This window comes from Trifolium pratense, linkage group LG4, assembly GCF_020283565.1.
Source record: "Trifolium pratense cultivar HEN17-A07 linkage group LG4, ARS_RC_1.1, whole genome shotgun sequence".
NCBI lineage: Eukaryota > Viridiplantae > Streptophyta > Magnoliopsida > Fabales > Fabaceae > Trifolium > Trifolium pratense.
The window spans coordinates 41,299,298-41,366,631 of NC_060062.1; the positions used below are offsets into that span (position 1 = coordinate 41,299,298).

At 33.6% G+C, this 67,334-nt stretch overlaps 13 protein-coding genes and 1 non-coding gene across 27 annotated transcripts in view; 6 read left to right on the forward strand and 8 right to left on the reverse strand.

The window, feature by feature from the left end:
* Positions 1 to 1,986: 1,986 nt before the first annotated feature.
* On the forward strand, positions 1,987 to 5,143 carry LOC123919625 (stem-specific protein TSJT1). Of its 2 annotated transcripts, none has more exons than XM_045971588.1 (5): positions 1,987 to 2,275; positions 3,816 to 4,056; positions 4,166 to 4,286; positions 4,626 to 4,796; positions 4,920 to 5,143. In XM_045971588.1, the coding sequence occupies exons 1-4, from the start codon at positions 2,073 to 2,075 to the stop codon at positions 4,745 to 4,747; spliced, it is 687 nt and encodes a 228-aa protein (XP_045827544.1). In that variant the 5' UTR covers positions 1,987 to 2,072; the 3' UTR covers positions 4,748 to 4,796; positions 4,920 to 5,143. The 2 variants fall into 2 exon arrangements, with proteins under 2 accessions (XP_045827544.1, XP_045827542.1); XM_045971586.1 differs by having other exon boundaries at positions 4,626 to 4,735.
* Positions 5,144 to 5,777: 634 nt separating this feature from the next.
* TRNAF-GAA lies at positions 5,778 to 5,850 on the reverse strand. The gene has a single exon. It is a non-coding gene; the product is annotated as a tRNA-Phe (tRNA).
* A 1,316-nt stretch (positions 5,851 to 7,166) lies between these two features.
* Positions 7,167 to 16,440, forward strand: LOC123922687. Its single transcript, XM_045975387.1, has 15 exons — positions 7,167 to 8,250; positions 8,754 to 8,867; positions 8,963 to 9,147; positions 9,266 to 9,476; positions 9,555 to 9,792; positions 9,864 to 10,014; positions 10,159 to 10,461; positions 12,573 to 12,642; positions 12,738 to 13,841; positions 14,143 to 14,256; positions 14,348 to 14,532; positions 15,033 to 15,243; positions 15,346 to 15,583; positions 15,657 to 15,807; positions 15,951 to 16,440. The coding sequence occupies exons 1-15, from the start codon at positions 7,167 to 7,169 to the stop codon at positions 16,260 to 16,262; spliced, it is 4,671 nt and encodes a 1,556-aa protein (XP_045831343.1). The 3' UTR covers positions 16,263 to 16,440.
* Positions 16,441 to 18,473: 2,033 nt separating this feature from the next.
* Positions 18,474 to 20,096, forward strand: LOC123919627 (nod factor hydrolase protein 1-like). The gene is made up of 2 exons (XM_045971591.1): positions 18,474 to 19,694; positions 19,775 to 20,096. The coding sequence occupies exons 1-2, from the start codon at positions 18,578 to 18,580 to the stop codon at positions 19,798 to 19,800; spliced, it is 1,143 nt and encodes a 380-aa protein (XP_045827547.1). The 5' UTR covers positions 18,474 to 18,577; the 3' UTR covers positions 19,801 to 20,096.
* Positions 20,097 to 20,230: 134 nt separating this feature from the next.
* LOC123919628 (putative cysteine-rich receptor-like protein kinase 20) lies at positions 20,231 to 21,106 on the reverse strand. Its single transcript, XM_045971592.1, has 2 exons — positions 20,934 to 21,106; positions 20,231 to 20,797 (listed from the first exon to the last, which is right to left on the reverse strand). Exons 1-2 carry the CDS (start codon positions 20,949 to 20,951, stop codon positions 20,483 to 20,485), a joined length of 333 nt encoding a protein of 110 aa, XP_045827548.1. The 5' UTR covers positions 20,952 to 21,106; the 3' UTR covers positions 20,231 to 20,482.
* Positions 21,107 to 21,148: 42 nt separating this feature from the next.
* Positions 21,149 to 23,483, reverse strand: LOC123922688 (G-type lectin S-receptor-like serine/threonine-protein kinase B120). Its single transcript, XM_045975388.1, has 5 exons — positions 22,952 to 23,483; positions 22,490 to 22,632; positions 22,201 to 22,404; positions 21,474 to 21,684; positions 21,149 to 21,395 (listed from the first exon to the last, which is right to left on the reverse strand). Exons 1-5 carry the CDS (start codon positions 23,454 to 23,456, stop codon positions 21,157 to 21,159), a joined length of 1,302 nt encoding a protein of 433 aa, XP_045831344.1. The 5' UTR covers positions 23,457 to 23,483; the 3' UTR covers positions 21,149 to 21,156.
* A 735-nt stretch (positions 23,484 to 24,218) lies between these two features.
* LOC123919626 (cysteine-rich receptor-like protein kinase 19) lies at positions 24,219 to 28,008 on the reverse strand. Of its 2 annotated transcripts, none has more exons than XM_045971590.1 (7): positions 26,818 to 28,008; positions 26,403 to 26,516; positions 26,127 to 26,305; positions 25,416 to 25,626; positions 25,076 to 25,313; positions 24,852 to 25,002; positions 24,219 to 24,708 (listed from the first exon to the last, which is right to left on the reverse strand). In XM_045971590.1, exons 1-7 carry the CDS (start codon positions 27,899 to 27,901, stop codon positions 24,397 to 24,399), a joined length of 2,289 nt encoding a protein of 762 aa, XP_045827546.1. In that variant the 5' UTR covers positions 27,902 to 28,008; the 3' UTR covers positions 24,219 to 24,396. The 2 variants fall into 2 exon arrangements, with proteins under 2 accessions (XP_045827546.1, XP_045827545.1); XM_045971589.1 differs by having other exon boundaries at positions 26,127 to 26,311.
* Positions 28,009 to 28,701: 693 nt separating this feature from the next.
* Positions 28,702 to 33,500, reverse strand: LOC123919629 (DCN1-like protein 4). The gene is made up of 9 exons (XM_045971593.1): positions 33,237 to 33,500; positions 32,929 to 33,019; positions 32,752 to 32,826; positions 32,440 to 32,476; positions 31,568 to 31,651; positions 31,389 to 31,449; positions 31,149 to 31,255; positions 30,647 to 30,712; positions 28,702 to 29,197 (listed from the first exon to the last, which is right to left on the reverse strand). The coding sequence occupies exons 1-9, from the start codon at positions 33,310 to 33,312 to the stop codon at positions 29,096 to 29,098; spliced, it is 699 nt and encodes a 232-aa protein (XP_045827549.1). The 5' UTR covers positions 33,313 to 33,500; the 3' UTR covers positions 28,702 to 29,095.
* A 2,276-nt stretch (positions 33,501 to 35,776) lies between these two features.
* LOC123919630 (ATPase 8, plasma membrane-type-like) lies at positions 35,777 to 41,702 on the forward strand. Its single transcript, XM_045971594.1, has 14 exons — positions 35,777 to 36,013; positions 36,296 to 36,514; positions 36,638 to 36,775; positions 37,004 to 37,318; positions 37,534 to 37,860; positions 37,951 to 38,070; positions 38,298 to 38,420; positions 38,529 to 38,633; positions 38,927 to 39,236; positions 39,357 to 39,871; positions 39,993 to 40,166; positions 40,292 to 40,474; positions 40,706 to 40,875; positions 40,960 to 41,702. The coding sequence occupies exons 1-14, from the start codon at positions 35,963 to 35,965 to the stop codon at positions 41,054 to 41,056; spliced, it is 2,847 nt and encodes a 948-aa protein (XP_045827550.1). The 5' UTR covers positions 35,777 to 35,962; the 3' UTR covers positions 41,057 to 41,702.
* A 902-nt stretch (positions 41,703 to 42,604) lies between these two features.
* LOC123919631 (WD repeat-containing protein 76-like) lies at positions 42,605 to 45,101 on the forward strand. The gene is made up of 5 exons (XM_045971595.1): positions 42,605 to 42,900; positions 43,005 to 43,548; positions 43,690 to 44,111; positions 44,365 to 44,460; positions 44,620 to 45,101. Exons 1-5 carry the CDS (start codon positions 42,782 to 42,784, stop codon positions 44,828 to 44,830), a joined length of 1,392 nt encoding a protein of 463 aa, XP_045827551.1. The 5' UTR covers positions 42,605 to 42,781; the 3' UTR covers positions 44,831 to 45,101.
* Positions 45,102 to 47,325: 2,224 nt separating this feature from the next.
* Positions 47,326 to 51,387, reverse strand: LOC123919636 (putative disease resistance protein RGA1). Of its 2 annotated transcripts, XM_045971597.1 has the most exons (4): positions 49,552 to 51,387; positions 48,179 to 49,224; positions 47,804 to 47,948; positions 47,377 to 47,728 (listed from the first exon to the last, which is right to left on the reverse strand). In XM_045971597.1, the coding sequence occupies exons 1-2, from the start codon at positions 51,297 to 51,299 to the stop codon at positions 48,243 to 48,245; spliced, it is 2,730 nt and encodes a 909-aa protein (XP_045827553.1). In that variant the 5' UTR covers positions 51,300 to 51,387; the 3' UTR covers positions 47,377 to 47,728; positions 47,804 to 47,948; positions 48,179 to 48,242. The 2 variants fall into 2 exon arrangements, with proteins under 2 accessions (XP_045827552.1, XP_045827553.1); XM_045971596.1 differs by having other exon boundaries at positions 47,326 to 47,728; positions 48,179 to 51,387.
* Positions 51,388 to 53,040: 1,653 nt separating this feature from the next.
* Positions 53,041 to 55,631, forward strand: LOC123919637 (WD repeat-containing protein 76). The gene is made up of 5 exons (XM_045971598.1): positions 53,041 to 53,196; positions 53,307 to 53,871; positions 54,199 to 54,605; positions 54,842 to 54,940; positions 55,189 to 55,631. The coding sequence occupies exons 1-5, from the start codon at positions 53,075 to 53,077 to the stop codon at positions 55,400 to 55,402; spliced, it is 1,407 nt and encodes a 468-aa protein (XP_045827554.1). The 5' UTR covers positions 53,041 to 53,074; the 3' UTR covers positions 55,403 to 55,631.
* A 1,987-nt stretch (positions 55,632 to 57,618) lies between these two features.
* LOC123919638 (DNA replication licensing factor MCM5) lies at positions 57,619 to 63,535 on the reverse strand. Its single transcript, XM_045971600.1, has 18 exons — positions 63,045 to 63,535; positions 62,817 to 62,960; positions 62,441 to 62,620; positions 62,231 to 62,329; positions 62,008 to 62,144; positions 61,815 to 61,920; positions 61,362 to 61,496; positions 61,190 to 61,267; positions 60,848 to 60,952; positions 60,616 to 60,707; positions 60,393 to 60,525; positions 60,192 to 60,287; positions 59,777 to 59,874; positions 59,602 to 59,692; positions 59,307 to 59,416; positions 58,557 to 58,686; positions 58,380 to 58,481; positions 57,619 to 57,931 (listed from the first exon to the last, which is right to left on the reverse strand). The coding sequence occupies exons 1-18, from the start codon at positions 63,321 to 63,323 to the stop codon at positions 57,848 to 57,850; spliced, it is 2,199 nt and encodes a 732-aa protein (XP_045827556.1). The 5' UTR covers positions 63,324 to 63,535; the 3' UTR covers positions 57,619 to 57,847.
* Positions 63,536 to 64,416: 881 nt separating this feature from the next.
* LOC123919639 (dicer-like protein 4) overlaps positions 64,417 to 67,334 on the reverse strand; it is a 12,838-nt gene continuing 9,920 nt past the window's right edge. For all 11 annotated transcript variants that reach the window (XM_045971604.1, XM_045971605.1, XM_045971609.1 and 8 more), the window contains 6 exons: positions 66,889 to 67,334; positions 66,495 to 66,767; positions 65,719 to 66,048; positions 65,200 to 65,509; positions 65,005 to 65,104; positions 64,417 to 64,919 (listed from right to left, as the gene is read on the reverse strand). The exon at positions 66,889 to 67,334 is cut by the window's right edge and continues 22 nt beyond it. In XM_045971604.1, coding sequence (XP_045827560.1) covers positions 64,730 to 64,919; positions 65,005 to 65,104; positions 65,200 to 65,509; positions 65,719 to 66,048; positions 66,495 to 66,767; positions 66,889 to 67,334 — 1,649 coding nt within the window. In that variant the 3' untranslated portion in view covers positions 64,417 to 64,729. The remainder of the gene's footprint in view (positions 64,920 to 65,004; positions 65,105 to 65,199; positions 65,510 to 65,718; positions 66,049 to 66,494; positions 66,768 to 66,888) is intronic.

Genomic DNA, 67,334 nt, shown 5'->3' on the forward strand with positions numbered 1-67,334 from the left:
ATATATAGATATAAATATTAGCATATAAGATCTTGTTTGATTTGTTTGAATGAATATTTTCAACATATCAAGTTTTTATAATTTTTACTAGTAGAGAATTAAAGATATTAGTGATCAAAATTGTGCATTGACATACATGCATTAGTCAAACTAACTCTTATATTTTCGGACGGAGGGAGTACGCGCAAAAAATCATAATGCCATGGTATGAAGACAACTCTCACCGGTATCAGTGTACCACAATAATTCTGGATTTGGATGATTCCGATTTCAGTATCAGAATTACTCTACAATGAAGCTAATTGGACCCACCGCCCCTTTTGTCTAAATCCGGTGGCAAATATCATCGTCGTTGTGGATCCCACATGTTGTGGTTCTAATTTTCGTGGTTCCAATTTGTTCTCTCTATCATTAATAAAAATAAAAAACTAATACATCGTTCAACTCAATTAGTATAAACACCACATTCTATGTGTAGGAATTGGAATTTGAACTTTGTACACTACATTTATTCATTTTTGATGTGAAATTTCTAACCAGTAGAGTATATGATTAAAGAGTTTAATTGTTGTGCACTGTCGGTGTAAAGATTCTTTACACATACATCCAATGATATGTTGCCACATCATTTAATGAATTTGACACATCATGTGTTTTTAAATACCATACATGATGTGTTAGTATATTATTGGATGCATGTGTAAAAAAACTTTACACTGACGGTGCATATAAATTAAATTCTATGAGTAAATGCATTTGGGGATATTTTAAATTTTGTGTTTGTAATAGATAAATCTTTTAAGTTTTTTTAGGTAATAAATAGGTTTTAAATTTTTTAATTAATAAATAAGTCTTTTAAATTTCTAATTTATTGAACCGTCACCCTTCCAGCCCCCGTTACAAAAGCGCTGACATAATCGCTAACTTAGTGAGATGACATTGAATGCGATTTCTTGTTATTTGGAAGCCAAAATGTGATGTTCGCTACCACTCACTAAGTTACCTCAAAGTTTTTGTAACAGAAAATAACTCGAAAGACAACAATGCAGTAAATTATAAATTTAAAGACCTATTTATTACCTAAAAAACTTAAAGATATATGTGTTACAAACGCAAAAATTAAAAAACCTCTGAATACATTTAGCTTAATTATATTATAGTTCAAGTTATAATACATTTTCAATGAATAAATTATAATAAAGACCATAGGGAGTATGAGTTATGGTGGATGGTTTGATTCGGTTTCAATAAATTTTTAGTCAAAAAAGTGTCTGAGTCGATGAAATTTTCGTTGGTTTGATTTAGGTTTTGTGTTGGATTGTCTTATTTTTTAGCTTATGCAAAAAAAAAAAAAAATTTTAGTATTTATTTTTGTCAAAGCTCAAAAATAAGTTATAGCTTATTTTACTATCTTATAGTTTATTTTTCAAACGCTATTTCAAGTAGCTTATGAGTATATAACTTATCATTTTTTCATCTAATTTTACCTTTGTCATCTTACTAAAAAAATAATTAAATATTAATTAAAAAATATTTTTTTACGCATTTCATACTTTTTTTTACTGTATACTTATAAGATAATTCAACCACTAATTTTATCAAACAATACAAATTCAATCAACTAAGTTAGGTTATTCGCTATAAACTCATTCACTATAAGTTATCAGCTATCAACTATTTTTTATCGAACAGAGTCAAAATCAATATATACTCAAGAACAACTTAATATCTCAAAACTAATTCTACATTTCTAAAGAGAAATCAAACATACACTTGCTCGCTTATAAAAAAAAAAAAATAACATACACTTGCTCGTCAATATTTTTTTTTGGACCATATTACATAAAAATCTCAAATAATAACCTCTCAATTATTAATTTATTGTTATTGGTTAGATTCTCCTTAGTTTAACTTATTATGATGATGAGATGATTACTTAACTACCCTCGTTCGTCCCACTATATAACAAACCTACTAAACCCATACTTCATTTCATATACTCCGTAATTTCATTTCATCTATTCTTGTTCTTCTGAGATAACAAAAGTGAAAGAGCTAAATTATCAGCAAATATGTTAGGTATATTCAGCAGCTCCGTCGTGTCACCGCCAGACGAGCTCGTCGCAGCTGGCAGCCGAACTCCATCACCAAAGACGGCAGCGGCCACTCTGCTGAAGCGTTTCACTAATAGTAACCCGTCAACAGTGTCAGTGGAAATCGGAGATCAAGTCCGGTTTGCCTATACTCACCAGAACGAATCGTCGTTACAACCGAGGTAATTAAACGGCGTCGTTGTGTCATATATCGTTTTCAATTGCTTAGTAGGTGAAATTGCTTCGGATTCCATGCTTGTTGAATTTGATCACTGATTTATTCATTTTTTGTTATACAGAAAAAAAAAAAAAAGTAACTACTCTCTCAGTTCATAATTATTCATCACCGATGGATCATACGGTGGTGGAAACTTCCGGATCCATCGGTGGTGATGAGATGATCCTTAACTTTAGGCCTATATCTAGTAGTTGTGTTGTTTGTCCTGATTTCATATTTTATGGATTTTTCATTTTCTTAGAAAAAAAAAAATGATCAGATCCTGATTTTTGGTGTGGGTAAGATTGTAGTAAGAATGAAGAATCGGATTCTATGAAAAAAGGAAAAAAAGAAAGAATGAAGAATCAGACTTATGTGGCCAATTTTACATACGAAAAGATAATACTACAAAGCTAGCTAAGTCCATGATTTCAGTGCCTCGGTTTATCTGTTTTTTTTTAAAACAAATTAATTAATAAAATAAATCAAGCCATGATTTATTTATTTATTTATTTTTCTTTTATAGAAAATCCATGAATTTTAATATCAAGATGAGATAAACTATATCAATTCCAAAGTGACATTGGATAACATAGATTTATATTCCAAATACAACTCAGTTAGTAGTTGCACGACTGTTGATATGCCGGATCTAAGTTCAAACACGTAATTTTTTTATTTATTCACACTTAAAATATAACCACACTTAACTAATTGAAAAAAAAAAACTTAGATCGTATCTTACAACCGAAATTTACACATTCAAAGAGATTGATGGTTGTCCGATCTAAATTAAATGGTTCAAAAATTGTAAATTTTAATTTTATAATAAAAAATAGTTAGATAATTTTCTTTTTGTTGACTCATTAGGTAGGTAATCTTCGCAACTTCATTTCTTTATTTTTAATAAATTTTTACTAATAATTCTAAAATAATCAATACTGCGAATATTTATTGTAAGGATATACTGTATAAAATTAATAGATTAATAGTATATTTTATTTTATTTTATTTTTTACCATGTACTTTTAGCACACATGGGAAACAAAGAAATGATGTAAAAGTAAGCAGATATTCTTATGATCAGAAACTATAAATAGAAATTAAAGTAACTAATAAATTTACATTTGAATAAAATTAGTAAATATTTGCTGGGGTCACGTGTCCACACTTTTAATATGGATTCATTTAGGAAGGTGTCCACAATAGTAGAATTTTCCTATCAAAGCAGGTCTATGTTGAGAGTTGCACAATTAGTAATTACCTAGAAAATTTTATTGATATAGGTAAGGAATAATTAGATTGTTTGCAGCATAAAACACAAGCTATAGATTAAGTCTTAGGTTGAGTTTTTAATCTTGTAATGAGTAAGTGGGCTTTTTCTTTTTCTAGATTTTGCTCTAAGTGTTTATTTTTCATTGTGCCATGTTATCAAGTTTACCTCTCTGTCTTATATACTATTAGTCAATTATCTGAATTCTAAATATTTGAATGGAAAATTGCAGAATGTTTGGTGTAAAGGATGAGATATTCTGCATGTTTGAGGGAGCTCTAGACAATTTGGGCAGATTAAGACAACAGTATGGACTGGCCAAGTCTGCCAATGAAGTTGTTTTGGTGATTGAGGCTTATAAAGCTTTGCGTGACAGAGCACCTTATCCTCCCAGTCATGTTGTTGGTCATCTTAGTGGATCCTTTGCTTTCATACTTTTTGACAAATCCACTTCTAACCTTTTTGTGGCCTCTGTAAGTAGCAAGAATAATATTAATGCTAAGTTGTCATGACTCATGAATGAATTGATCATACTCCCTTACCATGGTTCTCATTTTGCTTAATGTATTGTTTTTTTGGCAGGATCAATTTGGTAAGGTACCACTATTTTGGGGAATTACTGCTGATGGATATGTAGCATTTGCTGATGATGCTGAATTGCTTAAAGGTGCTTGTGGCAAGTCACTTGCTTCTTTCCCTCAAGGTACATCAACTTCTTCTATCATGTTCATGTGCTATTGTGCTTAGAGTCAAGTCATAGTCCAATTCAATTCAGTTCGACTCGATTTAATAAAATTTATTTAGCTCAAAATTGGACTCGAAATTGACATATACATTATTTTTCAACTCAAATTCGACTCATTTTCAAGTTTGTTAATTGCTTGGTTCAGCTTGTTTAACTTAAATCACATAAACTCAACAATGTTATTTTTGACGAAAAGACTAATTTCGAGCTGGCTTGGTTCATTGCTTATGTATGTGGATTGAGGATAATCTAAGATCTGCCTGATTGTTGACACACCGCCGCTTTGTAATTTGACAGGATGTTTCTACTCAACGGCTGTTGGAGGACTGATGTGCTATGAGAATCCTAAAAATAAGATTACTGCAGTGCCTGCTAATGAAGAGGATTTCTGGGGTGCAACCTTCAAGGTAACAAAATGAGAACATAAGTCAAATAATGTGACCAAGATTATAATTAAATTTCCCTTAGGTAATAATTAATCTAAGTGATACATACATACATACTGATATCTTACTAATTTAATTTCTGGTAAATGCTGCTCTCTCTATTAATGAGTTTAACTTCTAACTATTATTTAACTGATTATATCAGGTTGAAGGGGCAACAGTTCTTGCAGCCAGAGAGTAGACATTTTTATGAGTGTGAATGCTTTCTGATGTGTGAGTGGAGCAATGTAATTAAATGTCTTGATGATGAGTGATAACTGAAATGAAGCAAAGTGTAACCTTGTTCATTAGATGTATAATTTACTGTTTCTATCATTAATGTATAGTTATGCTTTTTCAATCTAATAATAATAATTCTGCTTGTGGTTCTCTACTGTTCTTATTCTCTGTTGAATTTCACAAATAAGCAAACATATTCTCTGGGTGGGTGTCTTTACCACTAATTTCCAATAAAGTTTTTACAATACCAAGCTTTCTTGCAATAGTAGACACAGCAATGCATGCATCACAAAAATATAATTATGGTACTATTCAAAGTTGGGGACTACATATTCAAGCAAAACAGAAACTTTTCTTGTTGAATCTGCTAATATAATTATGAAAAACTACTATTTGTAGCTTTTGTTTTTTCACGGCAAAATTGCCTCAAAATGTGAAAATCTAGATTTGGCCGCAGTACCAAACATTCATTAAGAGTTACACATTGATTGAAAAAATGAATGATGAGTAATGTATTAAGAAATTCATATACCAGGTCTTAAGATTTTAGATGAACATTTTGATACACTTGCGTTAATGTTCATAGTCCAATGTGATGATTCGCAAAATGGTTTCAAATATAATCTAAAAAATTTAAAAAGGGACTTTTATTTTGGTAAGCAAAACATGAAATAAGTTTTATTTTAAAAAAATCTCTGAATTATTTATTATTAAAACCATTTTTCCATACATCCAAAATCTAAATTAAAGCTTTTTATTCCTTTTATAAAATAAAAAATCAAAATGCGGTGAGCGTGGATCGAACACGCGACCTTCAGATCTTCAGTCTGACGCTCTCCCAACTGAGCTATCCCCGCAAGATATTCATTTAATCAATTTAATTGTAATAACCGCAAATTTTAATTAGTTATCTTCTCTCACTAAAATGTAAATATATTGTGCTACATATATACTTTACCAAATAATAACACGGTATCCTTAAAAAATAAAATAACATGGTATATAATTTGTTAAAAGGATTGCCTAAATAAACTTGTTAAAAATGAAATATTTATTTTGTCAAAAATAAAATAAAATGAAATGTTTATTTTCATCTTTCATGCATATCTTTGGGGAAAAACTATTACCTACAAGTGATCTATCATAGATTAGTATTTAAAAAATATTTAAATTTTAACAACAATGTTCTTGTGTAATTACAATTTTGTTAGTTTTTATAACTAAAACAATGAAATGATTGAGTTTCGATACAAATTTTATTTTTATTTTTCATTATTCTGATCAAATCGATATCAATTAAGTTATTATTTTAATCTTAAAAATGAGAATAACTACTATTTTTCTAAACAACAATATATATATCATCATTAAATTATTTTTTATTTTTTATAAATCGTGATTCACAGTAAACTACTTATAAGAGTCCCGGTGAACATATCTCAGTTAGTAGAGACATTGCAAATTATTGCAGAAATCGATATTCAAACTCTAATACTACTATTTATTCACCTTTAAAAAAATAGTCACTAGACTGCTTGAAAGATAAAAAACTACTTACAAAAGTGACCCATGTTATAATAATTTTCCTTATAAGGAAATGGTCATCTCTTATTTAACGTGTTTAACATTTTGCGACATGTTCTCAATCATACTACTATTACTAATTACTAGTTTAACTTTTATGGAAGACTCTAGTCTAGGAACAAAAGTCTGAATCCTACTACCCTAGTACGTCTTAGTATTAAAAATCAAAAATGTAAATAAACTAATAATGTGAACCTTCTTAGTAGTTACAGTTTGCAGCCATCATCTATATACAAAGCGACTGACATTTTCTTTGGTCTTTTTAAAGAAATAGTAGTAAATGATTTAGATGAACATTTACATTTATAGCAATAATCAACATCAAGTGTTAAGCATAAAACAGCAGGGCAGCCATGATAGAGAGGGAAATATATGTTATGTTAATAAAATCGAAATATGTTGCTGATATTAATTTATCAATACTGTATAAGTGACTTATCACCAAATTAATTTTAAAACCATAAACTTTTTCTGACAACCAAGTGTTGTTTGGTGTTTGAAACACGTATACAAATACATTTGTCTCACATTCACAAGTTTAAGAGTCTTGAGACAATAGAACACTCATCCTTAATCAGTACTACAAACAATGTTGTTTCCCAAACATTTTGCTATCTTCTTTCTCTTCCTCTCTCTCATTGCTGCTGCAGACACCACTTCTTGGATCAGAGCTGGTTATTACTATTCTGGCAGTGAAATTTCATCTTCAGACATAAAATCAACACTCTTCACACACCTCTTATGTGCTTTTGCTTTTATAAACTCCACAAATTACAACATCTTCATAAACTCTTCTGAGCAACACAAATTCTCCACTTTCACCAACACAGTAAAGCTTCAAAATCCATCTGTTACAACTCTTCTATCAATCTACAATGGAAGAGAAAACTCTTCACTTTTTGACTCAATGCTAAACCAATCTTCTTATAGAAAATCTTTCATTGATTCTTCCATTAATACAGCAAGAAAATATGAATTTCAAGGCATAGACCTTTGTGGTGTCTTACCAAAACAAGGTAAAGAACTTGCAAATTTGGCAACCCTTTTAAAGGAATTGCGAATCGCGATAACTTATGATGCAAGAAAGACTAAAAAGCCAGAGTTAGTTTTAGTGATGGCAGGTTATTATATCAAAGCTTCAGATTCTGTTAGTTACCCTTTTGAATCAATGCAGAAGAATTTAGATTGGGTTCATTTTGTTGCATATGATTATTATCTTCCTAGAAGGGACAGTGTCACAGGTTTTCATGCTGCTTTGTATGGTTTATCTGGTTGGGATAATACTGATTCTGGTATCAAAGAGTGGAGAAAAAGAGGGTTTTCTTCTAACAAACTTGTAATCGGTTTACCTTATCATGGATTTGCATGGACACCTGTGAAACAAGGTGAAGGTGGTGTTGGAAAATCAGCTTCTGGACCTGCTATTACATTGGATGGTTCAATGGCTTATAAATTGATTAAAAGTTATATTAGAAGCTTTGGTGATGGAGTGGTTTCACGTTATAATGATACTTTTGTGGTGAATTACTTCACAGTTGCATCCACTACTTGGGTTAATTTTGATGATGTGGAAGTTATTAAAGAAAAAGTTTCTTATGCAAAGAAAAATGGATTACTTGGTTATAATGTTTTCCAAGTTGGGAATGATGACAATTGGGTCCTTTCAAAGGCAGGTGAATTTTCTCTACCCTCTTTGGAATTTGTTGATTGTTTTCAATTGAAAATATTTGACTTGAAATTATGACAGAGAACTTGTTTGGATTGAATTATCTGAGCTTGTCTATTGACATGTAGGAGAGCTTATGAAAACAGTTTATGACATGTCCATATGCTGACCGAGACAGCTTATGAAAACAGCTTACATGTTACATGAAAACAATTTGACTTTATTTTATATTTCGTTGTAAAAATAGCTTATACATAAGCTCATGTAAAATAAGTGCTTAATTAAGTTGTTTATCCAAACAAGGCCATAAGTGATTCTGATATGCTAAATATCCTTCTCTACCGTTGTTCCCTAGTCAAATTTTAGATGCTAATTTGAGCATTTTAAATTAAATCCCATGTTCTTGAAACACAGCCTAGAAATAGAGAATAATTGGTTGGTAAGGGAACATGATTATATCAGTATATTTGTGTTGTGATTCTAGATTAACATTTGCATCACTTTCTTCAGCTTATGAAGTAGATGAAGATCATCATAACAGAAAGTTGCTGATAATTGTTCTGCTTACTACTTTGACTACTGCACTTCTCTTAGGAATACTAGTATTTTGCTACTACCATCAAGGTAAGGATATAATTGAATAATAATGAATAAAGAGATTAATTTGTGTACAATTTTCCCTTTTTAATTTTTTTTTCCATCTCACACTGTAATGGCAGGAACAGTGAGCACTATTACAAGAATGATATACAAACTGAGGATATATTTATCAGCAGCTGAAGAAGATCTCAATGGAATTGGTTCTGATTTAATAGTATTTAGTTATCTCGCAATTAAAGTAGCAACAGATAACTTCTCAGAAGAAAATAAGTTAGGAGAGGGTGGATTTGGTGCTGTGTACAAGGTAACATTTGCAAATACATCTGTTGTTGAAATATTTATTGCTGATGTATTCTTTTATATGAATTTCTAGGTATTGTTGAGAGTGCTCTGATGACAATGTTATGATTTGATTTTGTCAGGGAAAATTACGGAAGGGACAGGAAATAGCGGTCAAAAGACTATCAGAAACCTCAAATCAAGGACTTGAAGAGTTCAAAAATGAGATCGCGCTTACAGCAAGACTACAACATGTGAATTTAGTTAGACTTTTGGGTTACTGCACAAAAAAGAATGAGAAGCTTCTCATCTATGAATATCTCCCAAATAAAAGCTTAGATCATTTTCTCCTAGGTCTGTTAACTTGCCCTAAGCTCAATTAAGCTTAGATCATTTTTAGTGACTAATGATTCACAATTGAACTTAATGCAGATCCAAGCAAATCAATTCTTCTAGATTGGAAGAAGCGTGTGAATATCATCGAAGGGATTACTCAAGGCCTTCTTTATCTCCAAGAGTACTCAAATTTCATTATAATCCACCGAGATCTTAAAGCTAGTAATGTTTTATTAGACCATGAGATGAATCCTAAGATATCAGATTTTGGTATGGCTAGACTTTTCGGAAGATATGAACTTGAAGCAAACACAAGCAGGATCGTGGGAACATAGTAAGTAAATCATAATCAATAGTGTTAAGGTTGTTTCTTCTGTCTCTAATCATTTGTATCGACTTTTGTAGTGGATATGTACCCCCTGAGTATGTCAGAAAAGGCATATACTCGCCCAAGTATGATGTTTATAGTTTTGGAGTCCTTCTCTTACAAATCATAAGTGGAAAGAGAACTTCACGTTATTATGGCCCACATGAAAATATGAACCTTTTGGAATACGTAAGTTATCTATCTGTTTTAAGAAAAGTCTAATGTTTCTAATGACACGTGATAGATTTCATACTTCTATTTTCAGGTTTTTTTTTTAACCACATTCACGCAATCTTATACTTAATCTTTACAAGTTGCTATTTCATTTTTCAGGCATATGTGTTGTGGATGGAAGGAAGAGGTGCGGAGTTTTTCGACCCTTCATTAGATGATACAACATCACCTTGCAAAATAATGCGATGTATGCAGGTAGCTCTTTTGTGTGTTCAAGAGAAGTCAGCGGACAGACCTTCCATGTTAGAAGTTGATTCACTGCTCAAGAATGAAGGTGCAGATGTTGGTATACCTAATGTGCCCGCTTTTTCGATGAAAAAACAGGAAAATGATAAGGGAGATACTACTTCTAACTCTGAGTTCAAATTTTCTTCAATCAATGATGTAACAATATCTCAGATGGTACCAAGATAATTGTGTGGAACGTGACATTCTAGTGCTTGTAAGAATTTTTAGAAATTGGAAACTGAATTTCTTTCTACATTGAGCTGAAAAAATTCAGTCTTGAGTTTAGACTAGCTGTGTATTTCACTATTTTGGACTTCAAATAAGATATTCTAACCAAAAACCAAATTTTTAGCACAATAACTGTTAATAACAACTTGCTAATTGATTTTTACAATTGAAAATTCCTCCCAATTAAAGAATGAAAATTCCTCCCAATTAAAGTAGAATATACTATTTTGGAAGTAGTGACACTCATTTTAAAATTCAATGTAATAATAATTTTATAAAATTATATTCATTAATTTTTTTTTTGCAGAATTATTAACTGTTAAATATTATTCGTTTTTAAGATATAATAATTGAGTTTTTTTTACTAAGATATAATAATTGAGTTAAAAATAATGTACTACCTCCGTTCATAATTATAGTAATTTATAAGACCCTTTTGAAAAATTTCTTGTCCATAAAATTCCCTTTAAATTTTCAATCACATTGATTATTATTTTACCAAACATAAATCTCTAATTATTCTACCCCTTTTCTGCACCCTACAATAAATATCTTGATAAAACATAAATAAATTATCTAAAGGATAAAATTATAAAAACAATATCCACTATAAATAAATTTAGGTAAAATTACATTTTTACTCCTTTAACTTTACTTCAGGTAACAATTTAGTCTTTTGGCTGTGTTTGATCGGCTAAAAAATAGGGGACTGGATAATTTTTGTTGTACCCTGTTTGATTTGAAACTGGTTATGAGACTTGACAAATTAGATAGCAAGGGACTATACAAAAGTAAGATTTTTTTGTCTCTCACTGAAGCACATGACAACTTTTTGTCCATGGTACGTACAACTATAAAAAAATGCGAAAATATTCATTTATCTTATTCTGTATTATCTTATTCTGTCATGTACTGTTCTGTCCAGTCATTGTTGTTTTACGAATCAAACACACTCTTAATCTTCTTTTTTTTAATAACATTTTAGTCTTTTTTTCATGGTTGGATACGAATTTCAAGCTTCAAATTTATTATTTTCTTTCTTTGTTCGCTTTCAATCATAAACATATCATATGTCGTAAAATAATATCATAGATTTGCCTCTAGGACACAAGTTAACATGACTCTATTTTTAAAAACAAATATAAATTATTGATTTAAGAATAAATTAAATAAATACAATAAGGAAAGCGTCATCTCGTATTTACGTGACTTTAATTAAGTGGGAAGATATATACCCGTGACGTGAGTACTTTCAATTAGTTTCAACGAGTCCTTCAAATATGGAGAAGAAATAGTCCTACAAAATTAGGATGGAGAATTGATCAAAAATAATTTGAGATGGAGACATCTTAACTTTTTTCTTACTCAATGAAATGTTATTTGAAAATTATGTAGTATTTCCTAAAAAAGGAAACGGGTGCAAATTTTTCTCATTGGGATCATGTTTTTTGAAAATTAAAACATTAACAACGTATTTGATGATGTATGCTTATTTCTTCTGATGATGTATAACAACTTATTTAAAAAATTTGTAGTTCTCTGATATTAATTAGACGGTTTAAATTTAAGGTTGAAATTTTATATTAAACAAAATTAGAAAGATATTCTTAAAATTTGAACCGTTTGATTAAATCTAATGAATTTGATAAGTTGACCGCATTTGATTTGAATGTATGTAGGGTGTGTTTGGTAACACAAATAAGTTAGTTTATTGCTTATTGTAGTAGCTTATAAGCTTATTTCATAAAATTAGAGGTATTTGATAACAAGTTTTTTATACTAGCTTATAGGTTTTTTTCAAATGTTATTTCAAATAGCGTTTGAGTTATAGCTTATAGGTTTTTTATCTTTTATTTCAATTTTAACCTTAATATTTTAATTTTTTTATATTTTTAATAAAAAAATTATCCACTCACAGAAATAACTGCTCACTCACATAAAATAACTTTTTACTTTTACGTCATTTTATGATTACAAAAGCTAAATTCACCAAACACTATAATTTCAGTTTACTAGCTTTTTAGCTATCAACTAAAAACCAACTTATCAGCTATCAGCTAACTTTTCAGCTATCAGCTATCAGCTATCTTATAGCTTATGCCCTCTTATTTTTACCAAAACAGAGCGGTAGGCAATAGAGAAATGTCTTGGGACAGACTTTAAGCATCTTACATATTTTCAACACGTATACATTCCTTAAACTAGAATTCATCCTTAAACAGACAATACAATGTTTTCAAAACATTTTGCTACTATCTTCTTCCTTGTCTTCCTATCTCTAACATCTCACTCTTTTGCAGGAGACACCACTTCCTGGATCAAAGCAGGTTATCACTATTCCGGCAATGAAAATTCAGCTTCAACAATAAAATCAACACTTTTCACACACCTCTTATGTGCTTTTGCTTTTATAAACTCCACAAATTACAACCTCTTCATAAACTCTTCTGAGGAACAAAAATTCTCCACCTTCACCAACACAGTAAAACTCCAAAATCCGTCTGTTACTACTCTTCTATCGATCTACGCAGGAACAGAAAACTCTACAGTTTTCAACTCAATCATAAACAATTCTTCTCACAGGAAAACTTTCATTGATTCTTCCATCAATACAGCAAGAAAATATGAATTTCAAGGCATAGATCTTTGTGGAGTCTTACCAATGCAGGGTAAAGAACTTGCAAATTTGGCAACCCTTTTGAAGGAATTGCGAATCGCGATAACTTATGATGCAAGAAAGACTAAAAACCCAGAGTTAGTATTGGTGATGGCAGGTTATTATATCAAAGCTTCAGATTCCGTTAGTTACCCTTTTGAATCAATGCAGAAGAATTTGGATTGGGTTCATTTTATTGCATATGATTATGATCTTCCTAAAGTGGAGAATATTACGGGTTTTCATGCTGCTTTGTATGGTTTATCTGGTTGGGATAATACTGATTCAGGTATCAAAGAGTGGAGAAAAAGAGGGTTTTCTTCTAACAAACTTGTTATTGGTTTGCCTTATCATGGATATGCATGGACCCTTGCGAAACGAGGTGAAGGTGGTGTTGGAAAACCAGCTTCTGATCCTGCTGTTACAATGGATGGTGCAATGGGTTATAAGTTGATAAAAAGTTATATTAGAAGCTTTGGTGATGGAGTAGTTGCATGTTATAATGATACTTTTGTGGTGAATCATTTCACAGTTGCATCCACTGAGTGGATTAATTTTGATGATGTGGAAGCTATTAAAGAAAAAGTTTCTTATGCAAAGAAAAATGGATTACTTGGTTACAATGTTTTCCAAGTTGGGAATGATGACAATTGGGTCCTTTCCGAGGCAGGTAAAGTTTTCTCTGCCCTCTTTGGAATTCCTTGATTGTTTTTCATTTGAAATTATTACACGCGGTCTGTTTGAATTGATTTAGTTGAGCTTATTTACTGACACAAACTTTTGAGACTGTTTCAGAGAGCTTGTAAAACCAACTTATGAGATATGTGCATAAGTTGTTTTAAGCTTACTTCCATAAACTCATTAGGCTAACTTATGAAAACAATTTGGCTTTATTTTAACTTTTGTTACTAAAGTGTCTTATACATAATTGTGTTGTGATTCTAGATTAACATTTGCATCACTTTTTTCAGCTCACGAAGTATATGAAGATCATCATAACAGAAGGTTGCTTATAGTTGTTCTGCTTACTACTTTGACTACTGCACTTCTCTTAGGAATACTAGTATTTTTCTACTACCACCAAGGTAAGGATATAATTAACTTTCACCTTAGAGTGATAAAATTGAATAATAATTAACTTTTAGTTTTTTTTTTCATCTCACACTGTTTTGGCAGGAACAGTGAGCACTATTACAAGAATGATATACAAACTGAGGATATATTTATCAGCAGCTGAAGAAGATCTCAATGGAAGTGGTTCTGATTTAATAGTATTTAGTTATCTCGCAATTAAAGTAGCAACAGATAACTTCTCAGAAGAAAATAAGTTAGGAGAGGGTGGATTTGGTGCTGTGTACAAGGTAACATTTCAAAATTCATCTGCTTGTGAAATGTTCCGTGCAAATAGAAACTTTGAAATGTAAATTGAAGATTAGAAAAATTTGCAATTACAGTGGCAAGGATAGTAATGATGTAATCTTTTATATAATTTTATAGGCATTAAATTGTTGAGATATATTAATCTCTGCATAGACAAAACTCTATTAGCTACTAGGATCGCTCCCACTTTGCCCAAATCTTGGTGGAGGTATCTCCCACTTTGCAAAATGGTTTTGTAGGGTCGAGCTCAGACAGTTTGCTCTCAATACTATAGTATCTAAGTTTATCAACCCACTTTCTGACCACTCGGATCACGTTCCAGATGCACAAACTTTCACGGAGGTATCCCTCACTTTACAAACCGGTTTTGTAGGGTTGAACTTAGACCGTTTGCTCTCAATAATATTATAGAACCCGAATTCTCTAATGACAGTATTATGCTTAATTCTCTGATGACAGTATTATGATTTGATTTCCTCAGGGAAAATTACGGAAAGGACAGGAAATAGCTGTCAAAAGACTGTCAGAAACCTCAAATCAAGGACTTGAAGAGTTCAAAAATGAGATCGCGCTTACAGCAAGACTACAACATGTGAATTTAGTTAGACTTTTGGGTTACTGCACAAAAAAGAATGAGAAGCTTCTCATCTATGAATATCTCCCAAATAAAAGCTTAGATCATTTTCTCCTAGGTCTGTTACTAATAATTTTTCGCTGCTAAGCTCAGTTAATTTTCAAAGTAGCAATAATTCCAATTGCTTTGTTCAGCTAACATTTTTAGTGACTAATTGCAGATCCAAGCAAATCAATTCTTCTAGATTGGAAGAAGCGTGTGAATATCATCGAAGGGATTACTCAAGGCCTTCTTTATCTCCAAGAGTACTCAAATTTCATTATAATCCACCGCGATCTTAAAGCTAGTAATGTTTTATTAGACCATGAGATGAATCCTAAGATATCAGATTTTGGTATGGCTAGACTCTTCGGAAGATATGAACTTGAAGCAAACACAAGCAGGATCGTGGGAACATAGTAAGTAAATCATAATCAATAATGTGTTATGGCTGTTTCTTCGGTCTCTAATCATCTGTATCGACTTCTGTAGTGGGTACGTCCCCCCTGAGTATGTCAGAAAAGGCATATACTCACCCAAGTACGACGTTTATAGTTTTGGAGTCCTTCTCTTGCAAATCATAAGTGGAAAGAGAACTTCACGATATTACGGCCTACATGAAAATATGAATCTTTTAGAATACGTAAGTTATCAATCTGTTTTAAGAAAAGTCTAATGTTTCTAATGACACGAGATATATTTCATACTTCTATTTTCCATCATTTCTTTAATCACATTCGTTCAATCTTATACGTGATCTTTACAAGTTGCTATTTCATTTTTCAGGCATATGTGCTGTGGATGGAAGGAAGAGGTGTGGAGTTTTTTGGCCCTTCATTGGATGATTCAATATCACATTGTAAAATCATGAGATGCATGCAGGTAGCTCTTTTGTGCGTTCAAGAAAACTCAGTAGATAGACCTTCCATGTTAGAAATTGATTCACTGCTCAAGAATGAAAGTGCAGATGTTGGTTCACCCAAAGTACCCGCGTTTTCGATGAAAAAACATGACAATGATAAGGGAGATACAACTAACTCCGAGTTCGAATTTCGTTCAATCAATGATGTTACAATTTCTCAGATGGTACCAAGATAATAATGGTGTGGAGCAGGACATTCTAATGTTTAGTGTGATATCTGGTTTAGGCTTTTTGGAGCAAGAAAATTTTGAGAAACTTAAGTAAATTTTACATTGAGCTTGAAATGTATGTATCTTAAGAAAAGTCTTTTGCTTAATAAAAGGAGCTTTATTCAATATGCATAAGTAAAATAGTCTTGCACCATGCCCAATCTGAGTCAATAGTTGTAAATGAATAACAACTTGCTAGTAACTTGGTTTTGTAGAGAAAGGCTATAGCTCCAACAACCTACAAACAACATACTAAAACACGAGAAATCTTACCAAACATACAAAATTCAAATTATGTAGGATTCAAATCAAGTTCCTAAATCACGTCAGCATCTTTGTGACGGTCCAGGCTGTCGGTAAGACTGTCGTATCTCCTTGCTTTGTGCTGGTGCAGGCCGTCACAAAGTTTACCAGCAGTCATTTTCGTGACGGAATAGGGCCGCCAGTAAGTTTGTCACTTTATGCATTTATTGGCCTTTTTGGACTTTGTGAGGGCCAAAGGCCGCCGCTAAATGGTTGTTTTCTAGAATTATGATTTTTATAAAATAAATAATTTAAAATGTAGCCTTAACTACTCTATAGACATAAGTTTTTTTTAACGTTTATGATCGATCATTGGACATTACTTTTTCAATTTAATTTTCTAACAAATGATTGAGTGTGCTCTCTACAAGTCTTCTTAGAACACCGATAGAGTTTACTCACTATGATTGTTTTTTTTTTTTTTGGTAGAGTAGAGGACATTATAAGTGAATTTATACTTATAAAAAAGTACTCATTATTATGTCATTCCAAATCTTAGCCTAGGCATTTGTGAACTTAGATGCCGACTGACGGACTGAGATCTCATGTATGTATGGCTTGAAACACTAACTTCATGGTCAGAGTTCAGAGTTCAGAGATGAGTAATGGAAAACAATGAGAAAAATAATAGAGGTGTAGTAGTTGTGAGGTATCAAAATATCAGAATTGTTTAAAATGATTTAATGGATCCACTAGCTAGAGGTACATGCATGTATCGGTATCAAGTATGTGCAATTAGTAAACTTGTTTTGTGTACGACTTGCAATGTTTAAAAGGCTAATTTTAAATTAATTGGTTTGGTTCCACCTTCTTGAATGTAAGGAGGGACGGCCTAAAGTAACATAACTAATTTATAAGGCTAAGAGGCAAACTAAAGTAACAATTTATAATATTTAATAAGGCAAAACAAGTGGTAGTATATTTTATCCCTAAGGTTCAAGTCAAGCTCAAAATTCCTCACATAGCGATTGTTCACATTTCACACACAGCCGAACAAAGATACTTATATATTAATGATCTTCAACCAATAATATATTATCTCAAGCGAGACTTGAATCCCTTAAATAAGTGGTTGCACTTCTGCCTATGGGAAGAAAAAAAAAATGTACTATGTTGTTTTCTCAAACAAAAACCATTTGTTCGATCCCTTGCAACTGCGATCGAGAAGGGACTGAAACTACTTAATGCTAGACCTAACCCCGAACAAGATTAATCCAAAAGGCTATGGACATGGACGACTTGTGCTCACACAGTCTTATTGACATCCTCACAACATTCACTCTTCAACTAGTTTGGTGGCCACGTAAAATAAAAGAGAGAGATAGAATAAACAAATAACTAATTAGATTAGACGATATTCCAAACTCAAGGCCACTTAGTGAGTTTAGCTGTGAATAATAGAAAATGATTGTCAACCATTTCCTTGGAGTCTCCCATGCAAGTGCAACGCGTAAACTTTGAGTTGAGATTTGATTTGAACCAAAAAATCAAACCAATAAAGGTAATAATGTTGGAATATGTAGTTGTGTTGTAGGAATTTGTTTGAAATCTCACATTGCTTAACTTCTCGAGACGTGAAGTGTATAAATATGTGAGGGTAATCTCACCCTTTAAACTAGTTTTTGGGATGAGATCCAAATATATTTAATATGGTATGAGAGCCGAGTTTTTTTGACAAAAATGTGTGCATTTGACCTAGGATCATGCTAGGCGTGAGGGTGACTGCAACACTCACCCTTTGAGCTAGCTTTTGGGATGAGATCCAAACAAGTATTAACAAATAATATGCCAGCTTTTCACTATTTTCATAACACAAAAGACACCCTTTACCTTATAACCATATAGATACAGTTTCAAAGCTAAACTACCCAAAATCCATAGTTGCTTTGCTACTATATATACATTCCTTATAGCTAGCTACCTCACCCTTAAGCAACAAAAAAAAAATCAAATAACCAAAACATATTATAGATTTTGTAATGACAAACCTCAACCTCAAACACTTACTCACATTAGCATTAATTCTCTTAACCATAGCCACCAAAGGCACCACATGCACATCATCAACCACACGTGTGAAAGGCATATACTGGTTAGAAAACCCAATTTTCCCTCCATCATCAATAGACACAAAACTCTTCACACACATTTTCTATGCTTTCGTAATACCAAACAACCTCACATACAAACTAGAAGAACCAAACGGTTCAACTACTATAGCCAAATCACTCACTATTTTCACCAACACTTTCAAAACCAAAAACCCACCAATCAAAACCCTCCTTTCAATTGGAGGTGCAGGTAGCAATTCCACATTATTCTCTTTCATTGCTTCAAACCCCACCGCACGCGCCACCTTCATCAACTCCACAATCGAAGTCGCTCGAACGTTTGGATTCGATGGAATCGATTTCGATTGGGAGTTTCCTCAAACCACAAACGAAATGAACAATCTCGGTGAATTGTTCTTCCAATGGCGAAATGCAATTTCCGCCGAATCTGTAACCACCAGTCGGCCACCGCTTCTTCTCACCGCCGCCGTTTACTTCGCCGCGGAATTTTTCCTCTCCGGTGAACCGCGTGCGTATCCAGTTCAATCCATTAACGAGAATTTGGATTGGGTTAATGTTATGAGTTACGATCTTCACGGGTCGTTTAATAATAAAACCGGAGCTCCAGCTGGAATGTTTGACCCGAAAACTAACATTAGTGTTGTAAGTGGGTTATTTTCATGGATTCGGAGAGGGGCTATGCCCGAAAAATTGGTTATGGGTATGCCACTTTACGCGAAGACGTGGACGCTTCAAGATCCGAATTTGCATGGAATCGGTGACCCGAGTGTTGGGTCGGGTCCTGGGATGGATGGTGCAATGGCGTATTTTCAAGTGTTGGATTTTAATAAACAACCCGGTGCTAAAGTGGTGCATGATGTTAATACGGGTTCGGTTTATTCGTATAATGGGAATACTTGGATCGGGTATGATGACCCATTTACGGTTTCTATTAAGACTGGGTTTGCTCAAGCTATTAATCTTCGTGGATATTTCTTTTGGGTTGCGGGTTTGGATACTAGTGATTGGAAAATTTCAAGTCAAGGTAAATTAATTAAAATACATTTTTAGCATAATTAATTAACCATTTAGATATTTGACAATATTTTTGTTAACATAATGCAGCTTCGAAAGTCTGGAAGCTTATGTGATTTAAATATCGACCACTTATATTCAAATGTGTGAATGTCGGGAACTTCCTGACTACAGGGAAGTCGAATCGATTACTGACTTGGTTACTTTGTCAATCTTTTATTATGTATGTAGGGGAAGTTTGGATTTATATTGAATGTCAACAATTAAATAAATGAATAGACAATGCACAAGTAGATGGCTTAGTAAAAAAAAATACATGGCATTAAGAAATTACATGAATGGGAAATTTTTCAACTTTTCTGTGGATAATTCTTCCATTTTACTCAATTAATAAGTTATGGTTATTGTTTATGATTTGTTGTGTGTTGTACGTGTTTTCTTTATAAAATGTTGTATTTTTTGTATCTGTTTGTTTGTTCATCAAATTTTCAACAAGTTTTTATGGAACTAATGTAAGTTTCTTTATGTTTAGTACAAAGGACAACTAATCGTCAGTTTTCTTTATTGTGAAGGTAGTCCACCGTAGCATCAATCGAATTTTTAATTGTAAAAATCAATTAGCAAATTGTTATTAACAAATTTGGCCAAAATAGTGAAATACACACCTAGTCTAAACTGTAACAAACTCAAGACTGAATTTCTGCTCAATGTAGAAGAAATTCAGTTTCCAATTTCTCAAAATTTCCTCTGTTAGATCTAAAAGTTTTTACAAGCACTAGAATGTCATGTTCAACACAATTATCTTGGTACCATCTGAGAAATTGTAACATCATTGATCGAAGAAAATTTGAACCCAGAGTTAGAAGTAGTATCTCCCTTATAATCTTCCTGTTTTTTCATCGAAAAAGCGGGCACATTAGGTATACCAACATCTGCACCTTCATTCTTGAGCAGTGAATCAACTTCTAACATGGAAGGTCTATCTGCTGAGTTCTCTTGAACACACAAAAGAGCTACTTGCATGCATCTCGTTATTTTACAAGGTGATGTTGTATCATCAAATGAAGGGTCGAAAAACTCCGCACCTCTTCCTTCCATCCACAGCTCATATGCCTGAAAAATGAAAAAGCAACTTGTAAAGATTACGTGTAAGATTGCACGAAATGGTTAAAAAGGACAATAGAAGTATGAAATTTATCACGTGTCATTAGAAACATTAGACTTTTCTTAAAACAGATATATAACTTACGTATTCCAAAAGGTTCATATTTTCATGTGGGCTGTAATAACGTGAAGTTCTCTTTCCACTTATGATTTGTAAGAGAAGGACTCCAAAACTATAAATGTCGTACTTGGGTGAGTATATACCTTTTCTGACATACTCAGGGGGTACGTACCCGCTACAGAAGTCGATACAAATGATTAGAGACCTACGAAACAACCATAACACAATATTAATTATGATTTACTTACTATGTTCCCACGATTCTGCTTGTGTTAGCTTCAAGTTCATATTTCCCGAAAATTTTAGCCATACCAAAATCTGATATCTTAGGATTCATCTCATGGTCTAATAAAACATTACTAGCTTTAAGATCGCGGTGGATTATAATGAAATTTGAGTACTCTTGGAGATAAAGAAGGCCTTGAGTCATCCCTTCGATGATATTCACACGCTTCTTCCAATCTAGAAGAATTGATTTGCTTGGATCTGCATTAAGTTCAATTGTGAATCATTAGTCACTAAAAATGATCTAAGCTTAATTGAGCTTAGGGCAAGTTAACAGACCTAGGAGAAAATGATCTAAGCTTTTGTTTGGGAGATATTCATAGATGAGAAGCTTCTCATTCTTTTTTGTGCAGTAACCCAAAAGTCTAACTAAATTCACATGTTGTAGTCTTGCTGTAAGCGCGATCTCATTTTTGAACTCATCGAGTCCTTGATTTGAGGTTTCTGATAGTCTTTTGACAGTTATTTCCTGTCCCTTCCTTAATTTTCCCTGAAAAAAATCAAATCATAACATTTTCATTAGAGAATTATACTCCAATGCACTCTCAATATATGGCATGGATGTAACAGAACAACTTAGTATATTAGATATTTATGATCCATAAATATTTACAGCGTATGTTTGGGAAAACTGTGTACCAATAAACACACAAGAACGCAATGATTGGTCAAGGAGTTCGACCAATTGTTCGTTCTTACATTTCCAACTACTGAGTGACTGCTATACTTTTCTATTAGGCAATGAATTAGGGTTATAGAGTACAAAGCTTTGTTTAAATACTATGCTCCACTCATTACACTTTCACCTCCACTCACCACGCTCAAGCGTCAGCTGGCTTTTCAGTGAATATGAGTCATACTCAACAATGCCTAGAAATTCATATAAAAGAATGCATCGTTGCTATCCTTGCCGCTGTAATTGCAAACTTTGCTAATATTTAATTTACATTTCGCAGTTTCTATTTGCAAGAAATATTTCAACAACAGATGTATTTGCAAATGTTACCTTGTACACTGCACCAAATCCCCCCTCTCCTAGCTTATTTTCTTCTGAGAAGTTATCTGTTGCTACTTTAATTGCGAGATAACTAAATACTATTAAATCAGAACAATTTTCATCAAGATCTTCTTCAGCTGCTGATAAATATATCCTCAGTTTGTATATCATTCTGGTAATAGTGGTCACTGTTCCAGCCAAAACAGTGTGAGGCTGTGAGATAAATTAAAACTTCAAAAGGGAAAATTGTACACAAGTCAATTTCTTTATTCATTAGCATTAAATTAAATTTCATAACTCTAAGGTGAAAGTTTATTATACTCTTACCTTGGTGGTAGTAGCAAAATACTATTACTCCTAAGAGAAATGCAGTAGTCAGAGTAGTAACCAGAACAATTATCAGCAACCTTTTGTTATCATGATCTTCATATACTTCATGAGCTGAAGAAAATGATGCAAATGTTAATCTATAGATTCAAAACACAAATATACTGATATAATGATGTTCCCTCTCCAACCAATTGTTATCTTATAAGCTATAAGTGGTTTTCATAAGCTAGCTTGATGAGTTTACGGAAGTAAGCTTAAAACAACTTACTTATGCACATATCGTAAGTTGTTTTCATAAGCTCTCCCAAACAATCTCAAAATTGCTTGTATCAGTAGATATGTTCAACTAAATCAATTCAAACAGACCTTGTGTAATAATTTCAATTGAAAATACAATCAAGGAATTCCAAAGAGCGCAGAGAAAATTTACCTGCCTTGGAAAGGACCCAATTGTAATCATTCCCAACTTGGAAAACATTGTAACCAAGTAATCCATTTTTCTTTGCATAAGAAACTTTTTCTTTAATAGCTTCCACATCATCAAAATTAATCCAATAAGTGGAAGTAGCTGTGAAATAATTCACCACAAAAGTATCATTATAACATGAAACTACTCCATCACCAAAGCTTCTAATATAAATTTTTATAAACTTATAACCCATTGCACCCTCAACTGTAACAGCAGGACCAGATGCTAGTTTTCCAGCACCACCTTCACCTCGTTTCGCAAGTGTCCATGCATATCCATGATAAGGCAAACCAATAACAAGTTTGTTAGAAGAAAACCCTCTTTTTCTCCACTCTTTGATACCTGAATCAGTATTATCCCAACCAGATAAACCATACAAAGCAGCATGAAAACCCGTAATATTCTCCACTTTAGGAAGATCATAATCATATGCAATAAAATGAACCCAATCCAAATTCTTCTGCATTGATTCAAAAGGGTAACTAACGGAATCTGAAGCTTTGATATAATAACCTGCCATCACCAATACTAACTCTGGGTTTTTAGTCTTTCTTGCATCATAAGTTATCGCGATTCGCAATTCCTTCAAAAGGGTTGCCAAATTTGCAAGTTCTTTACCCTGCATTGGTAAGACTCCACAAAGATCTATGCCTTGAAATTCATATTTTCTTGCTGTATTGATGGAAGAATCAATGAAAGTTTTCCTGTGAGAAGAATTGTTTATGATTGAGTTGAAAACTGTAGAGTTTTCTGTTCCTGCGTAGATCGATAGAAGAGTAGTAACAGACGGATTTTGGAGTTTTACTGTGTTGGTGAAGGTGGAGAATTTTTGTTCCTCAGAAGAGTTTATGAAGAGGTTGTAATTTGTGGAGTTTATAAAAGCAAAAGCACATAAGAGGCCAATAAATGCATAAAGTGACAAACTTACTGGCGGCCCTATCCCGTCACGAAAATGACTGCTGGTAAACTTTGTGACGGCCTGCACCAGCACAAAGCAAGGAGATACGACAGTCTTACCGACAGCCTGGACCGTCACAAAGATGCTGACGTGATTTAGGAACTTGATTTGAATCCTACATAATTTGAATTTTGTATGTTTGGTAAGATTTCTCGTGTTTTAGTATGTTGTTTGTAGGTTGTTGGAGCTATAGCCTTTCTCTACAAAACCAAGTTACTAGCAAGTTGTTATTCATTTACAACTATTGACTCAGATTGGGCATGGTGCAAGACTATTTTACTTATGCATATTGAATAAAGCTCCTTTTATTAAGCAAAAGACTTTTCTTAAGATACATACATTTCAAGCTCAATGTAAAATTTACTTAAGTTTCTCAAAATTTTCTTGCTCCAAAAAGCCTAAACCAGATATCACACTAAACATTAGAATGTCCTGCTCCACACCATTATTATCTTGGTACCATCTGAGAAATTGTAACATCATTGATTGAACGAAATTCGAACTCGGAGTTAGTTGTATCTCCCTTATCATTGTCATGTTTTTTCATCGAAAACGCGGGTACTTTGGGTGAACCAACATCTGCACTTTCATTCTTGAGCAGTGAATCAATTTCTAACATGGAAGGTCTATCTACTGAGTTTTCTTGAACGCACAAAAGAGCTACCTGCATGCATCTCATGATTTTACAATGTGATATTGAATCATCCAATGAAGGGCCAAAAAACTCCACACCTCTTCCTTCCATCCACAGCACATATGCCTGAAAAATGAAATAGCAACTTGTAAAGATCACGTATAAGATTGAACGAATGTGATTAAAGAAATGATGGAAAATAGAAGTATGAAATATATCTCGTGTCATTAGAAACATTAGACTTTTCTTAAAACAGATTGATAACTTACGTATTCTAAAAGATTCATATTTTCATGTAGGCCGTAATATCGTGAAGTTCTCTTTCCACTTATGATTTGCAAGAGAAGGACTCCAAAACTATAAACGTCGTACTTGGGTGAGTATATGCCTTTTCTGACATACTCAGGGGGGACGTACCCACTACAGAAGTCGATACAGATGATTAGAGACCGAAGAAACAGCCATAACACATTATTGATTATGATTTACTTACTATGTTCCCACGATCCTGCTTGTGTTTGCTTCAAGTTCATATCTTCCGAAGAGTCTAGCCATACCAAAATCTGATATCTTAGGATTCATCTCATGGTCTAATAAAACATTACTAGCTTTAAGATCGCGGTGGATTATAATGAAATTTGAGTACTCTTGGAGATAAAGAAGGCCTTGAGTAATCCCTTCGATGATATTCACACGCTTCTTCCAATCTAGAAGAATTGATTTGCTTGGATCTGCAATTAGTCACTAAAAATGTTAGCTGAACAAAGCAATTGGAATTATTGCTACTTTGAAAATTAACTGAGCTTAGCAGCGAAAAATTATTAGTAACAGACCTAGGAGAAAATGATCTAAGCTTTTATTTGGGAGATATTCATAGATGAGAAGCTTCTCATTCTTTTTTGTGCAGTAACCCAAAAGTCTAACTAAATTCACATGTTGTAGTCTTGCTGTAAGCGCGATCTCATTTTTGAACTCTTCAAGTCCTTGATTTGAGGTTTCTGACAGTCTTTTGACAGCTATTTCCTGTCCTTTCCGTAATTTTCCCTGAGGAAATCAAATCATAATACTGTCATCAGAGAATTAAGCATAATACTGTCATTAGAGAATTCGGGTTCTATAATATTATTGAGAGCAAACGGTCTAAGTTCAACCCTACAAAACCGGTTTGTAAAGTGAGGGATACCTCCGTGAAAGTTTGTGCATCTGGAACGTGATCCGAGTGGTCAGAAAGTGGGTTGATAAACTTAGATACTATAGTATTGAGAGCAAACTGTCTGAGCTCGACCCTACAAAACCATTTTGCAAAGTGGGAGATACCTCCACCAAGATTTGGGCAAAGTGGGAGCGATCCTAGTAGCTAATAGAGTTTTGTCTATGCAGAGATTAATATATCTCAACAATTTAATGCCTATAAAATTATATAAAAGATTACATCATTACTATCCTTGCCACTGTAATTGCAAATTTTTCTAATCTTCAATTTACATTTCAAAGTTTCTATTTGCACGGAACATTTCACAAGCAGATGAATTTTGAAATGTTACCTTGTACACAGCACCAAATCCACCCTCTCCTAACTTATTTTCTTCTGAGAAGTTATCTGTTGCTACTTTAATTGCGAGATAACTAAATACTATTAAATCAGAACCACTTCCATTGAGATCTTCTTCAGCTGCTGATAAATATATCCTCAGTTTGTATATCATTCTTGTAATAGTGCTCACTGTTCCTGCCAAAACAGTGTGAGATGAAAAAAAAAACTAAAAGTTAATTATTATTCAATTTTATCACTCTAAGGTGAAAGTTAATTATATCCTTACCTTGGTGGTAGTAGAAAAATACTAGTATTCCTAAGAGAAGTGCAGTAGTCAAAGTAGTAAGCAGAACAACTATAAGCAACCTTCTGTTATGATGATCTTCATATACTTCGTGAGCTGAAAAAAGTGATGCAAATGTTAATCTAGAATCACAACACAATTATGTATAAGACACTTTAGTAACAAAAGTTAAAATAAAGCCAAATTGTTTTCATAAGTTAGCCTAATGAGTTTATGGAAGTAAGCTTAAAACAACTTATGCACATATCTCATAAGTTGGTTTTACAAGCTCTCTGAAACAGTCTCAAAAGTTTGTGTCAGTAAATAAGCTCAACTAAATCAATTCAAACAGACCGCGTGTAATAATTTCAAATGAAAAACAATCAAGGAATTCCAAAGAGGGCAGAGAAAACTTTACCTGCCTCGGAAAGGACCCAATTGTCATCATTCCCAACTTGGAAAACATTGTAACCAAGTAATCCATTTTTCTTTGCATAAGAAACTTTTTCTTTAATAGCTTCCACATCATCAAAATTAATCCACTCAGTGGATGCAACTGTGAAATGATTCACCACAAAAGTATCATTATAACATGCAACTACTCCATCACCAAAGCTTCTAATATAACTTTTTATCAACTTATAACCCATTGCACCATCCATTGTAACAGCAGGATCAGAAGCTGGTTTTCCAACACCACCTTCACCTCGTTTCGCAAGGGTCCATGCATATCCATGATAAGGCAAACCAATAACAAGTTTGTTAGAAGAAAACCCTCTTTTTCTCCACTCTTTGATACCAGAATCAGTATTATCCCAACCAGATAAACCATACAAAGCTGCATGAAAACCTGTGACACTGTCCCTTGTAGGAAGATAATAATCATATGCAACAAAATGAACCCAATCTAAATTCTTTTGCATTGATTCAAAAGGGTAATTAAAGGAATCTGAAGCTTTGATATAATAACCTGCCATCACTAAAACTAACTCTGGCTTTTTAGTCTTTCTTGCATCATAAGTTACCGCGATTCGCAATTCCTTCAAAAGGGTTGCCAAATTTTCAAGTTCTTTACCTTGTTTTGGTAAGACACCACAAAGGTCTATGCCTTGAAATTCATATTTTCTTGCTGTATTAATGGAAGAATCAATGAAAGATTTTCTATAAGAAGATTGGTTTAGCATTGAGTCAAAAAGTGAAGAGTTTTCTCTTCCATTGTAGATTGATAGAAGAGTTGTAACAGATGGATTTTGAAGCTTTACTGTGTTGGTGAAAGTGGAGAATTTGTGTTGCTCAGAAGAGTTTATGAAGATGTTGTAATTTGTGGAGTTTATAAAAGCAAAAGCACATAAGAGGTGTGTGAAAAGTATTGATTTTATTGTTGAAGCTGAATTTTCATTGCCGGAATAGTGATAACCTGCTTTGATCCAGGAAGTGGTGTCTGCTGCAGCAATGAGAGAGAGGAAGAGAAAGAAGATAGCAAAATGTTTGGGAAACAACATTGTAGTACTGTTTAAGGAGATACATTTATAGTTTATTATATCACTTTTTATTTACAAAACTGAAACAATTTATTAATGGGGAAAGCTAATATGTGCTTTTATGACACTTGTTTAATGTATAATTATTATTTAAAGCATCTTTATTTATTAGGGCACTATTTGTTGTTGTCCGCTATTGTTGAGGATAATTTGCATCCGTTTTCCTTTATGAGGAAATACTACATAATTTCCGTTGTTAGTTTATATGTGATCACCATTGCATTGAGTAAGAAAAAAGTTAAGATGTCTCCATCTCAATTTAGTAGGACTATTTCTTCTCCAAATTTGAACGACTCGTTGAAACTTGAAAGTACTATATAACTATATATGTTCCCACTAAATTAAAGTCGCGTAAATAAGAGATGACCATTTCCTTATTATTTGTTTAATTTATTCTTAAATCAATATTATGTACATTACTTTTAAGTTTTAACACACAAAAAACCTATCAATCATCGTTTTGGGACTTACACTACATTTTAATTCACACAATAGTTTCAAGTCTTTCAAGTTGTGTTTAGTTCTTTCCAACTTCCAACCAATTTATCACATAAGTTTCAATAGTGGTGTTCAATATAATAATTGAGTTGAGATATGGTCGCATCTTGAGTGTTGGTGTATGTGTTGTTTTGTAGTTGTGTTGGTGGAGGGAGAAGTAGCTTTCAACTTAATGGCACTTTTAACTAGAAGGCTTGAACAGAAATAGCAGTAAAATATAATAAATGACTCATAGTTAAAGATGCAGGTTTGAAAAAGTTTGATTACAGAAAGGGTTTATCTTTTTTAAGGTGATTGCAGAAATGGTTAACATACAGAACAAAAGATGTAAAAAAATGGCACTAGGAAACAAAATTGCCTAAACAATATCTCCAGCCTGTAAAACTCAAAAAATCAAGATATCTTTGACAGTTGACACTATATTTTAGGCGTCGAAACAAAATTGCATAAAAACAAGTAAAACTCAAGAATCGACATAGCTTTGACAGTTGACACTATATTGAGGTGTTGTTACATATGATTAATCATAATATTTGCAGAAAACTCCAAACAGATTGCTCAGAACAGCCATATACAATTGTTAATCCGCTTCAAAATGTATTCTGGTTCAGAGTTTGAGTAAAGTCGAACTGGAACTTCAGGGAGGTGAGGTGATAACTATATTTTCTTTTCATTTTCTTTCAACCATTCAACAAAATTGTCAATGATCACTGGCCAGGCTTGACTGGAATCATAGCTTTCAAGGTCAGTAAAGCTTACCTGGCAGCAGCAAAATGTTAACATTTTTCCCGAGTGCGACTTATTGAAATGAAGAGGACACTAAATTCATCAAAATGCACAACTTATGCAAAACATATAATAATACACAATATGACATTGTACCAAAAAAATAAACAATTTGACATGTTTGACAACAGCAAAGACCATATATTCAGATAAGAGTGCACAAGACTTAGCAATAGCAACAACTCCAAAGTTTTATTCCACTAAGTGAAGTCGGCAACATAGATCAAATGACACTATAATGCTCTCTATCATAAATCATTATTCTAAATTTATTCTAGCTTGAATCTTTAATGCTCAATCAAGTTTGATTGACTTACTAACAAGCAAGCTCAACCTTAAATTAGATCATTATATAATCAAGTTTGTTTGACTCATTAATAAGCAAGCTCAACCTTAACTTAGATAGTTAGATCATTATATAAATGAACCAAGTATAGGCTTTATAAGATTGACATTAAAAGTTCATGAATAGATCACATGAGTGAGTGTGTTTGTGTCAATAAAATAACAAAAAAATGTTAAAATTGGATAACGAAATGAGTGTAAAAAAATAAAATAATGAAAGGGTATTAATAATAACAGTAATAACAAATCATATATTTCTGTTGCTAAATAAATTTCAATTCTACTAAGGAATTGTATTTATACCTAACTTAATGTTCAAATATTCTCTTTTACATACTTTCTCTTTCTAGTTTTACATGTTCAAATCCGACTCGTAAGGGGAGGATAGTCTAGACTTTATAAGCTCTAAAGAGTCAATGTATCCAGCCGATGTGCAACTTGGGTTTTTTTCGAAAACCCCTCGTGTCCAGCAATATTGTGTTTGGTGCGTGAATAATACAACAGCCCATTAAGTATTAACAAATCTAGGATATACTTTGATATTATCATAGGTTTTGGGCCTACCTACTTGTAAGGCAATGATTATTTATGTTTTATAAGCTCTGAAGAGTCCTTATCTCCAGCTTATATGGGACTTGCGTTTTTCATAATAGAGGAAAAATACCAGGTAAACTCACTCAATTGAAGAAAAAAAGTACAGGGTAAAATCACTAAATGCACAAATCACAAGACTGTTGCAAAAGCTGACCGCACATAACAGGCTGATGTCTTGGGCAAGATGAATTTCTTATGATGCATATTACATTGACCGGCATAGAATATAATCCTTGTCATCATCAAAGCAAATAACAAAAAGAAAGGAAATGTCGACAAACATTCTTCCTAGAAAGAATTTTCCTCCAGAAGTTAGACTATCAATTTTACAATAAGGTCCTCATTGTTTGATAAAAATTCGTTATTAACTCAGACTCCAATGGACCTCATAATCAGATAGTAAATTCAACCAGAAGTGAAAAATATACAAAATATAAAATATTCCAAGCAAGAGTAAGATAAAAAAAAAAATGATAGTATCACCTCTTTAAAAAACCGATAAAAATTTCTCCAGTGATCCATGTTTAGCGCTCTGTAGTCATTCTGGATCTGCCAAGAAAAAACAACTATTAGAAAATAATTTTATGAATATGGTATAACATCCTTCTGATGAAAAATTTCCACCCAAAAAACACAACTTTAGAGTGCATAATACACCGGGTAATCGAGAAAAATCTCTTCCATCACTTGAGTTCATATTAGATGCCTTCCAAAGAAAGCTATTACAAGGATGTAACCAACTTTGTATCATGAACCACACAATAAATAAACTATATGCATATGAATGGCCACAAAAAGTATGGAATAATAACCAATACAAGAAAATAATATATTGATATACTTCACAATCTAACATGTTCGTTCCAGATATCAATGAATGCCACTGTCCCAAATTACATACAAGTTAAAAGATCAAACACAGAGCTGAGTAGCATAAAGTAACAATAGAGGATTCAACGAAAAAGAAATACAAACACCTGCTCACCTTTAGATACTCTATTAGTAAATTGACTTGAGAAGGGAATTCAGATCCCAGAACAAGATTAAACAGCACACATAAGGTCTCAATATCTATGCTCCTTTGCTTATCCTCTGAAAGTATTAATCCATGTTCAAACAGGTTCAAATGAGTGATGAACAAAAACATCAAAGCAACAATGTAATTATGTATCACAACAAAATCTGAAGTATAGTTGAAAATTAAACCCGCCAATACTAAGCTTACCTGTGAGGCAGTATTGAAATGCGTAGGAATAAAAATCCTCAAAGGACTCTGGAGCCGTCACCTACCCAAGACACATAAAGGAAATAAATTGCATCAAAACCTTCTTAGGGCTAATTTCAACAAGGACGCAATGAACTTAATTAAGTAATTTATAGCCTAAGAAAGGAAAGGAAAAAAACCTCTTTCTTCAGTCCATTTATTGCTTTTTTTAATTTTGGGAGTGTGTCTGCCCCTAAACATTTGAGACCTCTTCGCCATTCATCCTATTCAGAGAAAGAAAGAACTATGATCATAACATATCCAAAACCAAGTAATACTAAGAAGGAAATTCAAGTTGTCTAAACTGATGATGATGATGACATGAATGGTGTATCAACTATCAAGTATCAACAGTGCAAGTGGATTGTAGTTTGGATCATGGCATCAAACATTCTTGTGCTTTCACACAAGAACCAAAAGTTTCACTGTAAAACCATCAGCGATATTGTTAACTCTATTTGCTCTTCTTGACGTAAGAAAGCGTACTACAGATTTTAGGGCAGGGAAAAGATAGAGAGAAAGACAGCATATCAGCGTGTTAGGATTTTACACAATGTCAAGTTACCTATTTCACTTATATTCAAGCCAAAGGAATAATATAATAGATAAGTATAGTTCAACAATCAGATAGATAAACAACAAGGTTTATGCATGTGTGAATATATACATATACAATAAAACATACAAATATTAAGCAATGCATTCCATAACAAGCATGAAACACAACCACGTTTGTGCAGTGTTGTCAATTGGAGATCGCATAAAATAGCGATTTGTTCAAATTCCGCAATCCTACCAGGCTATAGCACCACAGTAGTCCCTATTCGTCAACACTTTGTACTAAATAGCATATCAGAAAACAATAACAGTTTGTTTAAATCTCACTACACTATAATGCCCCAATTTGTCAACACTGTGTTAGAGTAGGTTCCATGGAAAAGAAAATGCGGAGTAAATGATGCATGTATGCTTCACTAAAAAAAGATTGTGAAGCAATATTTTGTCTACCAACCTGAGTAAAATAACCCTGCTTTTCCGCTTGCATTTTCCTGATAAAGAAAGAAATAAATTATAAACATTAAAATATGAATGATGAACACTCCAGTACACATATTATGTGGATATATACCAGTACACAGGCTTAGGTGGATGATTGTGATTGATCCACAAATAGTACTTAATATAGAAAAATTAATAAATACTATTTGTAAATCAATCACAATCATTCACTTCAACAAATGTACCAGTACATATATGTCTACCGAAGAATTCACCTAAAGATAAATGGTAAAATATAATAAAAAAGGTATAGTGAGATATGTACCAAGCAAGTATTAAGATTCTAACATCAGTATGGTCCACCTTAACATCTTTACAAAGTGCTTCAATCCCATCTGGGCTGACATACCAAACAATCACAGTAATTTCTCAATTAAAAATCAAATGAAACAACATTAACATAATTTTACATATAGTAATAAATAAAAAATAAGAAACTTACTCAATGATTCCCAATTCTTTATTTGAGTATGAAGCAAACATATTATCTATTCGTTCAAATTGCTTTGAAGTTGTTCTCTTAGCCTTTGGTTCTGAATAATCATTGCGCGATAATATAAAAAAAAGTCAGATCAAGAAAGATCGAAATTAAATTCAACAAATAATAATAATAATAATAATAATAATAATAATAATAATAATAATCGCGTAATTAAAAATAATGAAATTGAATTAAGAAATGAGTGCAGTTATTCGTTATTATTGGTAATAAGAGAGAACCAATGAGAAAAGAGGAAAAGTGAGTAGTACCGGTGGTACGAATAGAAGAATCGACGTCAGAAGAAGTGAGTGGTGGGGCCGGTTTTCTTTTGGAACGAGGAGGCATCTTCGCGAACGAGAAAAAGAAAAGAAAAGAAAAAAACGATGAAACAATGAAGAATCGATGAAGGAGTGAAATGTTGAAACAGAGAGTTAGAAGAAACCCTATTTATTTATTTATTCACAGAGAGAGAGAGAATGGAATGAGGGAGGGAGGAAGGAGTATCGCGTTCGTGAATGAATGGGGATTAACTATTAAGGTTTAAGTGAGGTTTTATTTTGCTTTGGAAACGCTGCTACCCTTTTTTTTTTTTCAAATCATCATTAATTTTTTCTTTTACGGAATCAAATCTTTTATTGTTACAATAATTATTTACTATCAAAATTAAAATTGATTAAATATTTCAAAAATTAACAATTGTCTGTTAGTTTAGTGGTGATTGTCGCTGAATTTGGTAGGGAGAGCCGCAGTTCGATCCCCGCAACTGTGATCGGGAGGGGTCTAGAACCACTTGATGTCATAACTGACCCCAAATCATATTCAACTGGTGGTGAAAGTAAAAAAAGTATATATATTTCAAAAATTATTGTGTGTATTTTTTTTTTTTTAATTGTGCATATATATTTTTTTAATCACATGTGTGTTAGTGTATTGTTGCACATTATCTTCCTATTATACACTTATTTTAATTTATCAATAAATTTTTAATTTTTTTCACACAATTTCTCTTTCCAATAAATTTAATATATTATGTACCAAAAAAATTAAAAGAAAAAACTTTTGTTTTCCAAATATATATTAAATCTTATATGATTTAGAAAAAATATAATCTTAAATTATCATAATGACAAGTAATTTTAAACAAATTTTTTTCTAAAACAACAAGTAAAATGGAACGGAGGAAATAAATATTTTTTTTATTTATAAGTAAAATTTGGGATGAGAGACGTGTTCGGTTTAAAGTAAGGAATCTTGGTGTTTAAAAAATATTTTTAAAGATCTTGATAGGATTCAAACTAAAACTAAGAACCTCTAATTGTTAAACATAAATTAAAAAAAAAAATCATTAGATTTGATTTTAACTTTGGTTTAGTGGTGAGAGGTTTTAATAGTATCTTAGAGGTTTTTGGTTCATACTCAACTTCATTGTAAAGAAAAATAAATTAAAGAATTATTCTATTTTCATATTATTTGTACTTTGCTCTTTCATTGTCATCTTCTTTATACTTTGCAACAAAACAAAAGGTAAAATCATTCCTTATTTTTTAAATTAAAATAATAATAAGAAGAAGAAGATAATTCCTTTTGAGATAATTCGACCACCTGATCTAATTAATATAGGGATAGTAAGTGATTGGTATGAAGAGGCTATGAGTGTTATAATTTTTCGGTATCAGTTCGATTTATTTTCTATTTGATTTCATAAAGAAAATAAAAATAAACTACATATTTGACAAAACCATGATAATTCATGCACTAACAATTTATTGTGATTCAGTAAGCTAGTGACTAATGGAGAGAAGTGAAAAATTTATGATTCGAATTTGATGTCTTCAATAATGTCCCTAAAAATTTATGGCACATATGCACCAATGATTTATCATACATCGTTAAACAATTATGTTAATATATTATAATCAATATTATATGATAATAGAACACTTACTTACTTGATGTTGTTGAAGCCATGACAATTGATTCTTCAGAAGGTTGAACTATTAGAATCGGTTTTTTTTTGTTGATACTTGTTCCGGTCTTTGAGGTCTTTGATGGTAGGAAAAATCACAAATAAGCTTATGTGTTTTGCTGTGTGTGATGGTAAAGTGGACCTAGCCAATATTATATATAAAAAATTTCAACCCTAGTATCACTCATATGGACCCTGAGTTGGGCTTACACTTTATTTTGCGAATCAGTGTCCAAAGCCCGTAATTACCAATTATGTTTGTTAGCTTAAGCATTATAATATGAATCATATTAAATAACATCAAACCCGTTTTTATAAAACCAAAACTACAATGGATTGTAGCACACAAAATATTAAAATAAATTCTAATTATTCATGCAATAGTTAAAAAACCTCGTCAAACAGATTGAACAAATTTTCATTTAAATGAGATTTCATAAAAGTTGTTGAGTTGTATCATGTATGTAATGGCTATTCACCAACTGTGAATCATAATTTCAATTTACAATCGAACCTTCCCAACAAATTTAGTTTCTCGTCATTAATTTGGTCTCTCCCAAATTTAGCATGTAATTCACCACCAACAAAAATACTAATCTTATAGTAGAACATTTTTTATTTTATTTTATAAACTTACCATGATAGTATATTGAAAGAAACTGAAGTGGACATTTTGCAAGCAAATATGGTCACAAAAAACCGATCCGTGGACTTTGGTGAGCCACAAAAAACCATGCAACAAACACTCCCTATGAAAGGAAAACGAATTCTTAGTGGTTGATAATAATAGTAAATTAATTTTACAACACAATGTACCTATCTCTTCTCCTATAAAACAAGAGCTACAGGCTCTGAAATCACTGTCATCTTCCCAATATCAAAATCATCAATTGATTATTTATTTATCTAATTTTTTCTTTTCACCTTTTTCCAGGCCTCTGCTGACAGAGGCCTAGAGAAGGGCGGGCTCCTCGAGCTCATTGAAAGAAAAGTTAGAAGTGGAAGTGACGGATTTTATAGCTTTGTATAATGTCGTCTGATAATCTATTTGAAGACCTCAAGAAGGAAAATGTCGATCTTGTAAGTCGAAAGATAGACACACATATGTAATGTCATGCATGGTTTTAAATTGTGGCTTGCAATCACAATTACCGTAACAAAATAAAGAATTTGGAGGTCTTGGCAGCGACATTGCAATTTTGATCGTATCAGCCACATTTTCCTGCAATGTAACTGCAATTGCGAGCGCAATGGAAAACCATGATGCCGTTCATTGGCATGATTATTAATTTTTAGCTAGTTTTGTTTATTTTTACCTTGTAATGAAAATTAAGTTGTTATATTGCATGTGTATGTGTGCAGGAAAATATTCCAATTGAGGAAGTTTTCGTGCAGCTAAAATGTAGCAGAGAAGGTCTAACATCAGCTGAGGGAGAGAGTAGGCTACAAATATTTGGTCCTAACAAATTAGAGGAGAAAACAGAAAGCAAGTTCCTTAAATTTTTGGGTTTCATGTGGAATCCACTATCATGGGTTATGGAAGCTGCTGCTATTATGGCCATTGCATTGGCCAATGGAGGGGTAATTACAATTTTTTATCATATTTAATAGAAAAAATTTAGGCGAGTTGAGTCTCAAAGGCTCGAAACAAATGTACGATATGTTTATTATCTAACAAAAAACTTGTGATATATAAATTAATAGGGCAAGCCGGCAGATTGGCAAGATTTCGTTGGTATTGTTGTGTTGCTTATCATCAACTCAACCATTAGTTTCATTGAAGAAAACAATGCAGGCAACGCCGCGGCAGCTTTAATGGCTGGTCTTGCACCCAAAACCAAGGTAATCAACATTAACAATAATAACATAACATTTGTTTTCGTTCATTCATTCTCTTACAATCTATGTAGCACCAACACGACAACAAACACATGGTTACATTCAATTATTCTATTTTTCATTAATGGCCGGTGTCTGTGTCAGTGCTTTATAGTGTGCAATATTTCAATGTAAATTTCACATTCACTAGCATCTGACAAGAAATTAATTAATTAATTAACCAACTTGTAGGTGTTGAGAGATGGAAAATGGACTGAGCAAGAGGCAGCAATTTTAGTGCCAGGAGATTTGGTGAGCATCAAGTTGGGAGATATTGTACCAGCCGATGCTCGTCTCTTGGAAGGAGATCCCCTTAAGATTGATCAATCTGCACTCACTGGTGAGTCACTTCCAGTAACCAAGAACCCCGGTGACGAAGTCTTCTCTGGTTCCACCTGCAAACAAGGTGAGATTGAGGCCATTGTCATCGCCACTGGTGTCCATACCTTCTTTGGAAAGGCTGCTCACCTTGTTGATAGCACCAACAATGTTGGTCACTTCCAAAAGGTACATTTGTATTTTTTTTATATACTAAGGTAAAATTTGACCAAATTACGTGTATTAAGAAAGTTGGTTGGCCAAATTACGCGTATAGGAAGAAAAATTTGTTTATAATTCATTTTAGAGGATAGTTTCTAGCAAGTGTTTATTAATTTAATTTAGTTGATAACTTTGGACTACATGGACTAACTTTGGATATTAATTTGATTGGATTCGATTAGGTGTTGACATCAATTGGAAACTTCTGTATCTGCTCCATTGCAATTGGAATGTTGATTGAGATAGTTGTGATGTACCCCATCCAAGAAAGGCCATATAGAGAAGGTATTGACAATTTGTTGGTTCTTCTCATTGGAGGTATCCCGATTGCCATGCCAACGGTTTTGTCCGTGACAATGGCTATTGGTTCTCACCGTTTGTCTCAGCAAGGAGCTATCACCAAGAGGATGACAGCTATTGAGGAAATGGCTGGCATGGATGTTCTATGCAGTGACAAGACTGGAACTCTCACCCTTAACAAGCTCACTGTTGACAAAAACTTGATTGAGGTTAAATAACCAATCTAAATGTTTATAATGTGATAATAACCATTACAAAAGTTTTCTTTTTGTTCTGATCAAGGTTGTTTGTAAATTTAGGTGTTCACCCCTGGTGTAGACAAGGACGGTCTTCTCTTGGCCGCTGCTAGGGCTTCTAGGGTTGAAAATCAGGATGCTATCGATGCTTCAATCGTTGCGATGTTGGGTGACCCCAAGGAGGTACTATGAATTATGTTTTTTTTTAAGTTACATTTTAAAGACTCTAATACACTATCATTGGAAAATAATTTACACCGGCAATCCATCACAACTTGCCAACACATCGACCAACACTGCGTGATCTTTAATCTCTTTATATTGTTATTAGTTTGTGTTTAAAACTTAATAAGATGCATATAATACTAAGTTGCTTAATCTTGTCAATTGGGCTCTATTTGACATTCTAGGCAAGATCAGGAATCACTGAGGTGCATTTCTTGCCCTTCAATCCTGTGGGTAAGCGCACAGCTATTACCTACATTGATGATGAAGGAAATTGGCACAGGTGCAGCAAGGGTGCTCCTGAGCAAGTAAGGGATTCATTTAATCACCATGAAGTTGGAGTTGTTTAACTTAATACTGTAGTATAACACAACATATGATATCTGACTATAGTCATGCATCTTTTATTATATCAGATTATTGAACTTTGTGAACTCAAGGGACAAACTTTGAAAAAGGCTCACCAAGTCATTGACCAGTTTGCTGAGCGAGGTCTGCGCTCATTGGCTGTTTCTCGCCAGGTGAGTAAAGGGTCTAGTGGATCTGTATTTGGTACATTAAACGCGTCATGCAGTTTTCAATATCAGCCGTCTAATCGCAAATTAACGGTCGATTTCATTTTCATTTTAAACTGATCTTGTTATTGCAAAATCTGAACCGTCGGATCTTAGATTAACGACGAGATCAAAAATTGCATGTAACTGCGGATCCTGGTCCATCTTGGGTCTAGTATCAATTTATCATGTGACATGAATAAAGACAGGCAATTATATGAAATATCTTACAAATGTTTGCTTTTGCACTTGGTTGATAGACTGTTTCAGCAAAGACCAAGGAGAGTGAAGGAGACGCATGGGAGTTTTTGGGTCTCATGCCACTCTTTGACCCTCCAAGGCATGACAGTGCTGAGACTATTCGACAAGCTCTTGACCTTGGTGTTAATGTTAAGATGATCACTGGTGACCAACTTGCCATTGGAAAAGAAACCGGTCGCAGACTTGGAATGGGAACCAACATGTATCCTTCATCATCTCTTCTTGGTGAAAACAAGGACCCTGATATTGCATCAATCTCAATTGATGAACTCATTGAGAAGGCTGATGGATTTGCCGGCGTCTTCCCTGGTAATTAATTAATGACATCAATATTCCGTAATCTAATCTTTCGAACTTTGTCCTTCAAGTTATAAAGTCAAACTCTTACTACTAACCTGACACATCATGTTTATGTGGTATATAATGCAGAACACAAGTATGAGATTGTGAAGAGGTTGCAAGATAGAAAACACATTTGCGGTATGACTGGCGATGGTGTGAATGATGCACCTGCATTAAAGAAAGCAGACATTGGTATTGCGGTTGCCGACGCAACTGATGCTGCAAGAAGTGCATCTGACATTGTTTTGACAGAGCCAGGACTAAGTGTGATTGTGAGTGCTGTGTTAACTAGCAGAGCCATCTTCCAAAGAATGAAGAACTATACAATCTATGCTGTTTCTATCACCATCCGTATCGTATTTGGATTCATGCTCGTTGCTTTGATATGGAAGTTTGATTTCTCACCTTTCATGGTCCTCATTATCGCCATCTTGAACGATGGAACCATCATGACCATCTCTAAGGATAGAGTGAAGCCATCACCAGTTCCTGATTCATGGAAACTAAAAGAAATCTTTGCCACCGGAATTATTCTTGGATCTTACATGGCCGTCATCACTGTCGTGTTCTTCTATTTAGTTCATGACACTGATTTCTTCACCGTAAGTTAACAGTTTGAAATCCAATACTCCCTATGTTCCAAAATAATTGTAGCATACAAACCAACCAATATAGAATTAATTATCAATGACATGACATGTTTCATCTTATTCTTTGTTTCAGAAAGTTTTTGGTGTTCATCCAATTTCAGACAGTAATGATCAACTTAACTCAGCTTTGTACCTTCAAGTGAGCATTATTAGTCAAGCACTCATCTTTGTGACAAGGTCAAGGAGTTGGTCTTATGTCGAACGCCCTGGCCTTTTGCTTCTCTTTGCCTTCTTTGCTGCACAGATGGTTAGTCTTACAATTCAACGACTAAAATGACGATTTACTCATTTGAAAAAAAAAATGTTCCTCTAAACAAAAAACTTGTGATGTGAAATTAATCTTAAATTATATGTGTGAATTATTGAACTTAGGTGGCAACTCTCATTGCTGTGTATGCACACTGGGGATTTGCTAGAATCAATGGAATTGGTTGGAGATGGGCTGGAGTAATCTGGATCTTCACCGTTGTTACTTACATTCCTCTCGACGTCCTCAAATTCATCATCCGTTTGGGATTGTCAGGCAGGGCCTGGGACAACATGATTGATAATAAGGTCTATATATAAAACATTCTTAAAATCACCAAATTTCGTATGTTTCATATTTCTTATGTATAGCACCGACACTTCAAATTGAATATATGTATCTGGTATCTGATATGTGTTAGATAGTGTCGGACACTACATATTTTCAATAATTCGTGTCTTCGTGTCTATGTCAGTGCTTTGGAATTTAATCTTATACATGTCAATGCAATGATTTTGTGTTTGGCTTGATTGGTTTAGACTGCTTTCACAACAAAGAAGGACTACGGAAGAGGAGAAAGAGAGGCACAATGGGCTACGGCTCAACGAACACTCCATGGTCTCAAAGTTACAGAAACTAAGAGCAACACCAACCATCATGAACACTCTGAAATTGCTGAACAAGCCAAGAGACGTGCCGAGGCTGCCAGGTTCATTAATATAAATAAAATGCATCTTATTAATATGATATTTAATTTTGGATTAGTAGTTTTAATTTTGAACAATATTTGCAGGCTGAAAGAGCTCCATACACTAAAGGGACATGTTGAATCTGTGGTGAAGTTGAAGGGTCTTGACATTGACACCATCCAACAACACTACACACTCTAAATGAATATACAAATATTCCTAGACTATTCTCAATCAATTATATAGAATATACATATATTCATATATATGGGGGGTGTATTAGCATGGGCAAATGAAACGATGTATCTTGTACTTTACATTACCAAAATTTCCCTTAGCATAGAGGCGACATTTACAATGCTATAAAATACTATATATTGTAGCTGGTCATTTTTATACCAGTCAAAATCATTGATAAATATAATATTATATGGGAAACAAATTTGCAGTCTTTTTTTCTTTTTTTTTAGTATTGGTCTCGGTTTTTCTTATATTTATAACAGATGGCTTAATTGTTTATTTCTCACTCAGTCGATGAACTTCGTTGTCTCTCATGTGTTTAGAGAAGGAAATTTTTGTGCTGATAGCTTAGCTAATATAGGTCTCACATTAAATAGGCTTACTATTTGGAATGATGTACCTCTTGTGATTAAAGATAGTTTTGAGGCGAATAGACTTGGTAAACCCTTCTTTAGGGTGGTGCATATTTAGGGAGGTTTTGGCCTAGTCCCCCTCCTTTTTTTTTGTAATCTCTTTTTGCTTCTTCTATATTTTATGGTTTGAGGAGGTAGCTCTTTGCTTCTCCTCTTTTTATTAAAAAAATAATAAAATAAAATATTTTTTTAGTTAATTAACTTTTTACAAATAATAAGTCCAATTTAAGACAGATTTCTACCTCAACCTGTTGGAACTGGATTGGAACGCCAGGTGGACTTAGATTCAGGAGTTGCCTCTATAGCCGAACACGAGGGAAAGATTGTTTATAAGGATACCGACAAGATCGTTTTATTTGCAAATGGGAATGCTCTAAGCATTCCATTAATTATATATCAACGTTGCTTATGTTTCTTTAGATGAGAACCAATGGTGTGTTTTCGGTATAAAAACTCTGGTAGTCTATCTTGGCACATCTTGTGCTGAGAAGATTTTTTGTTAATATATATCATTTTAGCTTTTTCAAAAAAAATAAGGTTAATTGGTGGTAACTTTCATTTATTATAGATAGACGAAATGATAAATAATTGAAAACTCAAACACACAAAGCGGAGATACTATGGTTCAAACCTCGATCATGATGTTCGACCTAACAATTTCGATATTTATGTCGGATGATCTAAAATTCGTAAGCAATTATTTCAATTTTTTGGGTCTAGTAGCGGGGTGGCTAGAAATTTCAACTTAAAGGTGAATAAGTAAATATGCAGGACTCGAACTCTGACTCTGCATAATATATGTGATATCCCTACTAACTGAGTTAAGCTTACAAAGATAATTATTTCAATTTGAATTAAGAGAGTCAACAACAGTTTTGAAATATTCATAAAGTCAATAACTTATTTAGTATTTTTTTTTTTGTGAAGTAGCCCGATGACTATAAATTCTAGCCTTAATGTGGATAAATGAAATGACATGATTCGATCACGGCCTCCTGCATATATAAAATATCCCTACCAACTAAACTAATCTCAATGGTAGTTTATTAATTAAATAGTTTATTAAGTAAAAAAGAAGAAAAATCTACCAGAAAACTTCCATTTTGTGGTCGGAACCTATTCCATTCCATTTTGTGACTGATATTTGAATTGTGAATACACATACACTTTGCCGCCATTGTGAATTGACTAACCCCGCAAATCCCCTTCCTCCATTTCATTCAAAAATAACCAAATCCCTAATTTCTCTGTTCTGTTATCTTCTTCTTCTTCAATGGAGCCTCCCAATCTAACTGATTACGAACGCAAGCGACTCGAAAACATTCGCCGCAACAATGAAATGATGGCCGCTCTCAAACTTCAATCCAAAGCCTCCCAACTCCGTACTACCAGGTAACTTTCTTCACTCCTCTATCTTTTTTACTTCAATTTTCAGTACCAAATGATTCATTATTTTTATGTTATGTAATTTCAACCCTAATTTTTGCAATTCATAGGGTTAAACGCACTGTAAAACCCAAAACCGAAACCCCAATCCCAACTGTAACCAGAAGCTCACTTCGAACACGAGGTATTACACCCGATTCCAACGGTCTCCCTCGCAAAATCACTCGCAGAACCCCAATTGATAAATTTCTCAATTTTGTTCAAACTTTGGATCACATTCCCATGAAAGATGCTTATAGAGGTATCGATGATTCCGACCGTTCTTTCATTGAATCACTTGTTGCTGTGTCCAACAACGAGTCCTCTGCAAAAAAGAAGAAAAAGAAGAAGAAAATTGAGTCTTCACTTGATTTGGAATCTATGTCTTTGAATCCCGAAAATACAGTACGTGTTTTTCCTTCAAGGTTAGGAACAAAAGGCGGAGGGATATGTCAACTGCAATTTTTACCTTCCAGTGATGTTAAGATGGTAGTAGCGGGTTGCAAAGCCGGGGATATTGGGATTTGGAATGTTGGACAAAGCAATGTTTTTTCATACCATCCACATCATGCTTTCATTTCTGGGATCTCGGTTCACCCAAATTGCTTGTCAAAGGTGCGTCAATTCTCCAACAGTTACGGGCTTTGTTTGCATAAACGCTTATCGTATAAGTTATTTTTATAGCAAAAGATAAAATAACATGTTTGAGAAATAGCAGAATATTTTTATGCAGTGATAATTGATTTTAATGTGCAGATATACACAAGTTGTAATGATGGATTTGTTAGGATGATGGATGCCGAGAAGGAAATTTTCGATATGGTATATAATAGTAGGGATGATGATAGTATATTTGCTCTGTCACAACCAAAGAATGATGCAAACTGTTTATATATAGCTGAGGGTTCTGGGTGGTTGACTATTTTGGATAACAGGATAGGGAAATGTTCGTCTCCGTCTCATTTTTCTTTGCATAGAAGGAGGATTAATACAATAGATTTCAACCCTGAAAACCCTCACATTGCAGTTACTAGTTCAACTGATGGAACTGCATGTACATGGGATTTTAGATGTACTGGTGATAAGGGTAACCTCACAGCTTTGAAGACATTTACCTATGAAACGGTCTTGCAATCTGCCTACTTCTCTCCTTCTGGACGTAGCATTGCGATCACAAGGTATGAAGCACTTGTTCCATTGTTAGTGCTACTATTTTTCAATACTTTAAGTGAGGTACAATATGAGTATGGTTACTTGTGTGTCTAGTATTTATCATTATTTGCCAACTTCGGTTCTGCATAGTAACTTGATTCCAAATATATGTTTTTTATATTTCAATTGTACTTGATTATAATCTCTTGATGATTTCAATCCTTGCTTTTATTTACCTGATTATGAATTTGATTGGATTAATATAATCTCTTGATGCAGCCGCGACAACACGATTGGCATACACAGCGGAGTTAACTTGGAGGATGCAGCTTTTGTTAATCATGAAAGTTTCCAAAAGCTTTCTATTAACAACAGGTGCGGTTTCTGGGAAAGTAACAAACCTTTGTTGAGTTTTTATGCCTCTCTTATGCCATCTACTGATCTTTGTCCCACTGTTTCCAATAATATTCACGGAATTTATTTGATTCAGAGCAAAAACAGTTGACATTTGTTATCTTGATTTTATGGTAGCAGGGCAATATGGGGTTGGGACGACTCATACCTCTTCGTTGGGAGCAACACAAGAGTTGAAGTTGTCTCAACAGCTCAAAAGGCAATCGTGAAGACTCTAGAGATCCCACTCAGATCTTCAAATCCACATATATTTGATGCTCATCCTTACGAGGTTGGGATGCTAGCAGGAGGTACGGCCGGAGGTCAGGTCTATATTTGGACATCGAGCTAAGACTTTTAGTGCTCGTTTGGATTTGCGGTACTACAGCACAAATTCTCAAGTCTCCATCTTGTATGAAGTTATGAGTACAAACTTTTGATTGGCCATGCATTTCTTGAATATCCCACCATGATTTTGTTTCCTGTATAATTGAAGTCCTAGCAGCCTTTAGACATGTTTGTTTGCTTGATCAACAAAATGTGTTTACTGAAGTTGTCCTAAATGACAGGGGTGGATTTCCAGCTGTAACAATGAGAAAGTTTGAGTTTCGTAAGTTTAAAAAGTTGTTAGTTTCCAGTTATATTAGTATAGCCATAACTACAGCTCCAAATGACACATGTTTCTCTGTTTGCCAAGCTAACTCTTTCACTAGTGTTGTCTTACCCACTCCACCCATCCCATACAACCCATTACCCCAATAATGAAGATGTTGGGATTCTTCAATTCCATCATAATCTCATTCAGCATTGATGTTCTGGAGTTCAGGGCCTCATAACCTCTACCAAAAGATGTAACTGTGACCTAGTTTTGGATACCAGCATGACCATAATGTACTCTAATCCAATTTTTGGTGCAGCAAAAGAAGTAGACTTATTTTCATGCTTCCCAATATCAATCATAATCCCAAAATGGCAACTACTTTGAGAAGGTGAAGGATCAATGTTGGTAACAACAGATAAACCATTGAATTGACATGCATCTTTACGTTGATCAAATGTTTGATAATACATATTAAATGCATATGAAGCATTACCCTTTGTGTCTAAACCACTACAAGAAGAACCAGGAGCAAGTGATGTACAATCGGCATATGTACATGCTTTGCTCATACTTTGTGCAAAACTAGGATCCAAAACATTAGCTTGGGATTGAATAACACGCTATACCGTTTCATTACCACATTCTCATTTTCTACCGTTTCATTACCATAAACTGTAGAATTTCCGGCTGATGTGTCATTTGGAGCTGTAGTTAAATCCACTGGACATCAAGCCAAGACTTATAGTGCTCGTTTGGATTTGCGGTACTACAGCACAAATTCTTGAGTCCCCATCTTGTATGAAGTTATAAATACAAACTTTTGTTTGCTGCATAATTGAAGTTCTAGCAGCCTTTAGACATGTTTGTTTGCTGAATCAACAAAATGTGTTTACTGAAGTTGTCCTAAATGACAAGGATGGATTTCTTGCTGTAACAGCGAGAAAGTTTGTTTTGTAAGGTACTATTGTACTGTCTATGCGTTTGGGACCCTGTTTGGGGTGGTTTTAAATTTTTGTTTTTTGGTTTTGAAAATAAAACCTCTTCGGATAAAATTGAGTTTATTTAGTTTTTTACTTATTTTCAAAACAATTTTTTTCTAAAACTCAACCAAAAAATAGGTTTATTGTTGAGTTGTTGGTTTCTATTTTTATGTTAACTCATCATCCTTTACTACTCATTCTTCTTTCTCCCTTCTGAAGAATATTTACTTGGGCATAACCCCAAATAAAATTTATTTGGCCACACACACATAAGCAAAAAATAATTAAAAGAAAAAATGGACTAAATGATATTAAATGATTTTTTTTTTTACTAAAAATGATATTAAATGATAATGACTATATTGTTTTTGTTTTGATTATTTTCATTTGAGTGTGCCAAAATGATTTTCTTTTGTAGTGTGTTTATGTGATGCTCCTCTCTTCCTTACCACACCATCCCAATGGAATTGATGTTTTTATTATATGTAGAATTTTTTGTATTAAATATTTTATAGTGACAAATATTCTTTGTTGTTGAAAAGAATGACACAATTTTATGTTAAATTAAATTTGTTCCATAGTTTCGATGTTGGACCATCCACGGTAGTTGGTCCGCAATAGTCAATGGAAACTGATTTGTGAAGATTAACACAAGATATAAATATATCTTTGAATTGTATTGGAACTGGTAAATGAAGGAAACAGAATTCACTGACTAGCTTCGATAATACATGGAACTGCAGAAGACAGTTCCTGACAGTTACGCAACTCTGGTCGGAATTTGTGAGACTGTCCTCTCCCTAACACAATACACAGGTTGTTTCTTTATTCAACTTATTTAATTGCAATACAACATCATAATACTAATCTGAATATAATTTGTGTAACAACCAAAAGGTTGTTTCTTCAAAACACAGGGGAATCAAGTGCATTAAGGTGGTTGGAGATCTTTTCTGTAACGTACAGAAACAAGAAGGCCATTGATGACTTAGGTGGTTGATATGTTCACTAATGAAAACCAGCTCAATGACAAACAGGTGATGATGATGTTGATGCCTATATAATTCGTTGTATTAAAGAATTTAATAAATGAGAAAGATATATGCAGAGGCAGCTTTGGCATCTATATGTTAGACAAGTTCATGCAGATCGAGTCAAAGCTGTCAAGGTTTAACATGACTTCTAGATACTGAAAATTAGAAGATAATTTACAATGTATTCATCTGTTTTCTTCGATAAATCTTTGTAGTGGTATGTTATACTAACTGATATATCAATGAGAAAATGGATTAATAAAAAAAAAAAATAGATCAATCAAAGTTGTGTCAATACAAATTACAATAAACCCAAAGAAATAAATGGATAACTAACAATCATTGAAACAATGACGAGACTGTAAAATCAGATACACAGTGTAAACCAAAGGAAATTGTTTCTGATTTATATATTGAGCAGAATTTTCTGACAAGAAGTTGCGAATCTTATTTTCCACAACAAAGCACATTATGAGAACTTTTGGAGCAGCTCAAACAAAATGAGAAAAAAATTGTGTAATAAGCAAGTGATTCCTGCACATAGATACTTCCACTGCAGAGCATGACACACATTTATATGTTGGTTTCCCTCGCTCAAAATATGTTCCAACAACTGTGTAATAAACAAGTGATTCCTGCACATAGAAACTAAAATGAGAAAACAATATGGGGTCATAAGGACATGCAGGGAAGAGAGAAAACTAACACACCTCTTCATACATTCTTCAACCAATGGTTCAATTGGAATAAGATAATGAACTCAAAGTATTCATTCACACCTAACAACTAGAGCAGAATTTGCTCTCCATCCAGCTCTCATTCTTAGGAACGGGTTCTGACGAATTCAACAAAAGCCTGAAAAACACTCCGTAATGAGAATATATAACAATGTTTTGAATGAAAAACACAGTCAATTGAGAACTTGAAATCCAAAGATGTGTATTCAAAAGACAAACAAGAAGCTTCAGAAAAATGTTCTGACTAGTAATTACAGTCAGTCATCAAAATTATGAAGAACCATAGTATAAGAGATTGTTAAGAAACATAATCAAAAGAAAGATGAAGGAAGAATATAGAGAGGGTACCAGTTCAGGTGGAAACAACATCTCTGCTTCTTGATTAGTGTTAAAATTAGAAGCGACGCCAACATCACCAAAGGCGTAATTTTGGAATATGTGCTATCTTGTCCCAGTCATCCCCGGTTCCCTCCTTGCATCGTTCCTCTAATGTTGGGCATTCATGAATTGTCAAAACCTCAAGAGAAGTGAGATGTCGAATACCTTCCGGCAAGCATCTCAATCCTTTACAATTACCAATCCACATGGTTCGAAGGGATTGCAGACTATTCCAAATTTGCTCTGGTAACAACTCAAGCTCATCACAATGAGAGAATTCTAGATGCTCCAAAGCTATGTTAAAGGGTTGATTTGGTAACTCCTTCAATTTTGGAAAATAAAATATAGTCAGAGTTTGAAGAATAGTAAGGTTTGAGAACATCGCCTCTGGGAAGGATGTTATTTCTTCATCGCCACTAACAAGGGTAAGGGTGGTAAGACCGCAGAAGGTAGAAATTGACCTTAGTAACTCATTGTTACATCCTTTGACATAGAGATTGTTAAGAGATTGTAGACATGGTAGTCCAAGTTTAGGGCAAGAGTTGATTATCAATTTAGAAAGACAAGGAAACACATCCCCTATTTCCACTTTCAATAACCCCTCTATGTTTGGTAACTCATGTAACACCAGTATCTCCAAAGATGGAAAAACCCTCACCTCCATACCATCGTGACATTCGTCATCCAAGTATTTTAGATTAATCATATTGATTAATTCCAATTTTTTTAGAGACTGTAGTTTACCAAATGACATTAGCCGCACACAATTCTTGCAATCCTTAAGTTGAAGAGCAACTAAATTACTAAGAATACTTATCCAACTTGGCAAAAATAATCCTTCATAGTAACGTATTTTCAACCTCTTGAGATTTGAGTGAGGTTGAAGCACTTCAAATAGTTGCTCAACATTCAAAGTAGGGGTCTGTGTAAATTCACCACTTGTTATTTCCCATGACAACCATAATTCTTGAAGGTCTTTTTTACACATCAAATTGGCCTCTTGAGCTTCAGATAAACTGCAAACATTATTTAAGCCTTCAATGCTTAGTTTTCCACCGAGGTTTAGATCACATAATTCTGCCAAGCTACAACCTTTCTCTAAACTAACAATGTATAAACTTAAGGTTCTTAGGCAAGAAGATAATTTTCCAATGTTTGGAAACAAGCAAGACAGCGAAGAACAATATTCAATGACTAGATGTCTAAGATTTTGTAAGCAAGCCAAACATTTTGGAAGGCAACACAATTTATCACAGTCTTTTATTTTCAAGATTTCCAATTTTTTTAAGTTGTAAATTGAGTCAGGCAATGTTTTTATGTCAAGGGAATAAATTTCCAAGTACCTTAAATGAATTAAACTCCCTAGTGACGGTACATGGATAAAGGATGTGCATAATACCCGAAGAAAACGGTTTGTTGGGAAGCAATGATGTTTTTTTTTAGTATATCGGTTCAACTGAAAAAATGTTCTCAAGGATTCAACTTTTTTGAAGGCACCTTCATCGATTGATAACAAGTCATCGGAGTGAACACTTATGTGATGTGTGCTTTTTGACAAACTAGTCATGTTTGCATACTCCAAGTACAAACATTCTTGCCCCATTATTGATTGAGCAAGATCATGAACAAGATCATGCATCTTGAAAGAAATGTCTCCAGAATATTCAGCCATCTTAATGTCTTGAAAGAATGATTTTTTGCATAGTTCATTCCAAATAATGCTGCCAACATCTTCAACCTCCAAATTTTTCCTAGATGAAATAAATCCATGAGCCATCCAAAGATGAATCAATTCTTCCTTCAAGATTTCTGTATCTTTGGGGAAAATTGCACAAAAAGTGAAACATTGCTTTAAGGTTGGCGTTAAATAAGAGTAGCTCAACCTCAAGGCTGGCAAAATATAATTGTCACTCGATGAATCCCAAAGTCTGCTTTCTTTAATTTCAAGCCATTCTTTTTCTCCACTCCTTGAGCACATTAAACCTCCCAATGCTTGTGCAGCAAGAGGCAATCCCCCGCACTTTTTTGCTATATCCTTGCCTATTTCCACAAGCTCTACTTGTTCTTCTATGTCATCTCCAAATGCATATTGTTTCAATAGCAACCAACATTCATTTTCAGAGAGACCAGACAAATGATGAGCTTGGCATGTTCCCATGATTGATGCAACAACCTCATCACGGGTGGAAACCAAACAAGAACTACCTTTGGATCCATTGGACAACACTGATTTCAATTGGTTCCATTTCTCTTGGCTCAATCCGAATTCAAGTTCTTCATTTTTGTTCCACACGTCATCTAACACTAGCAAATATCTTTTACCTTGCAACAGTTCTTGTACCTTTCTTTGTATTACATCTAAATCAAAGGCATCACACTTCTCATTTTTTATTGATTCTATAATGGAACATAGAATCCGCTTGACCGAGAAAGCTTCAGAAACACAAACCCATATCTTTGTATGAAAATTGGTGGTACTCACCCTTTGATCATTGTAGACCAATTGAGCTAGAGTTGTTTTTCCCACACCACCTAAGCCAAAAATGGGATAGACGGAAAGGGAGTTAGAGTCCCTCTCTTGGTTAAGAAGAAACTCGACAATCTTCTCTTTATCATCTTCTCGTCCATACACTTTGGGTTCAGCAATAATTGAGCTGGTTTGACGCCATTCAGCCACTTCAACTGTCATTTCCTTAACAGTAACGCCGTCTTGTAGAAGAAACTTGTTCTTCCTATCAGCAATTTCATCGAATCTGCTTGTAATTTCTTTTAACCTGTTTCCAATGTTATGGCGGAAAATGATATTCTTTGGTTTTAAAGAAGATGAGCCCTTGAGTCGGTTGGATTCAATGGAACACTCATCAAGAATATCATCGAGCACATATACAGCATCTTTGAGTTGTTGTAGCCATACCTTAATAGAACAGTTTGTAACTTGTTTCTTCTCAGCATCTTCAAGAACAACCTTGATCAGATTTAAGTTGGTTGATAGCTTTTGAGCCTTTGAACTGATTCCAGAAATGGTTGAAAATTCATTTTGCAGAAGAGCCATCAAATTCTCAAATGCAACTCCAAGTAAAGCCTCAGCCATATTTTCAGAAATTGAAAGAGTTGAAAAGGTGAAGGCAGTGGTAGCAAGTCAGCAAATTAAATAGCAAGTTAGTGCATCAGCCACTTATTTTATTCATTTAGTGGTGAGACTGAGAAAACAAAGGCATGTGAACACAATACTAAGCCACGATGCAAATTGTGAAGAAACATCCAAGAAGTCCCGATGCAATTTTCAACAATTGATGCAAGTAGGAGCTATATTTTGAATCACAATTTTTTTTTAACAACAAATATTATTATTGATAAAAACTAGATCTCTACACAAGATGAACGGAGACCGGTAAAAGAAGAGCTACAAAACAAAAGTGTCGTATATAAACGGAACACCAATGAAAATATCAAAATAGACACCACCTAATAAATGTTCACTTCTAATCTCATTCTTAGAAGGACACTGCAGCTTCCGGAGAATACATCAACTCGACCCAAAAAGACGCCACTAAACACTAACTCCCGATCTCGAATAAAAAATGATCGGCCCATCAGAATTCAAAAAACAGCTCCATTATTATTGAGTTTTATTGTCTCTTTTTCTCCGTCTCCATTGTTGAACAAGAACAAAGAGTTTGATCGGGCGATTCTTTAATCATTAGGATTTAGGATGTGGTAGATAGAGTGATGAACTAACTTTGCTCCGTTGCCTCGATTTTTTTTATGATAGAGTGATATTGTGGTAATTGTAATATCAGTGACAGTTTGTTCATCTATGAAAAATATTGAACTAACTTGTTGGGATGATATTTCTCATTTTATTAGTAGAATTTTCTAATATATGCGTCTTACAAAACATAAAAGTAGAAACAAAAATTATTACTATTAAAGCTCATTATAGATTTTTAAAATACATTAAAGAAGATTTGACATGAGTTAAAATTTGCAAACTATAATTCATAGGATTAACACATTATATATATATATATGTAGATTGAGGTAAAAGTACTTGTGAGTTGTGATAATATGCTTGAAAACTATTATCCTATCATTTTGAAATGGATGTAGTAGTAATATGAATTCATACTACAAACTTGCAGTTATTTTAGACATCATTAATAAATATTTTAGTCTAATCACTATCAATGACAAATATGTATATTGTGTTATTTGTTTATAATTTGTCATTTTTTTTTTATGTATCAATGTCAATCATCTATCCTATCCATGAGTATAAACTTGTTGAAATTTTTTATAGGGCTAAAAACGAAGTTTGAGATATATTTATAAGGACCAAAAACACTAAATTTGAGATATTTATAAGAATCTTCGCCAATCATTTATTTCTCACTTTCATCTCTTAAATGTATGTAAACCTAATTCAAAAACTTAATTTTCATGAAGAATCTTGATGGAAAGTTTAAGAGGGATTAACGAAATTGTTGAATTTGGAGGAAGATTTTAATTGAAGTGAGAGAAAAGTAAATGTTTTGAAAATTAGAGATGAAGATTCAAAGCAACATAATGGAGATGATGAAGATCTTCAATTTTTTTTTAATTTCTTTATTTTTTAAATAAAAAAGATTTTAAATAATAAAATTATCTGGCGTGGCAAATCATATATGTTACAAATAAAAAAATAAAAGATCAAAGTGTTATCGATAAATAAGATATTTGGCGCATTTTTGCCAAAAAAATATAAGACTCTGTTTGCCGCCCAGTGAGTTTTGATCTCCCGCGCAAACCACTTTCCATAATAAATAAATAAATAAATCCGTAAATCAAAAACCAAATCCCTAACTTCCTCTTTTCTTTTGTTCTTCAATGGCGCCTCCAAAACTAACTGATTATGAACGCAAACGACTCGAAAACATTCGCCGCAACAATGAAATGATGGCCGCTCTCAAAGTCCAATCCAAAGCCTCTCAACTTTCCAACATTACCAAGTATTTTTTCTCTGAACTCTTTTTTTTTTTTTTTTTTTTATCTTTTTATAACTTTTTTAGTACCAAATGATTCATTATTTACTGTAATTTGAACAATTTGCCATTCACAGGGTTGTTACCAAATCATACAATGTAAAATCGGAGAAGAAACCGAAAACCGAAACCCCAATTGTAATCAGACGCTCACTTCGAACAAGAGGTATTCCACCAGATTCCAAAGGTTTAGATTTATATGCTAATTCAGATTCCAACGCTGTTACTCACAATTCCCCCAATAAAAATGATGATTTTGTTCAAACTTTGGGTCCTATTCCCATGAAGGATGCTTATAAAGGCGTCGATGATTCTGATCGTTCTTTCATTGAATCACTTGTTCGTATATCGGACAAGGAAGTCTATGAAGAAGAACTTAATGGGCATGCAAAAAAGATGAAAATTGAGTGTTCACTTGAGTTGGAATCTTTGTCTTTGGATCCTGAAAATATAGCAAGAGTTGTTCCTGGAAGGATAACTCAAATGGGGTTTTGCCCTTCTAATGATGTTAAGATGGTAGTGGCGGGTAACAAATTTGGGGATATTGGGTTCTGGAATGTTGGACAAAATGAGATTTTTTTATACCATCCACATCAGGCTCCCATTTCTGGGATCTTGTTTCAACCACATTGCTTGTCAAAGGTGTGATTTCTCAATTCTGAAATAGTTACTTTTCCTTATTGTAGTTTTTAATTGCTAAGTTTATGTTACTACATATTTGAATTTTTTAATAAATTGAAAGAAGAGTTTAATGGATATGCACTTTTAATGATTTATTCTTCCATGTTGTATCAATAAAGTGGAGTGAAGTAGCAGAATACAATGTTGTTATTGGTTGATAGTGTAAAATTGTTTTATACTATTTGTGCATGTACCTTTTTTCTCTTTCTTAATTTAGTCAAACATGCCCTTACATTTTTTACAAGTAGCAGAGTTGTCTGATGTTGTGAGGATTGATTTTGTATGTAGATATATACAAGTTGTTATGATGGACTTGTTCGGGTGATGGATGCTGAGAAGGAAATCTTTGATATGGTATACAACAGTGATACATGTATATATGCTCTCTCGCAGCCAAAGAATGAGGCAAACTGTTTGTATTTTGCTGAGGGATCAGGGGGTTTAACTGTCTGGGATAACAGGATAGGGAAAAGTTCATCCCACTGGGATTTGCATGAAAGTAGGATTAATACAATAGATTTCAACCCTGAAAGCCCTCATATTGTAGCTACTAGTTCCTCTGATGCAACTGCATGCACCTGGGATTTGAGATGTATTGGCGGGACTAACCACACAGCCTTGAGGACATTTACTCACAAAAGGTCTGTGCAATCTGCCTATTTCTCTCCTTCTGGATGCAGCCTTGCCACTACAAGGTATGGAGGATTTATTCCGTTCTCAATATCACTAATTTACAATACTTAAAATGTGTTACAATGTCAGTGTACTTACTTGTATGGCCTATTATTTGTTGTAGTATTTACTATCTTTAGTCAGCATGTTAACTTAATTCCAAAATATATTTGATGTTGCGAATTCGTAATTATATTGAGGCGGGTTTTTGCTAATTGTGAATTTGATTAGATTGAGTTTATGTTATCTCTTGATGTAGCCTGGACAACACAATTGGTATATACAGTGGAGTTAACTTGGAGGATCAAACTTCGGTTTATCATGATAATCATACTGGAAGATGGATTTCGACTTTCAGGTGCGGTTTATGCGAAGTATACTTTTGAATGTTTAAGCTGTTATGCCTCTCTTTTGCCACTTGCTGAACTTTCCCCACCGTGCAACATATTTTGCTATCAATGTTGTAGGACTTGAATACTTCAGACTCTTTGGAGTTTGGAGCTGATTTAATGATGTTTGCATTTCAATTAAGATTTCATTCTTTTATAAGTGAAAAGGAATTTATTGATGCTAGTTGAATTTGTTATCTTGATTTTGTGATGGCAGAGCAATATGGGGCTGGGATAATTCATACCTCTTCATTGGGAATATGAAAAGAGGAGTCGACGTTGTCTCAACAGTTCAAAGGGCAACAGTAAAGACTCTACAAAGCCCACACATATCTGCAATTCCATGCAGATTTTATGCACACCCTTATGAGGTTGGAATGCTAGCAGGAGCTACAAGTGGAGGTCAGGTCTATATTTGGACATCAAGCTAAGAATTTTGTTCAACATTCACTTCTGTTGGATGCAAAAATGTGTACCATTTTAGTTGCCTATTTTCAGTCCATTTTGTGTAAAGTATGAATGTATCATCATCTATCAACTATGATTTTGTATCTGGAATTGCATAATGAACTTATAATCACAAGCGTCAATAACCTTGTCACATTGCCTATTTCATATCCTCATAGGATAAACTATATTGCAGAAATTACTAACTTTTAATTAATTAAACGTTTGCGCAGGCAAATATCCAAGCATGATTCCCTGAGGTTCATTATTACACTTGATTGACTATTTTTACACGTGCAATAGTGCCTATTTGTTTGGGTTTTGAGTTTCTTTTCTAAGCAAGGGTCTCAAATTTTTGCCATTGAACATGCTTTGAAATTCATGCTGATGGTAAAATAAACATGTTATAATTCTATTCTTCTCATAACCAATGTAGACTCTTGAGCTTGGATTACTAAGTTTCCTTACTAGTATTTATTAGTGAGTGATTTCACCCATAAGTTTTTTCAAATTTAACTCAATTAACAAAAATGAGTACGATTTTTTGTATATAATAGTAAAAGAAAAGAGGAGGGTTATATTGACTCCAAGAGTAACTCTTTTGAGTTACTCCACATCCTAACCTTTTATTTTGTTTTAATCTAATGGACCAATATTAATCATCATTACTAATCATGTGACCTCATGTTTCTTAACTATTCTCACAATATTTATGGATTCCTTTAATTACTCTATATTTACATTTCTTTTTATTCTATCAAAAGTATTATTTATTTAATTTTTAAAGTCACTAGATTTGGTCTATTGATTATGTATATGGGTAGTACGTTATAGGTCCTGGGTTCGATCCACGGTCATCATAAACCAAAAAAAGTCTTTTTTTTTTCGAAAAAAATAAATCATTATTTTCTTTTCCATTGATTATCATAAAATCATTCACCATTTCTTCTTATTTATCAACCAAAAAAACCAAAAGAAATTCATGATTGTCATACGTCCTGGTGTAAGATCAAAGTAATTTTTTTTTTTTATGCAAGAGATCAAGATCAAAGTAAATTGGAAGAGGAAAATATCCGATTTATAAAAAAAAAAATAAGAAGAAAAAAATGTGGGAAAAAACAACACCATTTCTTTCTATTTTTGTTTTTACCAATAATTAATTTTGGATTCTTGCATTAATATTTTAGGAAAAAATGAATATACATAAAGTAATAAATGGAAACCATAAATTGAAATAAATAAAATGGAATCCATAAATATTGTGAGAATAGTTAAGAAACATGAGGTCACATAATTATTAATGATGATTAATATTGGTCCATTAGATTAAAACAAAATAAAGGGTTAAGATGTGGAGTAACTCTTTTAAGTTACTCTTGGAGTCAATATAACCCTCCTCAAAAGAAAAATATTGATACTAATCTTAACATTAAAAGATTATAAATTTAAATAAGATACAATTAGAAATATAATGTTTTTTATACACAACTTATTTTCTTGATAATTAATCATTTAGCCTAACAGCCTCTAAGAAAAAGCCTAACATATATAATTCACTACTTTACTCCTTCAACCCTCAATCATTGCCCTCTCTTTTCATCCCCTTTCTTTTTTCCCTCTATTCCTCATTTTAATCGAATGTTTACATATCACTGTGACTTACGTGAATTTGCCTAAAAGTGGTAGCATACATGAATTCAAGGTCTACATTGTATACGGGAATTGAAAAAATGCGATTTCAACTAAAAAGTTCATGTGTGTAAAATTTATTATTTATTATAATTTATACATTAAACCAGTTTACATTTGTGTTAATTTTTTAAAAAACACATACATGTAAGCACAAAAAAAAAAACTAAAAATGCAAAAATTGCTCAAAAGCTCACTTACCTAGACAATGATTTCATAATCGAATATTTTGTATTTCATTCTTTAACCTTTCATCAAATTTGTTCACCTTGAATGGATGTTAAAAAGAAATGTGAAGAGTAAGATTGAGGTGAAAATGGTAAAATTAATTTGGGAGCAAGGACTATTTCAATATTATGATAAAATATCAATAAAATTTAGACGTAACCAAATATTTCAGAGGTGTAACTAGAAAAAATCAAATAGGAATAGGAATGTAACATAAGAGATGAAAAACAATGACCATAAAATAAGAATGTTAACGTTCATGTAGTTAAGATGAAATTTAAAATTGAGGTGAGATATAACTTCATATTTTACTCCAGAATAACATTGACGTTAGATTCTTTTACACCTGGTTTTAGAGTACATGACTGGTATGGTATACACAATACTTGCAAAAGCTAACATTGAACCTTACAAAGGCAAAAAGAAACTTAAAATAACTTGAACACATTCAATTGCCCTGAATTGAATCTTGGCATTTTGCATGCTACCTAACGGGTCGGAAAACTGACGTGTTAAGCTTTCCTAAATACAACACGCCTTTCTCGCTTGTACTCTACCTCTTCTCTCTGGTGCATGATTAGAAGAGCTCTTCTTACCTGCAAAATGTTGTTATATGAATGAATATGACAATAAAAATACATGTAAGCTATTGGTGAGAAGGATGTTAACAGACATTTGATTCGAGTATGAACCAAGAGTAGAGAAAAAGGAACAAGTCTAATTGCTTCAAGTTGTAACTGTTTTGAGCACTGTTAACTGTAAACGTTCATTCAATCCCAATTTGATTATCTGCAGTATTGGCACTTGCCAGATGTCGCAGTAACATTGTGATTTCAAGTTTGGTAGTTTTTTATATTTTGTGCTTGTGCTTATGACGGTGAAAACATTAGCTAAGGATTTAAAGTCCCAACACAACTATTCAACATAACCCCGTGTAAAATGTGTATCTTTTAAAAGTTAGAAAGAACCACATACATGGCATCATCAAATTCTGATTTTTAAGCTATGGCAGGCTTCTCAATTAAGTGGCTATGTAGTACTTACAATAGATTCATTCAATCCCATTCTGCCGAGGTCATCAATCAGTCTTCTTTCTGATATGTGGTTTCCAATCCCAATTCTTCTCTTTATCTGATTTTCTGCTTGCTGCTCAGCAAATAACTATCATCAGCATATGAAGCCTATATGGAAAAAGAGAGACAGTCTCATTACAAGACAAACCTGTATCTCCTGTGCCATTTCTTTTGAGAGATTTATTTGTTGGTTTATTCCCGACTTAGCTGCATCCATTGTAGACACAGTGAAAAGCCTTATGGCTTCTTGCACATTCTCCTCGGTAGCAAGATGAGATCTGGTATGAGTTAATTAACGAGATGCATTTTGTCAAAAAAAGTCATATGGACCAAGAACAAAAAAAGACACTCCAAAAAAGAAAAACAGAAGGATGATTTGAGTTAAGCAATGCATATTAAGGATTTTACACGCAATGATAGAATTATTGAACCAAAAAACATAAGCCTTTTTACAAATCATTTCTTAAATTGTCTATTACATTTATTGTTTTCTTTACAAAAATATCCTCATTTTACACAAGAAAAAGATGAACTTTTTTCTCTTGTGAAGATTGGTTTGAAAGAGTATAAAAAGTTAGACATTGAAATTAAGAGGCCAAAAATTGCAAGGGCAATTTTGGTAAACTAATGCACATTGTTGACAAATTTATTACTACAGACCAAATTGACCTTTCTGATTATCCATGAATTAGGTAAATGAATCTTATAATAAGGGATGGATGGAGTATTTATGAAAAATCTGTTACGATGGCTAGCTGTGCACTAAAAACTTCTAACACCATATCAAACTATGTGACATACTATATTCTACATCAGTACTGTGTTTTGATATTTTTATGAAATCGCACCAGGAGGTATGGACCAAAGGTACCCAGTAAAGAATAACATCAATACTTACAGTTTCATCTTTGCAAGCGCCTCACTCAACCTTACAATAGCTTCCAGCTGCCTTACAGTAATTGGTATTGCAGCAGCTTCTCCAGTTTCATTTGCTTGCAGCCTCATATCCTATAATCATCATATTCATTTTATTAAATCAGCATTTAGAGGAGAAATATAATCATAAATGACATCCAACAAAACAAAAGCAGAACTGATGGTCTCCAACATCATAATCAACTACTAATAACCATATTGAAGCTAGAGGCTAACATTGCATTTCTACATTAATTTGATAGCATATTCATGAATACCTGTCTGATTTTCACATAATTATTTTGCAGTAATCTCGCCGCAGCTTCCGATAGACGGGGGTGGCATTCAGTTCGACAATACTGTAAATACCTATATTTACATAACATCTCAAAGCTCATTCTCGAATAATTGAAATTAATGAAAAATCTGATTAACTTCTTAGATATGGCATACCTCTTCAGCCAATTTTCTTCTTTGGAAATGGGAGTCCTATTCTCACCCCTCGTTGCACTAGCTGATGAATGAACCTTTATGATATGACTAGCTATTATCTGTAAACAAAATAAGTCAACTACTGATTTGAAAACTATTGAAAACCATTGAATGTGTAAAATATATTTCTTCATGGTCTTGCAAAACTAGACCATAAATGCCAGACACACAAATCAAGAGGTGACATACATTTTGCTAAATATTAACTAGATAGTTGTTTCAAAAAAGTTACTTTAGATAATTTGCATTATCAAATGTTAACTTCACAAAACAACAAAATTGACATAGCATTTCCACCCAGGACAAGCTGCATTCAAAGGAAACAAAAGTATCACATCATGAGATGAGAACAGAGCACAAAACAGTTGGAAGTTACCTTATCTTGTTCGTACATTCTGATGTCTTTCACTATGAAGATTAAATCAAACCTAGAAAGAATAGTTGTCTGTAAATCGATGTTGTCCTGTGCAGTCTGGAGGAAACATTTATGAATCTTGTTAGTCTCTTGTAATGATGATGATATCCATTTCAAGAAACCAAAAAATAAAAAATAAAAAGGGGTTATATAGCGGTTGACCTTAAGGTCATCATAACGCCCTGATGGAGGGTTGGCAGCAGCTAGAACAGAAGTCCTTGAATTAAGAACGGTTGTTATTCCTGCTTTGGCTATGGATATAGTTTGCTGTTCCATGGCTTCATGAATGGCAACCCTACCATAACAGATACAGTGAATAAGTTCAACAAAAAAACAATGATTAATTGCCAAAAAGAAACAACAAATGGTTTACAACTTAACATACCTATCTTCTGGTCTCATCTTGTCAAACTCATCAATGCAGACAACACCCCCATCTGCCAAGACCATGGCTCCTCCTTCAAGATAAAACTCACGCTGAAATGCACAGAATAACAATCAGAGACGTCTCAATCAAGATACGTGAAGGACAAGTTTATGGTCATATCTCAACTATGAAGTAGTGATGACAGACATTTAATATCTAGTACAAACAATGCATGAAGTAAAGGACTTACAGTACTGCTATCTTGGATTACAGAGGCTGTGAGGCCAGCAGCTGATGAGCCTTTTCCAGAAGTATAAACAGCAATAGGAGCGGTCTTTTCAACAAACTTGAGAAACTGTAAAATACAACTGTCACATAATGTAGGGAAATGCAAGCTACGTTGTAAAAATAGGAAGAGCGGAAATGATTTACCATTTCATGTTAAAATCTAAAGTTAAGTATATATAGTGGAAAAACAATTACATTTTGGATACCACAAATGGCCTTCATTGTGGCCTTCATTTTTAATAACTTAACTTAACTGTCACAGTAACTGAGAACTAGTCTAAAGGAAAAAATGCAAAAAAATAACCTGTGACTTTGCTGTAGATGGATCCCCAAGAAGTAGCACATTGATATCACCTCTTAATCTCACCCCATCTGGCAAATGCTGCTTGCAAGGAAATTGACCAAGTGATCAGCAGCCATACATGAAATTTGTTATTTCCAACAAAATAGACGGGGAGTCAAAGACAGCAGTATACCTTTCTTGACCCTCCAAATAGAAGACAGGCCACAGCCTTTTTGACATCCTCATGCCCAAATATAGATGGAGCAATCTTGGAGCATATATTTTTATATGCAGCAGGCTCAGCTGCAAATTTTTTGAACTCTTCAATCTGCAAAAGATACCGTTATTTGTACCAGCAACATCTACAGATGAGGATTATCTAACAGTAGGAATGAAATTTCAGTCAAGGTTTTTTAAATGTAGAAGACCATATACTACTCAAAGAACAACTGAGAAATCATAGCTGGAGTCTAGTAATGCAGGGTAATGGCAAAACTGATAACCTGATAGAGTTAGTTTAAAAAATTAGTTTCACAGGATCCACAAACACTTTTAACATTCATTCAGCTACAATGTGATATTAAAGGAGGCAACCAACAAGGTATAAAGCACAGAAGTAGTCTATTTATAGTTGGTCAACACTAACTTCTTCTGTTGTAAATGCAGTGGGACCTCGAGACTTGGCTTCATTTGCATCTTCTATTCCTACAACCCTAACATAAGGCTGTCTAACTGCAACTGCTCCTTTGTTACTGCATAAAATACAAAGAATGTGAATATGTTGATTGATTGGACAATACAGAAATATAAAGATGCTAAAAATAGATGATTAATCTCACGATGTATTGGAGTTGGAAGCCTGAAAAATACTATATATTCCAATGATTGTTAATCTTGAGCCAGGAACTACTGTCTGAACAAGATGTCGATCAACAGAAAGGAGCAGGTTTCTAGGAAGCTCTCCAGTTGGAACATCCTTCAATAGCCCAAATAAAAATGTCATATATGATTATCATTCAAATAGTCTTTAAAGCTTTTATTATATCAAATTTATATTACTACCTCCGGATTTTCTTGCAGCTTCAAGGTTTGTTGATCAACATACTTGCTCTTGTCAGGAACAATAAGCCACGGATCTATTGGACAAGGTTCTTCTCCAGGCTACAAAAAAAAAAAAAAAACCCTTTATCATGTAAGAGATATCCTCAAATGCAAAATAAAGAAAAATAGAGTACCCAGTACAAAATAATCATAAGAAAGCACAAACTAAACCTGAGGAACATGATCACATGAACGAGGAACAACTGCTCCCCCAAGTCCTGGCCGACACGGAACTTGCTTCCCTTTCTTACAATTCTTACATATCAAGGTCACATATGTTGCCTTTGCCTTAGTCCTCGATGCAGCAATAGTTATCCCAGCAATTTTAACAAGCTTCGATATGTATTGAGCCTGTGAAAATGATACAAAAAATCAACTTTCTGTAACCTAATATGACTAAATTCTCAAAATTCAATAAGAATCAAATTTTCCTATAACAACTAGCAAATGTCTCAATTGGAACCCTAACTTACTAACCATCTTCATAAACATAAAATTCAAAACCCTAATTAATAACTAAACACTCAATTAAGCCAAATCAACTAACCCCAAGCGATCTCATCGAAACAGAATCCTCCTTAGAAGTAAGTAGAATCTGTACATCACCAGGAGCAGCATCTTCCATAGCACCAGTATCTCCGGCCACCTTAGTCTTCAAATTCACCAAAACCTGCGCTGCGGCAGTTTCAAACTACACAACAAACCAAAAACCCAAATCAACACAAAAATCAAGTTCAACAAACATTTCAAAAGAGATAAATAGAAAATGAAGTACCAGCGGAAGGATATCGGCGGGAGAAGATCGGAGTTTAGAAGGAAGATCAGGATCAAACGAATCGAGATCTTCCATATCAACAGTAAGGAACTTAGGATTATGAAGAAGACTCTCTCTGTAAGGGAAGACATTGTTACCGGTCTCGAAGTTTCGGATGAATTCTTTGAACTTTTGGAGGATAGTGTGATTGGAAGCGGTGGCTTCACCTTCGCCACGGCCGTCGTCCCATGAGTGAGCTTGATCGCTGTAGTATACGCCACCTTCGTCCCAACCTGACATCTTCGAGATCTATGAGAAGGGATGCGGTTTCGGTTTGTGTTAGGGTTTCGGTTTTTTTTTTCTTCTGTAAATTTGGGATGAAATGGGAAATAAGAAGATGAAGGTGTTTTGGCGGGAATTTATGGCGGGAAAAGTGTGGCGGGGGCGCGTGAGATAGGGATGTTGTGGCGCGTGACGTACGATAGTGATACTGATACCCCTTTCAATCTTTCATTCGAATTAATTAATTGAAGCTCTATATAAAAATAAAGGAAGAAATTTCGTTTTTTATTTTAATAAAAATAAAATATACTGTATTTTTCAAGTTATTTATCATAAAACTTCTTTGGTAGGAATAAATAAAAGTAATGATAATTGTGGTTGATATAGATGTTAAATTTTCCGCTCACATCTGTTGTGACTTACTTTAAATGTCTCATCAGCATAAGGCGTGCCGGAAGATACTACAAGAGTTTACTTAAAAGGAAAGTGTGTGAAAAAGTAACCGTATATACATTTTCATATTTTTTTGTAGATGCATTAATTGTTACCCGAGTCATATAGTTTAGTGAGAAGTGCTACAACATTATCTTTTTAATACTCTCTAACGTACACTCAATAATTAATCAGGGGTCTAACCATTTTATGCGAAACTTATTTCTAAATTGAGTGATCTTAAAAATAAATTAAAAATTGAGACCCATATTGGTCCAACCAAAAGTGAGTGTAATAGTATTAGTAAGTGTTGAAAAAAAATGTTGTCAGAACTCTTATTTATGTTCTTTAAAAAGAAGTCATATAAAATAAAATTAAGTAGTTAAAAATAAATTATCAATTTAATTATGAACTATCAATATTTCTATAGTTTCCATAGTTTAAAGAACAAATGGATGATTTATTCACAAAATCTTTTCAAAAATGTTTAAACAATCATGGTTGGCTTGTTGAGGACATTAGCATTCACCATGAATTCCATTATGACATTTAAAGATAAGTTAAATTCAAAATGTAACAATTTAAAAAAAAAATAAAAGAGAATGCACTTTGAAGATTAATTTTCAAAATAAACTTAGATGTATACAAAAAATTAATTTCCAGAACCGTTTTGGTAAAGTATCATAATAAGTTGCAAAAATAACACAACCACCAAGCTAATGGCTACACTATGTCATTTTTCACAGTTAACTAATATTTAAACATTGCTGACAAATATTTTAGAAATATCCAATAAATCCCAAAAAATTGAGGACCCTTTATTGTTGAGGTTCATGATGCCCTTACATAGTAGTGCAGATACAGATAGAAACAACTTATGACACTACAAAATTATTATACAACATATTTCCATTAGGGTGGCCTTCTATGTTATAAACTATACCAACCTCTTAGTCAAATAAGGATTTACCTAAACTGAATTTTGTTTCCGATTATATAGCTGTTGGGAGCTTGTTAATATTATCACTAGAATTATGCAGGTAACCTTCCTGTCGCAGGTACCAAAATGCAGCCTCAGCTGCACTATCTGCTGCATCTTTCTTCTTTGGTAGAGGTTCACCAATAAACTCGAAAACCATACCTGGTGCCTCTTCTATCTCCATTGTTGCCTTGCAAGTGAAGCTGAAATGAAGTGAATGTAAGATAGTGAATACAAAGCAACTCTAAATGTTTGTTATGTTTCACAATATGATTACGAGAGACTCACAACTTAAGGTGGGCTGGTCCCTCTTCCTTGCAGCATTCAAATGAAGGAGATTTCCAGCAATAAGCAGCACATAATTCATACAATCGCGATCTTGCATTTCCTTTATAATGTGAAACAACAGTTAGAATCAATAGAACAGAGGTGCCGACTCCAATATTTGGCACAACAAAACTACTAGAATTTTTTTTATATTACCTGTCTTTGATGAATCAATGCCAAAATCACGATTTCGACTGGTTTCACTAAGCTTTTCCTTAGGAGAAGATTGAAAACGTTGGGCGACAGATTTCACACACGAGGACGATGCATCAGATACCTCCCGGATACGGAAGATTTCTGGATAAGAATTGTTGCATAGATCTCCATTAACCATTTCTTGTCCGATGGTGGTCGTATCTGTTACATCAATGGGGGTTTCATCATAGCCAATCAGTTTCGGTTCCGTCTTAAATGTTGATTTCAGAACGTCTTCCAAAGTTTTTGACTTCAATTTCAAGCCTTGAGCCTGCACGTCCACAGCCATTGATACTCAAATCATATAATTAAATACAAGCAATATAGCTCCTGAAGTTGTAGCTAAGAAAGGTAAAATGCATCTCTCTAAATGATTGATATAAAAATAGCAATAATTCCATTATACAAGGAAGAAAAATGCAATGTTGGTGTTGAAAAAATAAGGATAGAAATATGAGATAACTAAGCATACTTATTTACCTTCAACTTTGAAAATAGTAGCTGTGAAGCAATTCTAGAAGCTTCTTTTTTATTTTGGCCGGTGATACAAACTTTTTCACATACACTGTCCCCAATCACTTTGACTTCAACAGAAAACTTTTTACCTGCTTTTGATTCCAGAAGCTGCAATTCCAAATTATTAAATTGGCAAAGTTCTTGCAAATCTCTAACAGGACTAAGCTGCAAACTTGATGAGAATTTCATGATTGGGTCCAAGAATGAAGTCATGATCTTCCAAACTTCGTTCAAATCAAATCCCGAATCAAGAAGAATGGCACCAACACAAGATTCTACCAAATCACCTAGGGCCTGAAACAACATAATGTCAAATTAAGAACTCATAACTTTTATGAAAAATTGCTAAGCAATATAATTTTGAGCTTCTATAAGTGGACATTAAAAGGACTTCCTATAAAAGATACACATTTCCATAACACACGCCGTAGTGCAAAAACTGCAATATAAATTTCTTATATTCTATTTATTTGCTCTTATGGATTCAGCGAATAATATAAGAATATAACCTCCTGTGCACAAGCATCACCTCGCATCAGAGCATAGGTGACAATAACAAATGATAGATAGAAACTCACATATTTGAAATGATGTTATTGTGACTGCAAGTAGGCAGTAGCATAATTCCCAGTTACATTATACTTTCATCTCACACAGGAAAACACATTTGAAAAATAATGAATAACAGTAAATGCATCTTGGAGCTGCAATTTTTTTTAAAAAAATGTCAAAATATCTACCTTGGGACTTTTTGGCCCTCCATCATTGCCACTGTCTGATACAGGTCTTCTGATGTAATCCACATACCTTTTTACTGCCTTGCTCAGGTCTCTTGAATCACTCAGAAGATATTCATCAAAACAGCGTTCCACGGCCACACAGGCGAATGCCTTATTATTGACAGACAAAGCTCTAAGATCTGTCAGCTGGCCGGGCTTTAGCTTGGGATATGCTGAATATAGATATGACGTAATCAGAAAATCTAAGACAGCATCCCCGAGAAACTCCAATCTCTGCAAAGATTTATCAGGTTTTAAAAACTATAAGATCAAAATGTACCACTAGAATCCTCAGAGCTATAAAGTAAATCTTATCCGGAGTCAGAACTTTGGGAGTGAAAAGAAAAGTGCTTACCTGATAACATCCTCCTCCATGCTTATTATAAGAAGGATGTACAAATGCCTGGAGAAGAAGACCCTTATGAACAAAGTGATGTCCTAACTTGCCTTCAAGAGAAGGAATGTCTACTTCGGCAGCAAGAGGAAAATAGCCAACACTTGCGGTGCAAATATTAACAAGTTGTGAAGCTTCAAAATTTACTTCTATGCCAATCCATGCAAGGAAGGCAATTGCAGCTTTAAAGCCACTGTCAACTATGAATGCCCCCACCAGAGCTTCAACCACATCAGCAATTGTTTTCCTATGCAACCAATGGTGATTTTTATTACATCGGATTCCAGTTGCACTTGCACTACTTTTGTCCTCAACAGAATTTAAACATAAGTGTATGCTGTCTTCATTTTCCTTGGTACAAACTGTAGGGCAAGGACGGCCTAATGCATAGAACCGTGATGGATCAA

Coding starts and splice junctions, on each gene's coding strand:
- LOC123919630 (XM_045971594.1), top strand. CDS start 35,963: ATGTCGTCTGATAATCTATTTGAAGACCTCAAGAAGGAAAATGTCGAT. Junction 36,515..36,637: donor TTGCATTGGCCAATGGAGGG/GTAATTACAATT, acceptor ATAAATTAATAG/GGCAAGCCGGCAGATTGGCA. Junction 40,475..40,705: donor ACAACATGATTGATAATAAG/GTCTATATATAA, acceptor TGATTGGTTTAG/ACTGCTTTCACAACAAAGAA.
- LOC123919637 (XM_045971598.1), top strand. CDS start 53,075: ATGGCGCCTCCAAAACTAACTGATTATGAACGCAAACGACTCGAAAAC. Junction 53,197..53,306: donor CAACTTTCCAACATTACCAA/GTATTTTTTCTC, acceptor TGCCATTCACAG/GGTTGTTACCAAATCATACA. Junction 53,872..54,198: donor AACCACATTGCTTGTCAAAG/GTGTGATTTCTC, acceptor TTTTGTATGTAG/ATATATACAAGTTGTTATGA.
- LOC123919627 (XM_045971591.1), top strand. CDS start 18,578: ATGACAAACCTCAACCTCAAACACTTACTCACATTAGCATTAATTCTC. Junction 19,695..19,774: donor TTGGAAAATTTCAAGTCAAG/GTAAATTAATTA, acceptor AACATAATGCAG/CTTCGAAAGTCTGGAAGCTT.
- LOC123919638 (XM_045971600.1), bottom strand. CDS start 63,323: ATGTCAGGTTGGGACGAAGGTGGCGTATACTACAGCGATCAAGCTCAC. Junction 62,330..62,440: donor CATGTGATCATGTTCCTCAG/GTTTAGTTTGTG, acceptor TTTTTTTTGTAG/CCTGGAGAAGAACCTTGTCC. Junction 58,687..59,306: donor GCGCTTGCAAAGATGAAACT/GTAAGTATTGAT, acceptor AACTCATACCAG/ATCTCATCTTGCTACCGAGG.
- LOC123919631 (XM_045971595.1), top strand. CDS start 42,782: ATGGAGCCTCCCAATCTAACTGATTACGAACGCAAGCGACTCGAAAAC. Junction 42,901..43,004: donor TCCCAACTCCGTACTACCAG/GTAACTTTCTTC, acceptor TGCAATTCATAG/GGTTAAACGCACTGTAAAAC. Junction 43,549..43,689: donor ACCCAAATTGCTTGTCAAAG/GTGCGTCAATTC, acceptor TTTAATGTGCAG/ATATACACAAGTTGTAATGA.
- LOC123919629 (XM_045971593.1), bottom strand. CDS start 33,312: ATGCCTCCTCGTTCCAAAAGAAAACCGGCCCCACCACTCACTTCTTCT. Junction 33,020..33,236: donor TTCTTCTATTCGTACCACCG/GTACTACTCACT, acceptor ATGATTATTCAG/AACCAAAGGCTAAGAGAACA. Junction 31,450..31,567: donor TAAATGGACTGAAGAAAGAG/GTTTTTTTCCTT, acceptor TGTCTTGGGTAG/GTGACGGCTCCAGAGTCCTT.
- LOC123922687 (XM_045975387.1), top strand. CDS start 7,167: ATGTTGTTTCCCAAACATTTTGCTATCTTCTTTCTCTTCCTCTCTCTC. Junction 9,148..9,265: donor GATTTGGTGCTGTGTACAAG/GTAACATTTGCA, acceptor TGATTTTGTCAG/GGAAAATTACGGAAGGGACA. Junction 13,842..14,142: donor TTGGGTCCTTTCCGAGGCAG/GTAAAGTTTTCT, acceptor CACTTTTTTCAG/CTCACGAAGTATATGAAGAT.
- LOC123919636 (XM_045971596.1), bottom strand. CDS start 51,299: ATGGCTGAGGCTTTACTTGGAGTTGCATTTGAGAATTTGATGGCTCTT.
- LOC123919625 (XM_045971586.1), top strand. CDS start 2,073: ATGTTAGGTATATTCAGCAGCTCCGTCGTGTCACCGCCAGACGAGCTC. Junction 4,057..4,165: donor CTAACCTTTTTGTGGCCTCT/GTAAGTAGCAAG, acceptor TTTTTTTGGCAG/GATCAATTTGGTAAGGTACC. Junction 4,287..4,625: donor ACTTGCTTCTTTCCCTCAAG/GTACATCAACTT, acceptor GTAATTTGACAG/GATGTTTCTACTCAACGGCT.
- LOC123922688 (XM_045975388.1), bottom strand. CDS start 23,456: ATGCAGAAGAATTTGGATTGGGTTCATTTTATTGCATATGATTATGAT. Junction 22,633..22,951: donor TTGGGTCCTTTCCAAGGCAG/GTAAATTTTCTC, acceptor CATTTTCTTCAG/CTCATGAAGTATATGAAGAT. Junction 21,396..21,473: donor CTTAGATCATTTTCTCCTAG/GTCTGTTAACTT, acceptor AACTTAATGCAG/ATCCAAGCAAATCAATTCTT.
- LOC123919626 (XM_045971589.1), bottom strand. CDS start 27,901: ATGTTGTTTCCCAAACATTTTGCTATCTTCTTTCTCTTCCTCTCTCTC. Junction 26,312..26,402: donor ATTTTTCTACTACCACCAAG/GTAAGGATATAA, acceptor CTGTTTTGGCAG/GAACAGTGAGCACTATTACA. Junction 25,003..25,075: donor AGCAGGATCGTGGGAACATA/GTAAGTAAATCA, acceptor CGACTTCTGTAG/TGGGTACGTCCCCCCTGAGT.